At 48.6% G+C, this 59,604-nt stretch overlaps 2 protein-coding genes across 7 annotated transcripts; one reads left to right on the top strand and one right to left on the bottom strand.

Moving 5' to 3' along the window:
- Positions 1 to 2,095: 2,095 nt before the first annotated feature.
- On the top strand, positions 2,096 to 10,372 carry BOLA1 (bolA family member 1). 5 transcript variants are annotated; one of them, XM_080984888.1, is made up of 2 exons: positions 2,096 to 2,117; positions 9,566 to 10,233. In XM_080984888.1, exon 2 carries the CDS (start codon positions 9,576 to 9,578, stop codon positions 10,023 to 10,025), a length of 450 nt encoding a protein of 149 aa, XP_080841014.1. In that variant the 5' UTR covers positions 2,096 to 2,117; positions 9,566 to 9,575; the 3' UTR covers positions 10,026 to 10,233. The 5 variants fall into 5 exon arrangements, with proteins under 5 accessions (XP_080841014.1, XP_080841012.1, XP_080841011.1 ...); XM_080984886.1 differs by lacking the exon at positions 2,096 to 2,117 and adding an exon at positions 2,131 to 2,283; XM_080984885.1 differs by lacking the exon at positions 2,096 to 2,117 and adding an exon at positions 6,156 to 6,216 and having other exon boundaries at positions 9,566 to 10,372.
- Positions 10,373 to 21,142: 10,770 nt separating this feature from the next.
- SV2A (synaptic vesicle glycoprotein 2A) lies at positions 21,143 to 53,963 on the bottom strand. 2 transcript variants are annotated; one of them, XM_080984600.1, is made up of 13 exons: positions 53,776 to 53,963; positions 52,956 to 53,693; positions 40,906 to 41,086; positions 39,810 to 39,961; positions 39,232 to 39,365; positions 37,468 to 37,557; positions 36,018 to 36,128; positions 35,671 to 35,759; positions 31,105 to 31,269; positions 30,208 to 30,341; positions 29,657 to 29,860; positions 25,639 to 25,798; positions 21,143 to 21,485 (listed from the first exon to the last, which is right to left on the bottom strand). In XM_080984600.1, exons 2-13 carry the CDS (start codon positions 53,542 to 53,544, stop codon positions 21,302 to 21,304), a joined length of 2,193 nt encoding a protein of 730 aa, XP_080840726.1. In that variant the 5' UTR covers positions 53,545 to 53,693; positions 53,776 to 53,963; the 3' UTR covers positions 21,143 to 21,301. The 2 variants fall into 2 exon arrangements, with proteins under 2 accessions (XP_080840726.1, XP_080840725.1); XM_080984599.1 differs by having other exon boundaries at positions 52,956 to 53,963.
- Between the last annotated feature and the right edge of the window lie 5,641 nt (positions 53,964 to 59,604).

Genomic DNA, 59,604 nt, shown 5'->3' with positions numbered 1-59,604 from the left:
GTGGAAACCCTTACACATATGGTTCTTAATTGTAAACTATATGCTGATCTGTATGGAAGTGAGAGTTGGACCATAAAGAAGGCTGATCGCTGAAGAATTGATGCTTTTGAATTATGGTGCTGGAGGAGACTCTTGACTGCAAGGAGATCAAACCTATCCATTCTGAAGGAAATCAGCCCTGAGTGCTCACTGGAAGGACAGATCCTGAAGCTGAGGCTCCAATACTTTGGCCACCTCATGAGAAGAGAAGACTCCCTGGAAAAGACCCTGATGTTGGGAAAGATGGAGGGCACAAGGAGAAGGGGACGACAGAGGACGAGATGGTGGGACAGTGTTCTCAAAGCTACCAGCATGAGTTTGACCAAACTGCGGGAGGCAGTGGAAGACAGGAGGGCCTGCAGTGCTCTGGTTCATGGGGTCACGAAGAGTCGGACACAACTAAACAACTAAACAACAACAATATGCTGATCTCCACCAGCAATTTCTAGATCAACTCTGTATCCCCAAATTGAAACCTGAGTCGGAGGTCATCCATTTTCTATTACTGGGGAATGATTAGGAGCTCACCAAGTTAGTGGCTAAATATCTCTATTTGGTTTTTTGTCGTAGAAATACACTGCAGACGCATGATCTCCCTGGAGACCAAGAGATATGACGATAGACTGCTCTGCCTCCATTCTTTTAGCAAATGTTTTGGGCCACTGGGGAAGTGGTAATTGATTTGTTTTGGATGTTTGTATGTGATGCCAATAAAAGGTTTGATGATGATGATGACGACTCGATGGGCTAGTGGCCTGATCCAGCCGGCTCGTCCTATTGTATTCTTATGCGCCCCCCCCCAAAAAAAATTCCACAACAACTTTGAGAAACTCGCCATTTTGCCATAATGGTCCTGTCCTCGACCCACTTCCCTCCCGTCCAAAATAAAATAAAATGTGGGATGGGAGAGGAGGGGGGACAGCTTGACCCACTTCCCTTCCTGAAGGTTGTTTAAGTCCTGAATGAACATTTACCAGGACGCACCGTATTAACCCTTCGGTGACCTCCCATCTTCACCCCAGGCGGCAGAGCAAACACTAATGTCATTCAAAAATAAGGTTGTGGGTTTTTTTCTTTTTTTAAAAAAGCCCTCTTTCTCTCTCCCCCCACCCACCCCCCTCCCAGGCTCTCGGGGTCAAGGGTGCCCTCCTGCCACTTTGATACATTCTGGCAGGCGATATAATTTTGAAGAAGGCCCTGTTAGCAGAAGCCTGACCCAAAGCGACCCCACTCTGCCTACAGATCTTGGGTGGGATGTCTCCAAAGCCGAGGTCAACGAATGGTCAAAGGATTGCAAAACCAGGGCAAGAGGAAAGAGAGGAAACAATGTCCTGTTGGATTTCTGCCTGCCTGTATTGCATGCAAATATTGGGGGGGGGGGTTCAACCTGTAAAGTTGCAACTGCAGTTGAAAATATAAAAGTTTTAACAGCTTTGCAGCAGGCAGGAATCCAGAAGGGGAAATTTCCCTTGGAGGGGGGCTGAATGGGGGGAAAGGCTCACCCGTTGAATGCCTGCCTGCCACACAGCAGAATCCAGGCCTTGAATGGCCTTTGTTGTTGTTGTTTAGTCTTTTAGTCGTGTCCGACTCTTCGTGACCCCATGGGCCAGAGCACGCCAGGCACTCCTGTCTTCCACTGCCTCCCGCAGTTTGGTCAAACTCATGCTGGTAGCTTCGCGAACACTGTCCCACCATCTCGTCCTCTGTCGTCCCCTTCTCCTTGTGCCCTCCATCTTTCCCAACATCAGGGTCTTTTCTAGGGAGTCTTCTCTTCTCATGAGGTAGCCAAAGTATTAGAGCCTCAGCTTCACGATCTGTCCTTCCAGTGGACAGATCGTGAAAGGCCTTTAAGAAGGGAAATTAAACAAATTTTTGGAAGGGGGGCTAAGTGACTATTAGCGGCCACTATAGGTTGGCTAAGCAGAGCCCCAGATTCATGGGCAGTCTACCTCTGAGTAGCAATTCCCGGGGTGGGGGACACAATGGGGAGGACTTACAGGGTTGCCGTGGGAGATCTTGAAATGTTCCAAGTTCCAGTCCGCTGGAATAATCCCAGTTTGACTCCGGAATACATCAAGGTACTCTCCACTTTTCATGGAAGGGAGAAAGAAGGGGATTTTGGGAAGGAGCCCCCCATCCTGAGAGCAAAATGGGTGGTGTGGAATAGCTCAGCTTCAGCAGAAAACTGCAATTTCAAAGCATCCTTGTTGAAGGATGCTTCTATCCCTATATTCTGAGATAAAGGTAAAGGGACCCCTGACCATTAGGTCCAGTCGTGACCAACTCTGGGGTTGCGGCGCTCATCTCACTTTATTGGCCGAGGGAGCCAGCGTACAGCTTCCAGGTCATGTGGCCAGCATGACTAAGCCGCTTCTGGCGAACCAGAGCAGCGCACAGAAACGCCGTTTACCTTCCCGCCGGAGCGGTACCTGTTTTATCTACTTGCACTTTGACGTGCTTTCGAACTGCTAGGTTGGCAGGAGCAGGGACCGAGCAACGGGAGCTCACCCCGTCGCAGGGATTCGAACCGCTGACCTGCTGATTGGCAAGTCCTAGGCTCTGTGGTTTAACCCACAGTGGCACCCACATCCCCATTCTGAGAATACTTGGCTCAATCTTTTCAAGAGACAGTCCATGAGAGATATTATTTATAACATTTAGATACCACGTTCATCTTCCAATGAGCTCACAAGGTGGCGTACGTACGTGGCCCAGTTCCACCCCATTTTAACCTCACAAGACCCCTGAGAGGTAGGCTAGTCTAAGAGGCTGTGCGACGGGCCCCTTCAATCTCCTAGAGCATGGGTTGGCAAACTAAGGCCGGATCCGGCCCAATCGCCTTCTAAATCTGGTCCGCATACGGTCCAGGAATCAGCGTGTTTTTACATGAGTAGAATGTGTCCTTTTATTTAAACTGCATCTCTGGGTTATTCGTGGGGCATAGGAATTCGTTCATTATTTTTTTTCAAAATATAGTCCGGCCCCCCACAAGGTCTGAGGCACAGTGGACTGGCCCCCTGCTGAAAACGTTTGCTGACTCCTGCCCTAGAGCATTATGGCGCTGGCAGGGATTTGAACCCTGATCTCCCTGGTCCCACTCTGCCTCTTAAAACTATGGCCTGTCTGAAGTTCCCCCAAGTTCCTAACTCAATGGCAAGAGAATGCCTTCGAAGATCCCTAAAATCTGGGATGGGGGACAACATCTGTGGGGCCCTGCAAATGTTGCTGGACTCTCAATTCCTAGCAGGCCGAGCAAACAACTCTCACCCGCAGATGTTCCCCAGCCCTGATCCAAACATTCAACCCTCCCAGCCTCAGCATAGTAGAGCATGTTAAGAGTGTGGAACGCCTCCCAAAAATCCATCATTTTCATCTGGCATTCCTCCACTGCTGGTAAAGGTAAAGGGACCCCTGACCATTAGGTCCAGTCGCGAGCGACTCTGGGGTTGCGGCGCTCATCTCGCTTTATTGGCCAAGGGAGCTGGCGTACAGGTTCCGGGTCACGTGGCCAGCATGACTAAGCCGCTTCTGGCGAACCAGAGCAGCGCACAGAAACGCCGTGTACCTTCCCGCCGGAGTGGTACCTATTTATCTATTTGCATTTTGACGTGCTTTCAAACTGCTGGGTTGGCAGGAGCAGGGACCGAGCAACGGGAGCTCACCCCGTAGCGGGGATTCGAACCGCCGACCTTCTGATCGGCAAGTCCTAGGCTCTGTGGTTTAGACCACAGCGCCACCCGCATACTTCTTGTAATTTCCAATTTCTGGCCAACAAAATTCTAGCTGCAGTTGTGGCATACAAAAACAATCTAACATCTTTCTTGGGCAATTCCAAGAAATTTAGCCGGAAGAGTCCGCGACCAGAAGGAGGAGGAGTACCAGGAGGAATGGATGAAATTTAAAGACTATCTAGCTAAATATGTTAAGATAAATTTAAACAGAAACACTTGCAAGTACCAGATTGGCTTAGGATTTAAATATGTGATGTTATAGAATAATAGATCTAAAGTTAAAATGAAAAGGAAGAAAGATGTTAATTGATTAAGTGAATTTTATGAGAAATTAGTTTTGGGAAACTGTTACAATGATATACATAGAAACTCAGCTAGGGGGATTTGAGGAAGTCAACAAAAAATGTTAACAAAAGTGGAATTATTACAGTTAGGATTTATGTTTGTTTGTTTGTTGATGCTTGTCATAAAATTTGGAAAATCAATAAAAATTGGGGGGGGGAGAGTGTGGAACGCCTGGCGAGAAGGTGTTTTGTGGTGCCATCCCTGCTGTGGCAACAAAGGTGTCGGCAGGGCACAATCGTCCCCCGATTTTGCCCCTAATCTGCAGCCTCTCCAACTTCAACTGAAGGCTCGGCCCACCTCCCACAATAGCTTAGCCCCCCAGGGAAGGTCATTCCCCCCTGGATTTCTGAACACAACACATAATTACAGGTAATTAGCGGCTTAGGTGCAGGGGGCACCCCGGGGTGCATTCCTTAAAGGCTTGACTTCACGCTCCATCCATAACCTGGCAGGTGTTAGCCAGAGGGCACCCTACCCCTTTGATGGCGGAGGGGGCAGGGGGGAGTGGCTTTGTCCAGGTGTGGCCGCTTAAATCCCCCCTCCCCATCTCCCAGGTGCGCAACCCCAGAGCTGCACTCCTTTGTGGCTCCCCAAAGGCCTTAACAGATTGGACCCAGGCGAAGCAACTTCAGGAAGCTGGGGAGTTTTTCTGCTCACTCTCAAATGAACTTTCTGTTGGTTCCCTGCCATACCCCTGAGGTTTGGGTCAGCCTTTGCACAGGAAAGACTCTTTAGCGTGGCAGGTCCTGTGCCCTGTGGAACTCCCTGCCACTAGAGGTTTGGTAGGAATCGCCGCTGCCCAGTTTTAGATGTCTGTTTAGATTCTCTTTATCACACATAGACTGCTTAGAATTGTAATGTTGGAAGGGTACCCACGAGTCATCTAGTCCAACCCTCTGCCACGCAGGAATCACGGCTAAAGGATCCCTGGCAGATGGCCTTCTTAAAAACCGCCAACAAAGAAGAGCCCACAATCCTTTTCACTCTCACCACCAGAAAGTTATTCGGGTTTAGTCGAAATCTCCTTTGTTGCAAACAATTGAATCCATTGGTTCGGGTCCTATCCTGTGGGACAGCAGTGTGGGTCCAAAAAAATCTGGGACGAGGCGAGACATTTATGGATGAAGGCATTCACTTGGCTTAGTGATTTGCAACCAGTTGATTCTCACCCAACTTTATGCCAATCTAACTCTCAACATGTTTGACGGAAAACCGTCAGCAGAGAGGTCACTGCCCCAAGGTGCTTACAAACCATGGCGCAAGCGAGGATGCGTTTGCTATAAGCTACATCTTAACTACCTGGATTAAGTCCTGCATCAGATATTCTTCCATTGTCTCTTAAACACAGAACTCCGAAAGGTCTATTTGTACAGTAAATACTGGCAGAAAGGCTCTCAGGAGAGAAGTTTGCGCCACTCCGTGGTCAAGCAGCAAACTGCAGCTTGATTCCAAAACACCGTAAGCTTAAAAGCACGTGGCTTCTCCCCTCACAGAATCCTGGGAAATGTAGTTTTCCCGGGGCCGGACCGAGCTACAATTCCCAGCGCCCTTAAACTACAGTTCTCGGGGTTCTTTCGGGGGGGGGGTGCAAAGACAGGCACCCCCAAACTCAACCCTCCAGATGTTTGGGACTACAACTCCCATCATCCCTAGCTAACAGGACCAGTGGTCAGGGATGATGGGAATTGTAGTCCCCAAAACATCTGGCAGGATGAGTTTGGGGGTGCCTGATTTAAGAAAATCTTGAAGCTAGGGTTGCCATATTCCCAAAAATGAAAATCCGGACAGAGTTGTTTTTGTTGTTTTGCTAATAAAGTGTGCAAGTCAAGTCCTGTTGCATTATAGGGTGTAAGGATGTGTTACTCTCAGGTAACACGCAGCCGCCACTTCCCTGCGCATTCAGAGGTCCCGCATTTTGCAGAACAAAAAAACTCGGATCCCTTTCCCATTTCGCATTAAGAGACCCGCTTTTGCCAAATGGAGCAAAAAACTACAATTCCCAGAATGCACCGAGGAAACAAGGAAGAGAGGAGGGGCGAGGACCCCGAGGCATGCTGGGAACTGTAGTGCTGTTGACGCTTCCCAGCCGAGGAGAGAGAAGGTCAGCGGTGCAGGAAGCGCAGTTTGGAGACTCTACCTTGAAGGACAGGTGGGGGGGAGGCGACTGTTTTTTGGAGGGTGGGGTGGGGGGAGCTTTGGGGGTTTGGACCCCGGGGTTGCAGGGATGTTGGGGGCGGGATGGGGGGGGGGAGTGACAGGCTGTGTTTTTCTTGCACTGCGTGTAAACTGGAGCCACCTCGCGCACCGTTTTGCAATGCGCTCAACTAGCAACACCCCTCTTATTTTTGCAATGCATGGACAAAATTCCATACCAATCATTTGTTTGCATTCTCACTAAATATCATTCCAACCCCGCCGCCTTCCCCTTTATTTGCAAAAAAGCTTCCATTTCTGCAAGCCACTTCCCACCGGTAATGACCGCCCGCCTCTCCAGAAAGCCCCCTTCTGTATTTTCGCATCTGGCCCGCTAGAGCCATCATCGCCCCCTCGTCCTTTCTCAAACCCCCTGGTCCGGATGCAACCCCGGAGTTTTAATTTCGGAGGCAGACTGCCCTGGAAACTTAGCTTGATTACTTGTTCTGGGATGCGGGGTGTGTGTGGAAAGGCACTTTGCACATGCTCAGGGGAGCAGCCGCTCTTCCAGTTCTGGGCTTTTTGCCCAAGAGATGGATTCCAGGACTTAAACACCACATAGAGGGCCCTCATTTTGCTGTTTCACAAACCACATATGTTGTTTATTTGTTGCACCTGTATTTATTTATTTATTGCATCCCCAAAGAGCTCAAGGGGGTGTATCGATAGTTTCCCTTCCAACCCGATTTAATAGCTTCTGGATGCTGAACCACAAAGTGGTTCATTTATCTCTCATCCTTAACCTGATTTATATAATAATAATAATTTATTATTTATACCCCACCCATCTGGCTGGGCTTCCCCAGCCACTCTGGGCGGCTTCCAAAGAAATATTAAAATACTGCAATACATCAAACACTAAAAGGTTCCCTAAACAGGACTGCCTTCAGATGTCTTCTAAAAGTCTGGTAGTTGTTGTTCTTTTTGACATCTGGTGGGAGGGCGTTCCACAGGGAGGGCGCCACCACCGAGAAGGCCCTCTGCCTGGTTCCCTGTAACTTGGCTTCTCGCAGTGAGGAAACCGCCAGAAGGCCCTCGGCGCTGGACCTCAGTGTCCGGGCAGAACGATGTGGGTGGAGACTCTCCTTCAGATATACTGGGCCGAGGCCGTTTAGGGCTTTAAAGGTCAGCACCAACACTTTGAATTTGCAGGATTTTTACGGGGGTTTTAAAACAAAATAAACCTAGCCCCCACATCAGTCTTCATAAGAAAAAGGTCAGAATATATAAAACAATAAATCAACCATAGAAGAGGGAAAGAGATTTTTCCCTCCCAGCCAGTCATTGCAAGAACCCCTTAACTAGGAAATAGCTCCAGAATTTCCCCTTTCTCCTCTCTTCCCTACCCCTCTTATTTTCCTTTTGGGCTGCATCTTTTTAAATATTGCAAACATGAACCTGAGGACTGCCTTGCTGCCGCCGACATTTGTAACAGCTGTGGGGAGCCAGCTAAAATAAACAAACAAAGTTGTGGATAAAAATAAAAAATGATTCAATGATAGAAGAGGGAAAGGTATCTTTCCCTCTCAGCTAGTCATCACAAGAACCCCGTAACTTAAGAAACAGTGCCAAAGCTCCCTCACCTTTTCCCCTCTTCCCTCCCCACCTGTTTTCCTTTTCTGCTGTGCCCTTTTTAAGACTGAAAACATGAACCAAAACAAACAAGCTACCTTCTGCGCCGCAGCTGCAAAGGAAACAATTTCCCTTCTGACCGGTCGTCGCAAGAACCCCGTAACTAAGAAAAACTTCCTCCCTGCCCATTTTCCTCTTTTTCTCAATTTTTTTTTAATTGATTTTCACAAAATTATAAACAAACAAACATAAATCATAACCTTATTAGAAATTACACTTATTAACATTGCTAAGTGACTTCCTCGCTTCCCCTTGGTTGAATTTCAATGTATATCCTTTTAACAGTTTTCCAAATCATAGTTCTAATGAATTAACTTGAGCATTAACATCCTTAAATCTTTTCAATTTGTAATTAAACATATTAGTTCATCACTTAGCTTATATAAAATCCTCAGCCAATTAAATATCTGCAAGCTGTTTCCCATTAATTTAACTTCACATATTTAACTAAATACTCATTAAATTTTGTCCATTCTTCCTGATACTCCTCCTCCTTCTGGTCGCCGACTCTTCCGGTTAGGTCGGCTAGCTCCGAAAAGTCCATCATCTTCACCTGCCATTCTTCCACCGTTGGTAATTCTTGCTTTTTCCACTTTTTAGTTAATAAGGTTTTAGCAGCAGTTGTGGCATACAAAAATAATTTAACATCTTTCTTGGGCGATTCCAAACCTGTTATTCCAAGAAGAAAGGCCTCTGGTTTCTTGATAAATGTATATTTCAACATTTTTTTTCAATTCATTATAAATCTTTTCCCAGAAGTCTTTCGCCTTGGGGCAGGTCCACCACATGTGATAATAAGTTCCTTCCTTTCCTTTACATTTCCAACATAAATTATCACAGTTATGATATACCGTATTTTTTGCTCTCTAAGACTCACTTTTTCCCTCCTAAAAAGTAAGGGGAAATGTGTGTGCGTCTTATGGAGCGAATGCAAGCTGCGCAGCTATCCCAGAAGCCAGAAGCTTTCAGCGATCCCTCTTGCTGTTCTGGCTTCTGGGATTCAGAATATTTTTTTTCTTGTTAGTCTCCTCCAAAAACTAGGTGTGTCTTATGGTCTGGTGCGTCTTATAGAGCGAAAAATACGGTATTTTTGCTAATTTAACAGGAGTCAAGTAACATCTAGGGACGCAGGTGGCGCTGTGGGTTAAACCACAGAGCCTAGGGCTTGCCGATCAGAAGGTTGGCAGTTCAAATCCCCGTGATGGGGTGAGCTCCCGTTGCTCGGTCCCTGCTCCTGCCAGCCTAGCAGTTCGAAAGCACGTGCAAGTAGATAATTAGGTACCACTCCGGCGGGAAGGCAAACGGCGTTTCCGTGCGCTGCTCTGGTTCGCCAGAAGCGGCTTAGTCATGCTGGCCACATGACCCGGAAGCTGTACACCGGCTCCCTCGGCCAGTAAAGCGAGATGAGCACCGCAACCCCAGAGTCAGCCATGACTGGACCTAATGGTCAGGGGTCCCTTTACCTTTACTAAGTACCATCTGTACATCATTTTCATTATATTTTCCTTTAACACAGTACATGCAGTGAACTTAACCCCCCCCCCCCCATTTTCCTTTGGTGCTGTGCCTTTTTTTAAGACGGCAAACACGTAACTGAAATGAGCGAACCTCCTTGTCTCTTGCAGGCCTCTCTTGATGCTATCCTCGGGCCTGCTGGTCCTCCGCCGAGCTCTCCGCCGGCCGATCTTCTCCGCCGGCTACTCGGCACTGGGCGGCTCACCCATGGAGAACACCCCCGTGGAGGCCTCTATCCGGGCCAAACTGAAACAAGCCCTGGAGCCCGTGCACCTGGAGATCATCAACGACAGTCACATGCACGCCGTTCCGCGGGGCTCCGAGACGCACTTCCGGGTGGTGGTAGCCAGCCGGCGCTTTGAGGGCCTCTCGCTCATCCACCGCCACCGCCTGGTCAACGACATTCTGCAGGAGGAGCTGGCCGGGCCCGTCCACGCCCTCTCCATCCAGGCCAAGACCCCCCAGCAGTGGGAGAAGAACCCCAAAATCATCCAGAGCCCCGAGTGCCTGGGGGGGTCCAAGCACGATCCCCAGATGGCCGGGAAGATCGGGGAGACGTCCCGTGCATGAAGCGGTCCGCTGCCAAAGGCCGGATCTAAGCATGTTTCTGGAGCGAATAAATGAAAAACACCTGTCTTCCGGTTCCTAGCTGAGGTTTGGGGTTAGATGCCAGCGTCTTCTACAATTCTGCAATTCACTCCCCTCAATGGACACTCCGCACTATTCCTTGGGAGTGTCATTCTGGCTTGCTCTCATATAAAAAAATGAGATTATCATATGTGCATTTTGGAGCTTCTGTTTTTCCGCCGGTGACTGATGTTTCCTGGGGAATCGCTTGGGTTTTGCTGCAGTTCATTCCGGCCCGGCTTTTTGTAATTTGAGCAAATTAAACTTCCAGCTTTGGAATTTGCAAGGGGCATCGCTTCTCATGGTGGTTTGTTTCCCCTTTTTTTTTGGGGGGGGGGAATTACAGTGCCGCAGCGGGTTGGGATAGATGACCCTCATGGGTCCCTTCCAACTTTACAATTATGTGGTTCTGCCTCGGGGTTTCAAAAGGAGGAGCGGCAATTTGTGTGATGGGGGGTCATGTTTAAATGACTTTTCCCTCCCCAGTTTTGAGGCTGTCCCAACAGAGGCTGGTTTGGGTCATCAGTGGCTGAAGTACCTGTTCTTTCACCTGGTTGGCTACTGGGAGAATAAGGTGGGCTCCCAGCTCCAGAGGCAGTCTATCTGAATTCGTATCTGGTTCTTTGGGATATTTGGCTAGCATGAGAACAGGAGGCTAGGTTGGATAAAACCCCTTTGGTCTGATCTAGTTACTGCAGGGGTGATGGTCTGAGTTCTGCAGCGGTCCAGCTGAAGGCCAGGATTGTATTTATTTCAGAGCTGGCCAATCCAAAAGCTCCACTACACTAGCCAATCACATGAGCTAGTTCCTTATTCGTAGCCTACAAGGCCTAAGTCTCCAGAACTAGCCTACGAAACCCATGGTTCTCCTCACCTCATTTAATCTTCACGAGAGTCCTGTGAAGTAGGCTCAGGGCTGAGAGAAGGCAGGGACTGGCCCACAGTCACCCCTGCGAGAGCTTCACGTGGAGGGATTTGAACCCGGATCTCCCGGGTCCTAGTCTGACACTCTAGCCCAGAGCTTTCCTCCCGGGGCTGGTAAAGGGTTACTTTAAGCTCGTAATAAATAAATAAAAATTAAAAATTGTCCAGTAGCACCATAAAGGTTAAGGTATCCCTGACCGTTAGGTCCAGTCGTGGACGACTCTGGGGTTGCGCGCTGATCTCGCTCTATAGACCGAGGGAGCTGGCGTTTGTCCACAGACAGCTTTCCGGGTCATGTGGCCAGCATGACTAAGCCGCTTCTGGCGAACCAGAGCAGCGCACAGAAACACCGTTTACCTTCCCGCCAGAGCGGTACCTTTTTATCTACTTGCACTTTGATGTGCTTTCGAACTGCTAGGTGGGCAGGAGCAGGGACCGAGCAACGGGAACTCACCCCGTCGCAGGGATTCGAACCGCCAACCTTCTGATCGGCAAGCCCTAGGCTCTGTGGTTTAGACCACAGCGCCACCCGCGTCCCTTGCACGCACACTTCTTCAGATAACATGCACACGAAAGCTTATACCCAGAACGAACTTAGTTGGTCTCTAAGGTGCTACTGGACAATTTATTATTATTATTTTATTTATTTCGACTGCGTCAGACCAACACGGCTACCTACCTGAATCTTTAACCTCCGAGTAAAACTGAATTGTGAAATGATGAATGTCTAAAAAGTGCATCGCCAACATGAAAAGTTTGGGAAGCTCTGCTCTAACCACTACACCACCGCTGTCTCTCAGTAGAGCATCCCAGGGCTAATGGATAGCTTAAGGAAAAGTTAAATAAATCACTTAATCTTCAGCCACAAAATGTCACGGGGACTCCAAGGTGGTTCTGTTAATGGCCAGATAGGTTCCTTATACACGTTGGGAAATGAAGGGCACGCAAAATCCAACAGGTGAAGCTTCTCCCCTCCCAGGCACTCACTAAGCCATCTGTACACCTGTTGGATTTCTGGCTCATCACCACAAAGCATCTTAATGGAAAAGGAGGCAAGGACACCTTGCTGGGCTGGAAATAATCCAGAAGAACCTGTTTGGGGGAAAACAGTTTGCAACTTTTGCACTTTCTGCTTCTAGGTGCAGAGAAGTGAGAGGCCAGAAGAAATCTGCAGACTCTATAGCATTTGATCTCCCTTGTCTCCCACAGCACAATAACAGATTTATTTGGTTTTGCTAGATTCAGTGCTTCCACAACATTGTTTTATTTACCTTTAAATGTATATCCTACCTTTTCCTCCCAAGGTGGCCCGTCTCCCATTTCATCCTCACCACAGGGAGAGTTAGGCAGACTGGGAGGGATTTGAACCCTGGTCCCTCTCTCCCAGGCCCGAGGCCAGCACCTTAACCACTGTGCCACGCTGCCACGCAATTGCTGTCTGGAGCACGACGAGAACGGGATGAAATCAAGCCAGAGTAATACATGAAAAGTTGCTGGATCCTAGCATGAGGTTATAGGATACGTGCTTATTAGTGCCCCAAAACCTTTGCAGGTGCCCGCAGCATTGAAAGCGTGACCAGGCATGACCTTGCATGCAGCCATTTGCCTGAGCAGCTGGAATGTTTGTGAAGATTCCATACCAACCTTGAGCCAGTGGCCAGCATTTCAACCATATCAGACCCTGCTTAGCTTTGTAAATAGGCTAGCATTTTATTTTGCTTTTGCCTCACCAATAACAGGGTCCCAGGTTCAGTCCCCGGCATCTCCAGGTTGCAGTGTGAAATCCCCTGCTGCTGCCAGTCTGAGTGGGCAATACTGGCCTAGTCAGTCTGATGGTTGTATAAAGAAGCTGCTTCTGTTACTACCTGTAAATCAGACTTCGGGCAGAACCATGAGGACGAGTAGTTTACCCTTTTTTTTTAAGGGGAGGACCAGAACGCAGGGTCAGGCATGCAGAACGTGCCAGGCTGAGTCCCCAGTGTCATCGCTACGTAAGGCCGGGAATAATCCTTCGCCTGTGGAGAGCTGCTGCCAGCCAGTGTTGGCATAACTGTTCTGTCCCATAGAAGGCAGCATCCTCTGTTTCACATTTTGGAAAATGGGCACAGCCGCTGTTTTTCTCCCCCTTACAAAATCTATACATCCTTGCCTTCGTTTCATCCTTCTGGTTTGCCGCCGCTGCGTCGAGCGCTTTCAAAGTTTATCCAATGGTCCGTTGCAATTTTGCAAACAGGCACCTGTCTCAAGGGTGCGAGGAGGACCTTTGCAAAGCTCAGTCGGCAGAGCGTGAGACTCCTAATCTCAGGGTTGGAAGTTTGAGCCCCACGTTGGGCAAAAGATCCCCGCATTGCAGGGGGTTGGACCAGATCCAGCATGCCCAACTTGAAGTAGGCTGTGTGGTTACACGCGAGCAGCACCATAACATAGCTGTCAACCGTCCCTTATTTGGCAGGAAAGTCCCTTATCCCAGCGCCGTGTCCCGCTGCTGTTGCTTATTGATGATGTCCCTTAAACTTCCCGGGTTTCAAAGGAAGCAGCTCCTCTCCCTCCCTCCCTGCCGGCCAGGGAGGAGGGAGGCTCTAACTGTGTTGCTTGGCTGCCTTGCTCACCCAATAAGGAGTCTAAGAACGACTGGGGGGTGGAGCTTGCATGCCTTGTGCCGATCAAATCGGCCGCATTGCCTGGGGACTCACCTTTGCTCAGCGCTTCCCAGCAGAGAGGTGACGGTGGTTTTCCTTGCTGCATCCCCTTTGCCGGGTTGCTGCGCTGTGGGAACCACCGCTTGAGGCTTCGTTTGGCTGCTGGCTGGGCTTTCTGCCTTTGGCTCGGAGGGGCTCAGAAGTTGAACATACCTGTGCTTGGAAAATCCCTTATTTTGGCTGCTGATCCCTTATTTTCGAGGCTGCTGGTCCTTTATTTTCAAATCTGTAAGTTGACAGCTATGCACCATAACAGCCTGTTTCCCCTGAGCTCAGGACGAGGTAATGGTTGCTCAGAACCGTCTCCAGTGGAGGGGGCGTTGCGATTGACCATAATTCATCCAAGAATCAACCGGTCGATCGCAATCAAAGCCTTGGACGTGTCTGGACTAGATGACTCGGGAATCCCTTCCAACTATATTTCTATGAACTTTTCATTCTACCCGAATTTCTTTGCACATCCCCAGCAGAATAACGAAAAGGAAAAACTCAACACGCACAACCATCATTTTTTCAATCTTTTATTTTTTTTTCATTTTTACATAGAATTTTTTTTAACCTTTTTTTTACTATGAGTTCATAATTCCAGAGGGGGGGGGAAGAGTCATGTATAGGGCCAGAGCCAAACTTACATATATTTAAATCCTTTCCCTAGCGATCAAAAACTGTGCACGCACCACCTCTTTTATTTTTTAAAACCTTAAATCATCATCATCATCATCCACAGCACCTTTAGGAATATTTATTTCTCGACGCGGCATTTAAAACAACCGTCTCATCTCGTCGTCATTCTTGGCTTCTGTTTTTTTATCTTTTATTTATTTTTTTTATTAATACAAAATGAAACAACCCGGAGACGACAACTGAAGTTAATGACTATTATTATTTTTTTCCTGATTTTTTTTTCTTCTCAATTGTTCTTTTACAAACATCTAAAAACAGCTAAAACCACAACACAAGGTTTTTTGTCAATTTTTTGATTTTATTTTGCATACAGACAGAACTACGTATGGTTTGGATGTGGGGTTTTTGTGTTTTTTTGTTTTTAAAGACCAGCTACACTGTAAAGGATGGAGAGAGACTGAAGGGTTGGGGCGGGGGGAAGCGTCACAATTTTGGGGGAAGGCGCAAAGGAGGGGCGTGTGCTTTGATTGATAAATACTCCCCGTGTGGATCTGTTTCTTCCCAAAAGTAGCTGCTTAAAACAGGACTTTATTCCAGAGGCCTCAAGATTCAGAAAGGAGGAGAGGAAAGGTTAGGTTGCATGTAAATTTATTAGCTGCATTGTCGTTCAACGTTGCAAGGAGGCGTGGCTTCAGCAGGGCACCGCTTAACCAGTGGAACTCCCTGCCTATTGATGTTAGGCAGGCTCCCTCTCTATATTCAGATAACGTAAGGACTGTCGCAAGGGGAGAAGGGAGCAAACTTGTTTTCTGCTGCCTTCGAGGGGAGGACCCAAACGAAGGGATTCGGATGACGAGAAAGGAGATTACGACCAAACTTTAGGAAGAACTTTCTGACGGTAAGAGACCTTTGACAGTGGAAGGGACGGCCTTCATGGGAGGTTTTTAAATAGAGGTTGGATGGCCTTCTTGGTGGTGGCGCCCGCCCTGTGGAATGCCCTCCCATCAGACGTCAAAGAGATAAAACAACGACCTGACATTTAGAAGACATCTGAAGGCAGCCCTGTTTAGGGAAGTTTTTAATGTGTGACATTTTAATGTATTTTTAATCTTTGTTGGAAGCTGCCCAGAGTGGCTGGGGAGACCCAGCCAGATGGGCGGGGTACAAATAATAAATTATTCTTATTCTTATTATAGTTGCAATGTGTGCATTGCAGGAGGTTGGAGTAAATAACCAACTTGACTGGCACATCCCAACACATGATTTAGTTACTTGTAGCCTTTTCTCCTAATTCATATTTGCTTTTAATTGGTTTGGGAATTTTTGCTAGGCTTTATTTCTAATATTATTCAGACACTACTTGGAGATAGATAGATAGATAGATAGATAGATAGATAGATAGATAGATGATAGATGATAGATAGATAGATGATAGATAGATAGATAGATAGATAGATAGATAGATAGATAGATAGATAGATATAGGTAGTTTATATGCTTTTTAAACAAATGAATCGACTTTGCTTGGATCAGACTAAACCAGGGGTCAGCAAACCTTTTAAGCTGGGGGCTAGTCCACTGTCCTTGAGACCTTGTGGGGGGCTGGACTATATTTTGAAAGAAGAAAAAAAGGAACGAATTCCTATGCTCCACAAATAACCCATAGATGCAGTTTAAATAAAAGGACACATTCTACTCATGTAAAAACACACTGATTCCCGGACCATCCACATGTCCGTCTAAAGAAGGCAATTGGGCCGGATCCAAACTAAACTATCTGGTTGTGTGTCTGATTCCCTCAGTGACCGCCCAGGTATCTAGAGATTTAACTGGAAAGGGGAGGAAATTTGGAGGGTAGATGGGCAGCTGTGGGAATCTCCTGTATTGTCGCTTGAGGATGTTTTCCTAAAGCCAAGCAAATGCCATTCAAGGTGACGGTTCACCTGGGCTGCCCACAGTTTGGAAGAGGAGACTTGGGCAGAAGTTACCAAAGTGAAAATGGGCACAAATGAAGGCCCAAGGTCTACTGCTTTGTAGCTTTCTTAAAAGCGTAAGAACAGAAGGAGAGCCCGCAGGATCAGGCCAATGGCCTGTCTAGTCCAGCAGGCTGTTCTCGCAGTAACCAGCCAGACTCCTGTAAGAAGCCAGCAAGCAGGCGCTCTCTCCCAACCTGTGGTTTCCAGCAGCTACTATTCAGAAGTATTGCTGCTCTGATCGATGGCTAGAAGCCCTCAATGGCCCTCTCCAACTCCATGAATCTGTCTAATTCTCTTTGGAAGCCACCCTAGGCCATCGCTGCCTCTTCCGGAAGGGAGTTCCACAGTTTAACTATGTCCTGCTCTGGCCAAGAACAAACCCATAATGTGCACACTGAAAACTGCTCCTGGACGTGCAAAATCACATTTGCACCGCCTCCAGCAATCTCTTCCCAGGATTCCTTGCAAAATTGAAGCATTCTCAGCAATTGCAATTTTAAAAAAAATCTTGCAAATAAATTCAGAATTTGACTATACGGTTTTAGGAGAAAAGCCACCCTAAACCACACAAGGTTTTCGGGAGGAGGGTTTGTGTGTGTCTCGGAAACTCCCTATTCTGCTGCAGCCAGAGGAAAAGACCATTTGTTTGTGCTTTAGCGCCACCCCCTCCAGCTGGCCAGAGGGGGGGTATTGCAGCTGCCGGGGGCCAGGTGACAAAGGGGAATGACACCTGGATCTTTGAAGATGCTGAGTTTGACTTAGTGCTTCATTTATGACACAGGGTTCCTCTGTGCTTCCCCCCAGACTACTGACCAACTCTCACGTCACGCCTAAAAAAGTATTAGCCCTCTCCCTTCTGGGGAATTGGGGAACCAGAATTATCCTAAATGGATAATTCCACAGTGTGAGCCAGGGGTTGTTGGGACTCCAGCTCCCACCATTGGTCACGCTGGCTGAAGGCTGAGAGTCCAGCAGATCCTCGCCACTTCTGGTTTTTTTTCTCCAAAGGGGAAAAAAACCACACCGCTTACTAAAAAGAGAGAGATTGGAATGAACGAGAAGACCGGATTCGCTATCCTGCTGAGTTAAAATGTGCTTTGCTGGGCAGTTTTTGGTCCACAAACGTTAAATTGGAACAGCGATTCTCCCACCTTTCCTCTTGGTCGTGAAATATAGGGCTAAGAATCTCTCTGTTTGTATTAAGAGTCCTGGCCCCCAGCTCCCAATGAGGCCCCTGAGTGGAGATGCGAAGGCAGGGATGGGGAACATCTAAAACCATTAGAAGAGCTTGCAGGATCAGGCCAGCGGCCCGTCTAGTCCAGCATTCAGTTCTCACCGCAGACAAGTGGGAGCTGAGCGCAGGAGCAACAGTCTTGCCCCTCTGTGGTTTCCAACAAAGCAACACCACCACAAACTGGCTTATAAGTATAAAACCAAATTTACTTGAATCATAACTAGAATAGAGATAGACTTGTAATCATTCAAGCAACAAACATACTTAAGGTGCCATGTGCAAAACAAAGCCTGGAGATACTGTAAACATGGAGTGGATAAATGTACAACTGTATCTTAACAAGTTACATGTGCAATAAACGTTATACAGACTGGATAAATGAACCGTTCAACAAGTAGCGTAAGTACAATCACAGAACGGCAGCCCCGTGCTGCCACAGTGGCAAGGGTAGCACACTGGAGAATATGGAAAAGTTTTTCAAAGCTGTTTTTCAAAGACTGAACTGGATGAGATGTTCTTCAATAGGTCTTGAGTTGGAAACACAAAGCAAGTGGACTACTTGTTGAACGGTTCATTTATCCAGGCTGTATAATGTTTATTGCACATGTAACTTGTTAAGATAAAAAGGTAAAGGGACCCCTGACTTTTAGGTCCAGTCATGACCGACTCTGGGGTTGCGCCACTCATCTCGCTTTATTGGCCAAGGGAGCCGGCGTACAGCTTTCGGGTCATGTGGCCAGCATGACTAAGCCGCTTCTGGCGAACCAGAGCAGCGCACGGAAACACCGTTTACCTTCCCGCCGGAGCGGTACCTATTTATCTATTTGCACTTTGACATGCTTTTGAACTGCTAGGTTGGCAGAAGCTGGGACCGAGCAACGGGAGCTCACCCTGTCGCAGGGATTCAAACCGCCGACCTTCTGATCAGCAAGTCCTAGGCTCCGTGGTTTAACCCACAGCGCCACCCGCAACCCTTCTTAACAAGTTACAGGTGCAATAAACGTTATACAGACTGGATAAATGAACCGTTCAACAAGTAGCGTAAGTCCAATCACAGAACGGCAACCCCGTGCCACCACAATGGCAAGGGTAGCACACTGGAGAATATGAACAAGTTTTCAAAGCTGTTTGACTTACGCTACTTGTTGAACGATTCATTTATCCAGTCTGTATAACGTTTATGGCACCTGTAACTTGTTAAGACACAGTTGTACATTTATCCACTCCATGTTTACAGTATCTCCAGGCTTTGTTTTGCACATGGCACCTTATAGTATGTTTGTTGCTTGAATGGTTACAAGTCTATCTCTATTCTAGTTATTATTCTAATAAATTGGGTTTTATACTTATAAGCCAGTTTGTGGTGGTGTTGTTTTGTTGCATTATTATTACTGTCACCACATTTGGTACTTTGTGTATATCCTCTGTGGTTTCCACCAACTGGCACTGCAGCATCTTAATTTGTCTTGGGACCCACATAAAACCAAAGTCACATGAATACATGTCCCTCATCTGAGAGTAGTTGGTGGCAGTCAACCATGGGGCGAGATGTTCCAAAGGTCTGGGCCGGAAGATGGGAAGTTCTTCCGTCTAGATAGGAAACGAGACCAACCAAGCGAAAGGCAAGCTCTCCAATTAGACTGGTGGTACTTTTTTGTCACCATCTCTGGGGAAAGGGCCATCATATTGTGATAGGAATTTTATGGTCTTAGATATATTGTAATGTTCATAAGTGTACCAACCAAGCACATACATAGATCAGCACAGGAAGACCTGGAACCATTTTGATTCCTAAACTGAGCAAATATTTTCTCTGCAAGGTCAAAGTGGGAAACCTCCCATTGTCTCTTTCCTCACAAATCATGTCTTAAGGGCACATTTAAGATATGAATAGGGTGTGAGCCTGTGACATGGCCCAGGAACTAAGTATTTATCATTACAAAAGACTGGCCAGGCTCCCCAGGCAATCCAATCAAGCAACGTGCCAGACAGGAGATAAACAACGATAGGAGAAAAACAACATTCAAATTTCTGTTTTAAGACCGCCTTTTCTGTGATGTAGGTATGATGTACCTGAGGGGTGGTCTTAGGTTACACCCCTTCTGTGATGTATGTATGATGTTTCTGGGGGTGGTCTTGATCTACAGGGTGGCAATTTCAAAAGTCTTTATAAGGCCTTGCACGCCATTTTTCTGGGTTCCTCCTCCTCTCCTGCGGGTGAGGGGAGCACCCTGTTGCAACAGAGCAATAAAGCTTACTAGCTGCTTTGCTTCTCACTATTCTCTGGTTGGCCTCTGTTATTTTCTCCTACCAATAGGGAACCTACGTAAGGACTCTATATGGGCTCTTGGATACCCCATAAGGGAAAAGGGCAATTTTTGTTTACAACAATAGCTTGGCCTTGCAAGCAGAAAGTCCCAGCTTCCACCCTTTGAAGGCATCTCTCCAGGGAGGGCTGAGAGACCCCCTGCCTGAAATCCTGCAGGGCTGCTGTCAGTCAGAGTGGACAATACTAACTTAGTGGGCCAATAGTATATGGCAGCTTCATATGTTCCTATATCTTGGGGAAGGGCGGGGGCAATCTCAGTGGAGGAGAACCCCGAAAGACCCAGGCTCCAATCTCCAAGTAGGCCTGGACCAGACCTGACACCCCCGGAGCACCGCTGCTGTCAGTCAGTGTTGGCAACACTGGACTAGATGGGCCAAAGGCCCCTGGCTCGGAATTATGGCAGCTGACTCAAGTCCCAACAGATCCACCAGCAGCCAATGACACAGATCTGCAATGAATGTACAGATTGTGGAGAGGCTCCCAAGAGCGAAGCCCAGTTTGCGGGACGGCAGGGCCTGTTTGGCACTGCACCCAGAAACCCAAAGGCTCTTCCGCCCTTCCCGCAGCGGCACCAACCCCATCCGGAGCCCTGAAACGTCAAGCTAAACGAAATCACACACTCGAACTGATGCTAGTTTTACACACCCAGAAATGGACGCTACGATTTGGGGGAGGTTGTTTTGTTTGTCTCCCCCCGCTGTATACACACACACACACACACACAAGTGGGATGGGTGTGCACCAAGACACAAAAGCGTGCCTCTTGAGAACCCCTTTTTTAAAAAATAAAAAAGAAGAAGGAGAGGAAAAGGGGACGTTGGGAGCACGTTGACACACCCGAGATCTGTGAGATTTACTGTTTTGTACAAGCTTACACATTGGTGTAAAACATCGTCACATGTCCTCTACCAGATAGTTGGACACACATGCACACATACCCCAGCTTGGATTGGCGAAGTGGTTTGCGGGGGGGGGGTCAGACACCCTGAAATGCCATGGGTTCGGGAGGGGGGGTCACGCCGCCCCCCGATGTTTGACCTCTGACCCGTCTGCATCTCTTTTGCGCAGAGAGACAGAGAGAGAGAAAGAGAGAGAGAGGCGACTTTGTGCCTCGTCCGGTCCCCCTGCTATTTTGTTGGGGTGGTTTTTGGGGTGGGCGGAGGGGGGGGTGAGGATTCACACGTACACAGATAACCACAAGAGGAAATTGGGGAGAAGGGCCGGGGGTGAGATTTGTCTGCGGGCGAAAGCCCGGACCACGGTTGGTATCCCCCCCCCCCCGGTTGAAATGGTACGACAAGACAGTCACAGTGTCTACAACTCTAGATCTGCCACTTGCCCCCCTCCCCTGGCAAGTGGGACGGGGCAGGCGCGTAAGAGGGCCGAGTGCGAATCTCTCTCTCTCTTTTTCACACGCTCGCACGGACGCACGCTCACTGCAGCACCTGCCCCCGTGTCTCCGGCAGCTTGAGGGCCAGGGAGCTCCCCACGGCCAGCGCCGCTGAGGCCAGAAGGATGGGCACCGCTTTCGTGATGCCCACAAAGGACGTGAAGATGCTGATGCCCAGGACGGCGGCCAGTTTGCACAGGGCATTGAGGAAGCCAAAAGCGGTCGTCCTAGAAGCAAAGGAAGAAATAATAATAATTTTATTATCAGAAGGTCGGTGGTTCGAATCCCCGCGATGGGGTGAGCTCCCGTTGCTCGGTCCCTGCTCCTGCCAACCTAGCAGTTCAAAAGCACGTCAAAATGCAAGTAGATAAATAGGTACCGCTCCGGCGGGAAGGTAAACGGCGTTTCCGTGCGCTGCTCTGGTTCGCCAGAAGCGGCTTAGTCCTGCTGGCCACATGACCCGGAAGCTGTACGCCAGCTCCCTCGGCCAATAAAGTGAGATGAGCGCCACAACTCCAGAGTCGGCCATGACTGGACCTAATGGTCAGGGGTCCCTTTACCTTTACCTTTTAGCCTGCCCATCTGACTGGGGTTGCCCTAGCCACTCTGGGCAGCTTCCCACAAAATATAAAAACACAACAAAAGGTATTGTGTAAGGTATTGGTTGTGTTTAGAATAGATTTATGAAAGATTTAGAAAACCTACTGATTGGAATATTTGTATGAGATTGTATGGGGAAAATACGGAATGACAGATACAATTCTGCTTAAAATGTATATAGGAAGTGCAGTGTAAGTGATGGAAGTCCATCAGTGAAATTTTATTATTGAGATATTTGTAGAATAAATTTGGAAGAAATTCTTCCAATTTTTCTTCTTCCAATTATTCTTCTTATTTTTTCTTTTTCTTTTTTCTTTTCTTCCTTTTTTCTTTTTTATTATTTTATATATGTCTGTGTGCTTATCTGAAATATGTATGTATGTATTTGCAGTATTTAGCTTGTACTGTATTTTGTAATAATTATGTTAAATAAAATAAAATTTTTAAAAAATTCAAACTTCCCTTTGGATGCCTTCGGAATATCAAGAAATAGATGCACATTGGGGGGGGGGGTGTTCAGGGAGAGAATTTGTTCTCCAGGCAGTTGCATCTCAGAATCAGGAAATAACTACAAGTTATCGACACGCACAGCCTCTCTTTGGGCACAATGAGTCTGCCAGGCTCTGAGGTGGCATCTCGCCACGGGAAATCGCGTGTTTTAAAAACACGGTTTTCACGCCAGTCGCCTGCTGATCAGAAAAAAACCTGACTCCTTGCCCTCGCTGTGCAAGCCAGCGACACAAATGGAGGAAACCAGAGCCAGTGTGACGTAAAATGGTTCGTGTGTTGGACTAGGTAGGACCTGGGAGAGCAGGGTTCGAATCCCTGCTCAGCCACGAAGCTCACGGGTGACCTTGGGCTGGTCACTGCCTCTCAGCCTCACCTACCTCACAGGGCTGTCGTGAGGATAAAATGGGGAGGAGAACCATGTGCACCAACTAGAGATCATAGCTGTCAAGTGTCCCTTATTTGGCGGGACAGTCCCTTATCCCAGCGCCATGTCCCGCTGCTGTCCCTTATTGATGAGGCTTCATTTGGCTGCTGGCTGGGCTTTCTGCCTTTGGCTCAGAGGGGCTCAGAAGTCGAACATACCTGTGGCCGGAAAATCCCTTATTTTGGCTGCTGATCCCTTATTTTCGAGGCTGCTGGTCCCTTATTTTCAAATCTGTAAGTTGACAGCTATGCTAGAGATCACTGGGGGGGGGGTGTTGTTGTTGTTGTTGATGATGATGATGATGATGATTATGATGATAGAAAGAAGAAACGGAAGAGGGAGGAGGAAGGGCATTTAAAACAACAACAACAACAACTTGATCTATACAGTGGTACCTTGGGTTACAAACGCTTCAGGTTACAGACGCTTCAGGTTACAGACTCCACTAACCCAGAAATAGTACTGCGGGTTAAGAACTTTGCTTCAGGATGAGAACAGAAATTGCGCGGTGGTTTAGGTTAAGAATGGACCTCCAGAACGAATTACCGTATTTTTTGCTCTATAAGACTCACTTTTTCCCTCCTAAAAAGTAAGGGTAAATGTGTGAGCGTCTTATGGAGCGAATGCAGGCTGCGCAGCTATCACAGAAGCCAGAACAGCAAGAGGGATTGCTGCTTTCACTGCGCAGCGATCTCTCTTGTTGTTCTGGCTTCTGAGATTCAGAATATTTTTTTTCTTGTTTTCCTCCTCCAAAAACTAGGTGTGTCTTGTGGTCTGGTGCGTCTTATAGAGCGAAAAATACGGGTAAGTTCTTAACCTGAGGCACGACTGTATTTTGTAAGCCTTCGCTTTCAGGTTTTTTTGCTACCTCCCAGCAGCGTATAAATTCTTACTAATAAATAATCAAGAAAATCATCACGTCTTGCTGATTTCATTACATCTGCTCTGTTTTGCAAAGCCTGTTTGTGCTGCTGCTTCAAAATGGACCTCAACCTCTGTGACCTGACCTCTAAGCTTTCGCCCCTCTCTCTCTCCTCCCACTGAAGAAACGCAGCTCTGGGTTTCTGCTCCTCTCCAGGAACCATTCATCCTGCCTTCTCTCTCTCTTCCCCTCTCTCTTCCCCCTCCTCCTTTTCTCCTGTGCTGCCAAGGTCCCTGCGGGCAGCTTGGGCTGGCGTGTGACTGGCAAGCTGGATGCGTCACTTTTTCTCGGCTTGCCCTCATTTCCAATGCTAGGCAGCCTCTCGCTTCCCCCCTGCAAAGTGTTTATCCCTGAAAGGACATTGGGGGCGCTGGGAGGGAAGGGACAGGACCGCACCGTCATGAGATTTGGATTTTACACTTTCTTTCTTTTTTAAGATGTTGCAATGCAGGGAGGGATGCAATTAACCGCTTTGGGCCACCTCTAGAGTCCTTCGCAATCTAGACAGCTCCCATAGTTCTGGCATCGCAGAAGCATTCAGGCAGTGCTTCTGAACCCTCCTGTCCCCATTCCCCCAAAAATCATATACATTGTTGTCCTTGTAAACCATGAGGACTATCAACTTGAGATCTGGGGGTTCTTTTAAGTGAAATTCTTGATTCGCAACCGGAGTGTTTGCGGCGGCATCTGAATTCATAGCAGTCAAAAGAAAGATCCGTGACACACTTTGCAAGGACAACTTCCCCCTGCTTTGTACAATCGTAGAGTTCAAAGGGACCGCAAGGGTCATTTAGTGAAGTCCAGCTCCTCCGAAATGTTCTGGATTGCAGCACCCATCACCCGCTGGTCAGATAATGATTGCAAGGGATGTCAGCTGGTGAGTTATGATTTCGGGGAAATGGCCTCAGGGGCCAGGATTATCCTCCGGGTTCCCCAACTCTGTAGTGAAGGACTGCCCTCTGCAAATGGACACCCTGCCAGAAACCTCTGCACCTTAGAGATTTTGGACCTTCCAGTACAATTTCCTCCTCTGTGTTTCCTCCTTGTGATGGCCTGGGACTCAGACTAGTAACCAGAGGAGTCTCAGTCCGCACCGGATCCTTTGCCTCAGGCATCATCTGAACCAAGTCTGGGGCCTGACCCTGAAGAGCCCCAGTCTGCACAGGTTCCCCTGCAACAGGCACCAGCTGGGCCGAGTCAGGGGCCTGAGCCTGCCCTGGCTCCAGATGTGGGGATGACCTCGTTGCCTCCAGCTGGGCTATCGCTTACAGCTGTTCCACTACCGGTTGGGTCAGGGGAGGCTGAGGCGGCCTCTGGGTCTAGTAACCCACCGACGTCTCCTGAGCTGCAGAGACTGAGGTCTGAGAGGAGGAGAGACCTGAGTACTCGCAGGAGGAGTGCTCGCCTTCGGGTAAGACAGGGAGGTGAGTCGCCAGGGGATCAGGACTGGCCGTTACCCCAACAAAGGCTGTCGGACCCTGCCCCAGATTGCGGGAGCAACATTGCTGTGTGCTAGATCCTGCCTGAGATCCTGAACCTGTCCTTGCCTGGTTTCCTGCCTTGCCCCTGTCGGACTGACTCCTACGGTTTCTGGACTGGTCCTGGACCGTGTTTCACAGGTTACCCCCGGGTCCAGCACACTCCTGCGCACCTTCTGCAGAATGTCCCTAGGAGCCAACCCTCAGTGGCTGACCCACCTCCTTTCCCTCCGATTGGCTCCAATCAGCACAAAGATGAAGAGGGCTTCTTCTCATTGGCTAGGAATGCTCCCCTTTCATGCCGATTGGTCGGCTCCAGGATGGTGGAGGCGGGGTCTCTGCTGCAGAAATCGCCTTTGGCCACCACCCGACCACAGACCCCTACAACTCTGGTAGGCTTTCCCTAAGAACTGGGATTTCTGCAAAGAGGGGGAGGCATGGCTTACCTTCTATCTGATGGGTAGAGTTCGACCGTGAGGACGTCCAGGGCGTTCCACGAAGCTATGCTGACCCCACCAAATAGGCAGAGCAGGGCGATCATGGCGGACTCGCTGTTCCCGAATGACAGAAAGAAGCAGCTCACGCAGGACATGACACTCGACCCGGCTGGATGTGTCGGGGAGAAGATGGGAGGAGGGGAAGGGAAGAGACAGGAGTCAATGGGATAGTCCTAATTCAAGGTTACCCATGTCTGACTGCACCCATTGCCCTCTGCATCCGTCGCAGAAGCCGATCTCTTAGGAATCGTCAAACAAGTTTCTAGACCTCATGGTGGGAAAGGTTCAAAACCCAGAGGAGTGCTCAGTATTACTGGCAGCCTTTTGAGTACTGCTAAAAATAAGAGTTTCTGCAATAGTGTTGATTAACAGGTGGGACGTGGGTGGTGCTGTGGGTTAAACCACAGAGCCTAGGACTTGCCGATCAGAAGGTTGGCGGTTCGAATCCCCGCGACAGGGTGAGCTCCTGTTGCTCGGTCCCAGCTCCTGCCAACCTAGCAGTTTGAAAGCACCTCAAAGTGCAAGTAGGTACTGCTCCAGCTGGAAGGTAAAGGGCGTTTCCGTGCGTTGCTCTGGTTCACCAGAAGCGGCTTAGTAATGCTGGCCACATGACCCGGAAGATGTACGCCGGCTCCCTTGGCCAGTAAAGCGAGATGAGCGCTGCAACCCCAGAGTCATCCGCAACTGGACCTAATGGTCAGGGGTCCCTTTACCTTTACCTTACCCAGCTAAGTCCTACTCAAAGTGGACCCATTGAATTAATGGAGCCCAGTTAGCCATGCTGACTTAATTCAACCAGTCTGCAATTTCAGTTGAATACAGCCAAATAATAAGAATGTAGCAAACTTTGTTATTAGTTCTTTCCTGTACACAAACTGTGTAAATATGTTTGTATTCGTCTCAAGAGAGTAAAAGAAAATGCTCTCTCTCTCCAAAGCTGTCAGCTTTTCCCTTTTCTTGTGAGGAATCCTATTCGGAATAAGGGTAAGGTAAAGGGTAAAGGGACCCCTGACCATTAGGTCCAGTCGTGGCCGGCTCTGGGGTTGCGGCGCTCGTCTCGCTTTAATGGCTGAGGGATCCGGCGTACAGCTTCCAGGTCATGTGGCCAGCATGACTGAGCCGCTTCTGGTGAACCAGAGCAGCACACAGAAACGCTGTTTACCTTCCCACCAGAGTGGTACCTATTTATCTACTTGCATTTTGACGTGCTTTCGAACTGCTAGGTTGGCAGGAGCAGGGACCAAGCAACGGGAGCTCACCCCGTCGCTGGGATTCGAACCGCCGACCTTCTGATCGGCAAGTCCTAGGCTCTGTGGTTTAACCCACAGCGCCACCCACGTCCCTACGGGAAAAGTTGACAGCTATGCTCTCTCTCTCACACACACACACTCATTAATTTCCCAAGGTATCTGGGTAACAGTTAGATGCAGTAGACTTAACCTGTGCCTGGAAAAGCATCACTCTTTCAGCTCTGTGTGCTTTTCAAGGGAGAAGAAAGGTCGTCACCCTCACTAGCTCATGTCCAAAGAGGTGGAGGAGCTCAGGGAATTTGGGGGAGACCTCAAGGGGGGGGGTGGAGGGCTCCCAGGTGCCACGATGCCAACCCTCCCACGATATAAACTGTTCATCAGAAATCCTGCCCACGCACCAATTTTGTTCCTAGTTCTCCAGAAGCTTCACTATTCATTCATTCAAAATCAGCAACTATTCACACAAATGAAAATGCAGTCCTGTTGCCTAGTAGGGTCTTTTAAGCAAATCACACGGGCTCTTTCATGGGGAAAACATTAACGAACGAGGCTAATTAGCACAAAAGTCAAAAGGGCCACAAAGCCATAGATTCCCTGCCCTTCCGAAACCTTTCTTTGCACCAAAATGCACTGCAAAGAATCATAGAATCGTAGAGGCGGAAGGGACCACGGGGGTCATCTAGTCCAACCTGCTGCAGTGCTGGGGTCTTTTTGCTCATGGGAAGGCAAACTAAGGCCCGGGGGCTGGATACAGCCCAATCGCCTTCTAAATCTGGCCCGCGGATGGTCCGGGAATCAGCATGTTTTTACATGAGTAGAATGTGTCCTTTTATTTAAAATGAATTTCTGGGTGATATTGTAGGGCCTGCCTGGTGTTTTACATGAGTAGAATGTGTGCTTTTATTTAAAATGCATCTCTGGGTTATTTGTGGGGCGTAGGAATTACCATATTTTTCACTCTATAAAACGCACCAGACCACAGGACGCACCTAGTTTGTGGAGGAGAAAAACAAGAAAAAAAATATTCTGAATCTCAGAAGCCAGAACAGCAAGAGGGATCGCTGCGCAGTGAAAGCAGCGATCCCTCTTGCTGTTCTGGCTTCTGCGATAGCTGCACAGTCTGCATTCGCTCCATAAGACGCATACACATTTCCCCTTACTTTTTAGGAGGGAAAAAGTGAGTCTTAGAGAGCAAAAAATATGGTAGTTCATTTCCCTCCAAAAAATATAGTCCGGCCCCCACAAGGTCTGAGGGACAGTGGACTGGCCCCCTGCTGAAAACATTTGCAGACCCCTGTTTTTGCCCAACGTGGGGCTTGAACCCACAAGAGTCTCACGCTCTAGCGACTGAGCTGCATTTTGCAGTGCAAGAACTGAGCGGAGTCCGAGTTTAGATCAGAAATGCAGCTCAGAGCTGGGGCAATCATTCCCCCCCCCCCCGTGCCCTTTTCTTAAAGAAAACGCCCTCCTCCTTTGCTCCTGAAAAGAACCTGTCATTTACACTCATGGAGCAACTTAAAATTCAGAGTGTGGGGGAGCAGTTTTCAACAGGAAAGCAGCACAAAGGACTTAGCTCTCGCCTCTCACTCATGCCACAATCATGGTCTGGATCTGGGGTCCCTGCAGCTGGCAAAAAAATAATAATACAGACACACTAAGGCATGGTCTGTTTTGGCCATCAATATCCCGTGATCTGACCGGTGCCTTTTCCCCAGTAATTAGGTGGGAAATTTCCAGACAGGACATTCCTATCCGTATATAAAGCTTTTAACAACTTGGGGAAAGTTTGCCTGCAAGATTGCCATACTCCTCAAGCACTACATAACACCCATTTCTCATTTGTAGGAACTCAATCTTTTAGTGTGGCAGCAGCTACACTGTGGAACTCCCTGCCTATTGACATTAGGAGCCGCCTTCGCTGTGCTATTGAAGCTGTCCCAGAAACTCCAGCGGCTGCAGAATGCTGCAGTGAGGCTGCTCACGGGGTCCCTGCCATGGGAGCATATTCACCCAGTGCTTTACCAGTTGCACTGGCTCCCGGTGGAATATAGGGTCAGGTTCAAGGTGCTGGTCTTGACCTTTAAAGCCCTTTGTGGCTTAGGGCCCTCGTATCTACGGGACTGCCTCACCTGGTCTGCCCCGCAGAGGACCTTAAGGTCCATGAATAACCATAGTTTAGAGGTCCCAGGCCCTAAGGAAGTCAGACTATCCTCCACCAGGGCCAGGGCCTTTTCAGTGATGGCTCCGACCTGGTGGAATGCTCTGTCCCATGAGACTAGGGCCCTTCAGGATTTAACCTCCTTCCATTGGGCCTGTAAGACAGAGCTATGCCGCCTGGATTTCAATTTGAACTTAGCCAGATATTTCATTCCCCTTCCTTCCCTCCCTCTCCCCTTTTTATGAAGATTACCCGCTCTGGGATCCCACAGCTAATTCTCCCCTGGTCTCCTTGCTGGCCCAAGTAGGACCAATTCAGCCAGCTAGCCCTGGGGGTTACCTAATGCTTATTTCCCCTAAATTGATTTTTGAATTTTATTGTTATTCATGTTTTTATATTGTACTTTATGCTGCTTTTATAATTAAGTGTCTTAAATTTGTTGTTAGCCGCCCTGAGCCCGGTTTTTGAACTGGGAAGGGTAGGGTATAAATAAAAATTTATTAGTATTTTTATATCTCTTTCATCTGTCAGTGGTGACAGGACTACCTATAACCCTTACCCAGCATCCGAAGTCGCCCAATTTTGTCCATCAGGAGCGCAGAGACTATATTCCCTGGCAGGACAGCGAGGGTGCCCAGGAAACTGACAAAATAAATCATGTAGGCATTGTTGTCATCGCTGAAGTCCAGCTGGCACCCTTCTTTGTTGTGGAGAAAGGTGCTGTTGATGATCCGGCTGTTGATGAACTTGTACTCAAAGAGGTCTGTGGGTCAAGAGGAGACAGACGGAGGGTTATTTTATTTTTATTTATTAAATGAACTGCAGGGGGGTCAGACTAGATGATTCTTGGTGTCCCTTCCTACTGTACAGTCCTGTGGTTCTACATGGGCTCCCACAATGTATAAAAGAATAAAAGAGAACTCACTTAAACAACTGGTCCTACCAGGAGGTGGCCTGACTTAACCATAGAATAGGAAGGAGCACCAGGATATATATATTTTTTGTTTAGATGTAATTTTCATTGTAGGAACATTTGAAAAATTGGAAAAAGAAAATATTTTTTAAAGGTTTTTGTTTGCTTTTTTGGCACGCGGCAGCCTCAGACTTTACCCGTGTTGTAGAAGACGGTAGAGATGAAGGTGCAGTTCTTGAAGAACGTATTGCTAGATGTGATGTCCTCAAAGTAACATTCCTCAAACAAGGAGTCGACGAAGGACACAGACTTCATTTTGAGGCTTATAAACCTGTCGTAAAAAAAAGAGAGGTTATGGGTTTGAGTCGGGTGAAAGATTCCTGCTTGGCCGGGGCTTGGGCTAGATCAAGGGTAGGCAAACTAAGGCCCGGGGGCCGAATCCGGCCCAATCGCCTTCTCAATCCGGCCCGCGGACAGTCCGGGAATCAGTGTGTTTTTACATGAGTAGAATGTGTCCTATTATTTAAAATGCATCTCTGAGTTATTTGTGGGGCCTGCCTGGTGTTTTTACATGAGTAGAATGTGTGCTTTTATTTAAAATGCATCTCTGGGTTAATTGTGGGGCATATGAATTTGTTCATATATTTTTTCAAAATATAGTCCGGCCCCCCACAAGGTCTGAGGGACAGTGGACTGGCCCCCTGCTGAAAAAGTTTGCTGACCCCTGGACTAGATGACCCTCATGGTCTCTTCCAGCTCTACAGTTCTATTATTCTATCCCTAAAATTCTCATCTAAGGACAAGTCATAACCCCACTTCGCTGAAAGTTGAGCACCACCGTAGAGGGTAGTGTAACCACCAAAACAGAAAGGTATTACCCTGGCATTAAAAGATAACCATCTTGGTGCTAGGCCTGTTTCCCAGCAGAAAGCATTCCGCAAATGGTAGAGACGGGGCCACCACTGAGAAGGCTCTGTTCTCGCGCAGAACCAACCAACAAGGAACAAACTCCCAATGGTCTCAGTCATGACCCATCTGGCGAATGAGAGCCAGGGTTGCCACATTTTGAAGAGCAAGAGAGAGCGGCCACCTACTTGTCGTTGAAATACTCGCTGCGGGTGTGGATCTGGTTTTCCAGCGTGAAGTTGAAAGTGATGTGGCGCACAGACTCGTTGTTGAACACCTTGGTGCGAGAGGCATATTCAATGTTCTGGAGGTGCTTGATCATGTCTGGGAACCAGACGGTCAGACCGTAGTAACTGCCGGAGGAAGGGGGTTGAAAGAGTTAGGAGAGGGAGGACTGAGACAGAAGGGAAATCTCTGGAGACTGGAGTCAGACTGAACCACAAGCGTTCTATGCAGAGAAGATCCCGTAGCACTTCATAGTTATTTGCACCAGTTTGTTTCTGATCACAGTTCAGAGACCCCCCTATAAAATCCCCGATGTTGGTTGGGGGTTTTGTGGCTGTCCGGTTGCAAGACTAATTCAGGGGCTGGCAATTTTTTGGTGTTTTTAAAGATGGGGTTTTTTTTAATTTCAAGTTTATACATTTCATTAGTTTTACAATCAATTTAACATTTCAAAATTCGACTTCCTTCCCCCTCTTTCTGCAGTTCCTTAAATTTATTTATTTTTTTAAATTATCTTCTGCATATCCAGATTCACTTCACTTGCTCATTTAATTACCTACTGTAAATATATACTATTGTGAAACTGCAGGTTGTTACAATAATCCTGCTAATGATTTTATCTGTTTACAATTTATCTGCAAATATTCAATAAACCATTTCCATTCTTTTATAAAAAGTTTGTTATCTTGATTTCTTATTCTTCCGGTTAAGTTTTGCCATTTCTGCATATCACATTAGTTTTTGTATCCGTTCTTCCTTTGCTGGGACTTCTTCCTCTTTCCACTTTTGAGCAAGTAGCGTTCTTGCTGCTGTAGTAGCATAAAAAGGTAAAGGTACCCCTGCCCGTACGGGCCAGTCTTGACAGACTCTAGGGTTGTGCGCTCATCTCACTCTAGAGGCCGGGAGCCAGCGCTGTCCGCAGACACTTCCGGGTCACGTGGCCAGCGTGGCGAAGCTGCTCCGGCGAACCGGCACCTGAGCAGCACATGGAAACGCCGTTTACCTTCCCGCTATACAGCGGTACCTATTTATCTACTTGCACTTAAGGGTGCTTTCGAACTGCTAGGTGGGCAGGAGCTGGGACCCAACGACGGGAGCTCACCCCGCCGCGGGGATTCGAACCGCCGACCATGCGATCGGCAAGTCCTAGGCACTGAGGTTTTACCCACAGCGCCACCCGCATCCCCTACTAAGGAAGGTAGTAACACAATAAAATTCAAAATGGTGTCAAATTAATTTAAACATTTATTCCAAATCTTATTAAAGCTCTTCAGTTAATTCGACAAAAACTGACCAGCTTGATACCAGCTTCTCAAATGATCAGATGGTTATTTAGACCTTCAATGTCTCTCCCTTGCGCTGTGGGTTAAACCACAGAGCCTAGGACTTGCTGATCAGAAGGTCAGCGGTTCAAATCCCCGCGACGGGGTGAGCTCCTGTTGCTCGGTCCCTGCTCCTGCCAACCCAGCAGTTCGAAAGCACGTCAAAGTGCAAGTAGATAAATAGGTACCACTCTGGCAGGAAGGTAAACGGCGTTTCTGTGCACTGCTCTGGTTCGCCAGAAGTGGCTTAGTCATGCTGGCCACATGACCCGGAAGCTGTACGCCGGCTCCCTCGGCCAATAAAGTGAGATGAGCGCCACAACTCCAGAGTCGGCCACGACTGGACCTAATGGTCAGGGGTCCCTTTACCTTTACCTTTAAATAATCATGCAGCCCACCAGGGGGCAGTCCCACCCGCCTTGGGAACCACCGGACTAATTAATGGACTAATTGGTCTGATTTGCTATAAGGCAGCTTTCCGATTTCCTTAGACAACACACACCCCACCTGCAGGCAGAAATAACACAGTTCTGCTCTGTTAGATCAACTGCGTAAAACAATCCCTGCACATGCTCAGAGGCATATCATACAATCCTGTTGCTGATGGAGATAGGGAGCAGAGAAAGCCAGTTTCATTAACGAGGGTGTCGCTTCGTTAGGCTTCGAACGGACCGTCAGCCAAGGAAGCTTTCTCTCCGCACACCTGCAGACCAAATCGCCAGCCTCCAGCCATGACTGATCCACGAGCCGTTTGCAATTATTTCCTCTTTGAAAATTATTTCACTGACAGCTCCAATTAACGAGAGCTGCCTGGAGATCAGTCATGGAACTGCGGCTTGTGACGCTGCCTTTTTCACTCTCTCTCTCTCTCCTTCTCTTTCTCTCTTCCATCCCCCTGAGTCATATCAGCAAATGAGCTTGTTGGTTACGGGCTTTTGGAAGAAAAGGGAAAAAACATAAAAAAATATTTTTAAAATATTCTCCTTACACCGCTGCAGAAATTAGTAGCCTTTGATTCTGGCCACACGGCAGTCCTCGTTGCATAAATTAAATATCAGCTCCGTGTTTAACTGTTGCAGCAGCTGGATATTCACCTGCTAATGAGCTTGCAGGGGAGTTTGCAAGGTGGGAAGTTGAGGGTATCAAAGCCTATAATCATAGCTGTGCAACCCCAGAATTCAAGGGGGTTGTTTCGCAGGGTAAGTGGGCTTTAACAGGGGGGAAATTAGAGTACAGTGGTACCTCGGGTTACAGACACTTCAGGTTACAGACTCCGCTAAACCAGAAATAGTACCTCAGGTTAAGAACTTTGCTTCAGGATGAGAACAGAAATCGTGCTCTGGCGGCGCAGCAGCAGCAGGAGGCCCCATTAGCTAAAGTGGTGCCTCAGGTTAGGAACAGTTTCAGGTTAAGAACGGACCTCTGGAACAAATTAAGTACTTAACCCGAGGTACGCAGGTGGTGCTGTGGGTTAAACCACAGAGCCTAGGACTTGCCGATCAGAAGGTCGGCGGTTCAGATCCCTGTGATGGGGTGAGCTCCCGTTGCTCGGTCCCTGCTCCTGCCAACCTAGCAGTTCAAAAGCACGTCAAGTGCAAGTACATAAATAGGTACCGCTCCAGCGGGAAGGTAAACGGCGTTTCCGTGCGCTGCTCTGGTTCGCCAGAAGTGGCTTAGTCATGCTGGCCACATGACCCGGAAGCTGTACGCCGGCTCCCTCGGCCAATAAAGCGAGATGAGCGCCGCAACCCCAGAGTCGGCCACGACTGGACCTAATGATCAGGGGTCCCTTTATCCTTTACTTTACCACTGTAGCTGGAGATTGGGATAGGAGGTGAAGGAAGCAGTTTTGCTGAAAGAGGAATGGAGCTATCAGGCACAGCGCTGAAAAAACTATGACCCCCACCTGGATTACAGTGGTACCTTGGTTCTCAAACGCCTTGGTACTCAAACACTTTGGTTCCCAAATGCCGAAAACCCGGAAGTAAGTGTTCCGGTTTTCGAATGTTTTTCAGAAACCGAACGTCCAATGCAGTTGTCGGCTATTGTTTCCAGGGAGCCTGCGCCAATCAGAAGCTGTGCCTTGGTTTTTGAACATTTTGGAAGTCAAACAGACTTCCGGAATGGATTAAGTTTGGCGCTTTTGTTTTTGCTATTTATTTTGCTATTTGAGGCTTTTTCGGTTAATACGTTTTTGTGACTGGGTGGAACCCAGTTCAGCTACTGATTGATTGATTGTGTGACCGTGGAAATGGATAAAAGCCCCCCATCCAAACAATGACCATCATCAGTGTAGGTAAGGGGAAAAAATTAATTCTAATTTTTATCATCTACAATACTGTCTTATTTATTTTATAGTACAGTACATTGATTGTTGCTTTCCTTTTATGGATCAATGGTCTCGTTAGATGGTAAAATTCATGTTAAATTGCTGTTTTAGGGGTTGTTTTTAAAAGTCTGGAATGGATTAATCCGTTTTGCATTACTTTCATTGGGAAAGCACACCTTGGTTTTGGAATGCTTTAGTTTTTGAACAGACTTCCGGAACGGATTAAGTTTGAGAACCAAGGTACCACTGTGTATGTTTTAGTCTACAGAGCCAGTGTAGTGTAGTGGTTAAGAGCGGTAGACTCGTAATCTGGTGAACCGGGTTCGCATCTCCGCTCCTCCACGTGCAGCTGCTGGGTGACCTTGGTCTAGTCACACTTCTCTGAAGTCTCTCAGCCCCACTCACATCACAGAGTGTTTGTTGTGGGGGAGGAAGGGAAAGGAGAATGTTAGCCGCTTTGAGACTCCTTTGGGTAGTGATAAAGCGGGATATCAAATCCAAACTCTTCTTCTTCTTCTTCTACAGTGCTACCTCAGGTTAAGTACTTAATTAATTCTGGAGGTCTGTTCTTAACCTGAAACTGTTCTTAACCTGAAGCACCACTTTAGCTAATGGGGCCTCCTGCTGCTGCCGCGCCGCCGGATCACGATTTCTGTTCTCGTCTGTAACCTGAAGCGTATGTAACCCGAGGTACCACTGTATTCTATCACAGCTTTAACTTTCTGTACGGTTTAAATTATTGTTGCCAATTTTTTTAGTGATCATTTTATTGTTTTATATATTCTTTGTAAACCGCTTTGAGGGTTTCCCCCCCTATGATCAAGCGGTATATGAAATTTATGAAATAAATAAATGCAATAAAGCTAGACTAGCCCCACCTGAAGGACATGGTGAACCACACTGCCATCATCATCAGGGTCACCCGACGGTATTCAGGAACAAAGCACTGGTGGAAATTCGCCCAGACCTGTAAAAAGAGAAAAACATATTTTGAGCCTCTCTGGGGTGGGGCTAAGGGGAGGGAAGAGGGTAAATCAGTGTAGGTTTTCCACAATTTGCTGAAGCCTGCAGGATCGGACTCTGAAGGCACTGCCTGTCTGTGTTCAAATCTTTGCCAGAGTCAGGGAACAGCGACGGAATGTGGCCAAACAGTGCAACCTCTGTGAGGGAAGTGAGAGGGCCGTTTGGCTGAGCCCACCGAGCCTTCGTTGCTCCAGAAGCTAACCTGCTGGGAAAGGTTCAAGAAGCGGACCATCCAGCGCCGGTACCAGGTCCCCGTGTCAGACTGAATCTCTACCAGCTCGTCCTCCTGTTTGATGGTCTTGATGTGGGTCACCTGTGGAATAATAGGGGAAAAAAGTTGGAGAGGGAAGGTGGGGAAATGATGACACATTTCTCTTCCAGGCTTTTTAGAGCATGGTTTTCCCCAAAATCTAGGGTTTTGGACTACAACTCCCATCATCCTTAGCTAGCAAGACCAGCGGTCAAGGATGATGGGCACAGTAGTCCAAAAACAGCAGGAGATCTAAGTTTGGGAAGTGCTGCTTTAGATTCAGGGCAGGACCTTGCAAGTTTGTATACTATAAAAGATTCCCGGCAGGGGCGTTGGGGTGTAAACCCAAGAACTAACAGGTGCAAATTTGGATTTTTAATGTCACAGAGGTGAGCCTTGTTTCGCCATCCTGGACTTCATCAGTAGTACTAACTCATATATGATATCACAGGACTGCTGTGTCAGCAGCTACTACTATGCTATAAGATCCACGGTCCTGTGATATCATATATGAGTTTGTACTACTGATGAAGCCTAGGATGGCGAAACAAGGCTAATATTCCGGAAATCCTTGTCTTAGACTCTGTGAAAGGATTCTGTGGAACTGTAACAACCCTTCATGCAGATTATTGGACTCTGTCAACAGACAGGTGAAACAGACATTTTCACATATATGGACCTTATGCATAAACTGATTAGAGCATGAACTGATCCACTGGGTCTTCTACTTTTTTCATTGAACTTTATGAGCTACTTCTGTTAAAATCTACAATTCAGTACAGTGGTACCTTGGGTTAAGAACTTAATTCATTCTGGAGGTTTGTTCTTAACCTGAAACGGTTCTTAACCTGAGGTACCACTTTAGCTAATGGGGGCTCCCGCTGCCACCACGCGATTTCTGTTCTCATCCTGAAGTAAAGTTCTTAGCCCGAGGTACTATTTCTGGGTTAGTGGAGTATGTAACCTGAAGCGTCTGTAACCTGAAGTGTCTGTAACCCGAGGTACCACTGTACAATGAATAGTATATATTATTTTTTCAAACGTACAGCTGGTTACGTCTTGTGTGTTTATTGAAGCTTTCACGTAACCAGAGGTTTGTTGTTGTTTTTCTTCTGGGAAAGCAGCAAGCAGGATTCGAACACAATAACCCTCTCCCCTCCTGTGGTTTCCAGCAACTGGCGTTCAGAAGCTTTGCTGCCTCTGACCGTGGAGGCAGAACACAGCCATCCTGGCTAGTAGCCACAGATAGCCCTCTCCTCCTCCATGAATCTGCCTAACCCTCTTTTAAAGCCATCTAGATTGGCGGCCATCATTGCCTCCTGTGGCAAGGAGTTCCACAGTTCGATTATGCACTGTTCATCCATTTTAGTCTGCTGGGACGGTGGCCAGGATGATCCCTCACCGAGAAAACTCGCTCGGGGTGACCCTTGGCTCTCATGTTGGTGTCATGGACCTGCTTCAGTACCATCCAGGCTTCGTCGTGTTTCCCGTTCTATAAAGGGAAATGTTACATTAAAAAAATAAATAACAAAGCCATTAACCAATGTTCCGCCCTGTGTGTGTTACGTCAACAATGTTTTGGCAACACGATGACCATATACATACACAATAGACCATCTTTATAGAATTCCTTCAAACAATAACAAATTCAAAATGAAATCTTAGACTCAAAGTCTCTTTAAATGAAGAGAGGTACTAAACTTTCCATGATGAAAGATAAGCTGTGAAGCTTTTTGTATTCAGCAAATATAATGTCCAACACTGAACAGAGATTCCGGATATTGACTGCTGTTTCGTAGATCTTGGTCAGCGTGGTGGGAGAATATAGAATTATTTCATAAACTGAAAATAAAATTTTGTAAAGTGATATGTCATGCAGGTCATCGTCTGTAAAATTTTATTTTCAGTTTACGAAACTCTGTTCAAAGGGTAGACAGAGTAAATCACCCATAATTAAAATATACAATAAACAAGCCCATTAAAACAGTGTGCTAGTTAAAACTTAATAATAATAATACTTTATTTGTATCCTGCCCATCTGACAGGGCTGCCCCAGCCACTCTGGGTGGCTTCCAACATATATAAAAACATAATAAAACATGAAACATTAAAAAGGTTCCCTGCACAGGGCTGCCTTCAGATTCCTTCTAAAGGTTATATGTCATGTAAGCTTTGCTATTACTCCACAGCAGACAGCTGTATGAATAATGTCAGTTTGACTCTGTCTCGCCAGAGTGGTGCATGCTCTGGTTATCTCTTGCTTGGACTACTGCAATGTGCTCTATGTGGGACTACCTTTGAAGGTGACCCGGAAACTGCAACTAATCCAGAATGCGGCAGCTAGACTGGTGACTGGGAGCGGCCGCTGAGACCACATAACACCGGTCTTGAAAGACCGACACTGGCTCCCAGTACGTTTCCGAGCACAATTCAAAGTGTTGGTGCTGACCTTGAAAGCCCTAAATGGCCTCGGCCCAGTATACCTGAAGGAGCGTCTCCACCCCCATCGTTCAGCCCAGACACTGAGGTCCAGTGCTGAGGGCCTTCTGGCGGTTCCCTCCCTGCAAGAAGCCAAGTTACAGGGAACCAGGCAGAGGGCCTTCTCAGTAGTGGTGCCCATCCTGTGGAACGCCCTTCCACCAGATGTCAAAGAGAAAAATAACTACCAAACTTTTAGAAGACATTTAAAGGCAGCCCTGTTTAGGGAAGCTTTTAATGTTTAATAGGTTATTGTATTTTAGTTTTTTTGTTGGAAGCCGCCCAGAGTGGCTGGGGAAACCCAGACAGATGGGTGGGGTATAAATAATAAATTATTATTATTATTATTATTATTATTATTATTATTATTATTATTCCCTTGAGAGAGCTTGACCAATCATGGACCTGTCTCCATGCCTCTGTATCACCAGGCAGACTTACTCCTTCACACTGCCTTGGCTGTCTGCCAAACCCTAATTGACTCTGTGTGTGTAGCTGCACGTATGCAGATTCACCACTAGGTGGGTGCCATTTTGAGGGTCACCTCCGGTGCCAAAATGTCTTGGGCCAGCCCTAGTGACACCAACCCACTGGGTCTTTCCCCTCCCCTATCACCACATTCCAGCCTTGCCCTGATGCCTTCCTCCGTCTCTTCCCCATCTCCCTTAAGCCGTTCTGTTCCTTTTACCTCCAAGAAAAAGCGGGGGCTCTCCGGCATGGTGGTGAGGGCTCCGATGGCGAAAACGGACGGGAAGGCACAGACCAGGACGAAGACACGCCAGCTGTGGAACTGGTACGCAGACCCCATTTGGAAGCTCCAGCCTTCGGATTGGAAAATAAAGATTTGTTACACCCACCTCTCTCGCCGCACGTGCCCCAAATCTCTTCCATTTCACAACATGCCAGAATTGTGCACCTTCCAAAGTGGAAACATGCAAGCTCAGAAATTTGCACTGGGTTCAGAATGCAGATCCCAAGTTTCCAACCCCTAAGATGGATAAGGGGTGCCAAGAAGGCGAAATAAAATGTCTAGCGTTTTTTGAGACAAGGTGATTTGCTCCTTGCATGAATCCCCTTCACATATATGCTAATGAGCCCCATATGCATAATCAATGCATATTGATTATGGGTAAAATCCTGCTCTTTTCATGGGTAAAATCCAGCTCTTTTCCCAGTGTAGGATTTGTGCACCACTGGGGCCAAATGGAGAGAGGAAGCCCCCAGTCAGTTGGTCTCCTTCGTCCCTGGCAATTTCCCATCCCTTACCATAATGGGGGATGATCGCCCACGCCATGGCAGACGCATAGATGCCCCCAATCATCCAGAACATGCACAACCAGCTGAGGTGCTCCCCGCGCTTCTCCTGGGCCAGGAACTCTGAATAGTAGGAGAAAACGATGGGAATCGACCCGCCAATACTAGAAAAAGGAGAGAGAGAGAGAGAGAGAGAGAGAGAGAGAGAGAGAGAAGTGAAAAACATGCTGGTGGGGTCTGAACCACTTCCAAGTTCAAGCTGGGCAGAGGGTAATTTTTGTTTGACTTTAGGTAAAAAGGTAAATATAAAGGTAAAGGACCCCTGGAAGGTTAAGTCCAGTCAAAGGCGACTAAGGGGTTGCGGTGCTCATCTCGCTTTCAGGCTGAGGGAGCCGGCGTTTGTCCACAGACAGCTTTCCGGGTCATGTGGCCAGCATGTCTAAACCGCTTCTGGCACATGGAGGATCGTGACAAGTGCCAGAGTGCACAGAAATGCCATTTACCTTCCCACCACAGTGGTACCTATTTATCTACTTGCACTGGTGTGTTTTCGAACTGCTAGGTAGGCAGGAGCTGGGACAGAGTGTGGATTCGAACCGCCAACCTTTTGATTAGCAAGCCCAAGAGGCTCAGTGGTTTAGACCACAGCACCACCCGCATCCCTTGTTTGACTATAACCCCAATTCGAAAAAGCAAAACCCAGACAACCCACTGGATGGTGTCAGAGGGAGAATCAGGTCAGCAGATCCGTTAGCTCTACATTTCTTTGTTTTTTAGTTCTAGCATAAAATCCAGACAAACCAATGCGTTTCGAGCAGGTGTGTGCAACCACTTGCATGCCCCCCGTTCAGTCTTCAAGGACATCATCCTCAGACTTTATTCCCCAGTCTTGTGAGATGAGCGCCGCAACCCCAGAATCGTTCATGACTGGACTTCACTGTCAGGGATCCTTTATCTTTCCCTTTAAGTTCCTAGTTCATGGTGATAGAAAAGGAGGAGGAGGAGGAGAAGAGGAGGAGGAGGAGGAGGAGATGTGCTGAAGGTTCTAACAGAGATCCCCAAAGGGGATCTCCCGGAATCTGGGGACCAAACACAGAACATGCCTTACCCCACGCCGGAGAGGAGCCGGCAGAAGAGGAAAGTGCCATAACCCTGGACAAAGGAGGAGAAGAAGGCGAAGACGCTGTTGACGGAAAGGGACATCAGGAGGCACTGCCTGCGCCCCAGCCGGTCCGCCAGGCCGCCCCAGAGGAAGGCACCGACCATCATGCCCAGGTAAACAATGAGTCCTAGAGGAAGACAAGGAGAGCACATAGCAGAACCACTCACCCCTCATCGGCTGCAGTTAGGGAAGATTCGCCGCCAGGGATGGGGAACCATTCTCTGCCCAAGGGCAACAACTGCTTATGGGAAACCCTTTGGGGGCCACGACTGCCCTCTCTTGTACAATAGGCTACTTTTCTGCAGAACTAGCCCTGTCACAGGCAAACATTAAGACTCGTTCCACATTCGTAAAGCAATCGATCGTTTAGTGTGGCAGCACCAGCGCTTGGGAACTTTCTGCCTGTTGAAAGCCCCTTCACGGTACAGTCGTACCTCGGAAGTCGAACGGAATCCATTCCAGAAGTCCGTTCAACTTCCAAAACATTTGGAAACCAAAGTGTAGCTTCTAATTGGCTGCAGGAGCCGTCAAACGTTCGGCTTCCAAAAGAACGTTCGAAAACCGGAACAATCACTTCTGGTTTTCGATCATTCAGGAGCCAGAATATTCGACTCCCAAGGCATTCGGGAGTTGAGAGGCATGACTGTACTTTTTTCGGATCCTGCTAAAAACACTTTTGCTTAGACAAGCCAACTTGGACATGGAGACACATGCTTCAATCCGCTTTTAGCGTGTTGCTGGTTTTTTTCTTTTGAATATGTCACAGGGCTGTTTTTACTGATAATTTTGTTTTATTCCCTTTGCAACACACTTTGAGATTTTGCAAACTCATGTACGGTGGTACCTCTGGTTAAGAACTTAATTCGTTCTGGAGGTCCGTTCTTAACCTGAAACTGTTCTTAACCTGAAGCACCACTTTAGCTAATGGGGCCTTCTGCTGCCGCTGCGCGATTTCTGTTCTCATCCTGAAGCAAACTTCTTAACCCGAGGTACTATTTGTGGGTTAGTGGAGTCTGTAACCTGAAGCGTCTGTAACCCGAGGGACCACTGTACAGTGGTGCCTCGCAAGACGAAATTAATCCGTTCCGCGAGTGTCTTCGTCTAGCGGTTTTTTCGTCTTGCGAAGCAACCCTATTAGCGGCTTAACGGATTAGCGCTATTAGCGGTTTAGCGGCTATTAAAGGCTTAGCGGCTTAGCTGCTAAAAGGCTATTAAAGGCTTAGCGGCTTAGATAAAGGGGGGGGAAGCGGAAAAAAAATCTCAAGACTCGCAAGACATTTTCGTCTTGCGAAGCAAGCCCATAGGGAAATTCGTCCTGCGAAGCAACTCAAAAACGGAAAACCCTTTCGTCTAGCGGGTTTTCCGTCTTGTGAGGCATTCGTCTTGCGGGGCACCACTGTATAAGTTTTTTCAAATGATGAATAGATAATACACACATGCACACTCTCTGTCCCCCATTCAGGCAAGCACAGGCGTTATCCGAGTTCAAAGACATGTCCCAAGCCAAGCAAATACATTTCAGGAGGGTTTGGACAAGAGGCATGAGCTGGGGAGTTTTGGATTTGATATCCCGCCTTTCACTCCCTTTAAGGAGTCTCAAAGCGGCTAACATTCCCCTTTCCCTTCCTCCCCCACAACAAACACTCTGTGAGGTGAGTGGGGTGAGAGACTTCAGAGAAGTGTGACTGGCCCAAGGTCACCCAGCAGCTGCATGTGGAGCAGCGGGGAAGCGAACCCGGTTCCCCAGATTACAAGACTACCACTCTTAACCACTACACCACACTGGCTCTCTCACACTGGGGAGAACTCCAAGGGCCAGACAGTGGAGTCTTTTGGCCCCCAAGCCAGAGATTCCCCATCCAATGTGGTGTAGTGGTTAGAGTGTCAGACTAGGGCATGGGAGACCAGGGTTCAAATCCTCTCCTTGGCATGGGGCAGTCACTACCACTGAGCCTAACCAACCTCACAGGGTTGTTGGGACAAAATGAGGAGGAGGAGAACTGTGAATGGCACCTTTAGCTCCATGGATGAAAAAAGGGTAGGATATAAATGTGAAAATAAAATTTAGATGTGAGGGTCCCTGCCCCCTCCCCCCAGATACAGCCAGGCTGACGTCCCAACTTTCCCATGTGGTTTCATGAGTTCTTGGAGAGTGCTGGAGTTTGGGAACTCTGCTCTCTTATATACAGAAAAATGCAAGGCTGTCGTCACACAGCCAGCATTGGAGGACTTGCGTGAAGTCAGAGTGCAGTGCCCATTGGCGGATTTGCAGCGCCGCATCACAAATCTGGATTTGCATAGAGAAGGCGGGGAGAGGGGAGCAAATGAGAACGTTGTTGTTTAGTCGTTTAGTCGTGTCCGACTCTTCGTGACCCCATGGACCAGAGCACGCCAGGCACTCCTGTCTTCCACTGCCTCCCGCAGTTTGGTCAAACTCATGCTGGTAGCTTCAAGAACACTGTCCAACCATCTCGTCCTCTGTCGTCCCCTTCTCCTTGTGCCCTCCATCTTTCCCAACATCAGGGTCTTTTCCAGGTAGTCTTCTCTTCTCATGAGGTGGCCAAAGTCTTGGAGCCTCAGCTTCAGGATCTGTCCTTCCAGTGAGCACTCAGGGCTGATTTCCTTCAGAATGGAGACGTTTGATCTTCTTGCAGTCCATGGGACTCTCAAGAGTCTCCTCCAGCACCAGAATTCAAAAGCATCAATTCTGCACAATACCCATGGTGTGACTCAGTACTGGGCACCTTCCCGTGTTTCTAGACCCTTTGGCCTCATCCAGAAGGCTCTCCTTATCTTCTTCCACCACTGCCCAAACTGTAAGGGCTTTCTGGCCACAGTGCATCACCCTCAGGCAGCACCTGGCAAATGAAAGACCCTCAGCTCCTTCCCTTCGCTGGGGGTGATGCAAAAGGGCCAGAGAGAATATTCCTGGCTTAGCACGGGGCTCTGGTGACTCAGCACGTGGGTGTCGTGCGGCAGCTGGAGTCAAACGATGGCAACAGTGCCTGGGCAGTTTTCACTGCAGTGGGACTCGGCCTCCGTGCGGCAGCGTGCTTTCCTCTGGGCACACAGGGGTGGGGAGGGGGCGGCGTAAAGAGAGGAGGAGTGGGATGGGAAAGGCCATCGCTGTGTCTCGCCCTCCTGTGGGCGGTGGGCAGATAATCCCTCCAGCCGTGATGAGAACTGGGCACCCTGCGGCGGCCAAGTGGCTCCGCTAAGCCGCTTGCCACTGCGTCCAGCTAATCCCCGGATTAAGCCACCAGATATCAGGCCAACTACGCAGCCCTGACAGATGCAGCGGATTTCGTTTCATTTTGCTTCTTCCCCTGCAGAGATGAGATTCCTCCTTGCAAACCCTTTTACCTGCACCAGTTCACTCATATATTCATTCATATAGATGTGTGTGTGTCAATAAGGGATTACCAGCTTCCCCTTTTTGCATCAGGCACTGTATGCACGTTCAGGACTGCACTGCGACATTCAATGCCCTCCCCCCGCTGCCTCCCTCACCAGACCACTTTGTGCCCCAGAGTCACTTCCGAAAACTAGGCGCCTCTCGCAGAAGCTGTGGGATCTCCAGTGCTCAAAATATGGCAGGCACCACCAGCGCCCTCGTTTCTCACATGCAAGGGAGATGACCATGGGTCTCAAAGCATATCATAGACAGGGCCGGATTGGGGTTTCACGAGGCCCTAAGCTACTGAAGGTAATGGGGCCCTTTATATGTCCAGCTGTCAACAACAAATGGTCACTGTTTTGTATTTAATATATGCTATATGGTAATTTATGGAGCTAATAGGTATCTAAAGCCATTTGCACATGTTGCCACGCAACCAGTCCATGCAGAATGTAGGCACCCTATAAAGGTAAAGGTAAAGGGACCCCTGATCATTAGGTCCAGTCGTGGCCGACTCTGGGGTTGCGGCGCTCATCTTGCTTTATTGGCCGAGGGAGCCGGCGTACAGCTTCCGAGTCATGTGGCCAGCATGACTAAGCCACTTCTGGCGAACCAGAGCAGCGCACAGAAACGCCGTTTACCTTCCCGCTGGAGCAGTACCTATTTATCTACTTGCACTTCGTGCTTTCGAACTGCTAGGTTGGCAGGAGCAGGGACCGAGCGACGGGAGCTCACCCTGTCGCGGGGATTTGAACTGTCAACCTTCTGATTGGCAAGTCCTAGGCTCTGTGGTTTAACCCACAGCGCCACCCGTGTCCCATAATTGTTTTCGGAGTTAAGTTGAAAAGGTCTCTCTCTCTCTCTCTCTCTCACACACACACACACACACACACACACACACTCACACACACACACACACACACACACACACACACAAATGCCATAAGCCATGGCTGAGTGCAGGGCAGGCGCTATGGCCTAGGTAGCTGGGGCCACCGAGATCAAACCCCCAGATGCCAAGGGACTTCTGCTGCGACGGAGAGGACTTTTACAGGGAGAAGCGGGAGGGAGAGCCGGGAGGCAGAGTGTACGCAGCAGAGAGTGAGGTCTATTTTTATCCTGCCTTCTCCATAAATCTGAACTGCAGTCACAGGGCTGGGATGCGGCTGAGCGATGGGAAGTGACAAACGGGAGGAATAAGACAGCAGTTTTTCAGCCGGCCAATCCCAGCAGGGTGAAATAGGGGTGGGGGGGGTGTTGGGAAATAATGACATCAGCAGAATGAGAAGTGCCCTCATCTGGCACACACACACACACACAGAGAGAGAGAGAGAGAGAGAGAGAGACTGCTTCCCACCTTCAGAAACACCTTTCAAAAACACGAGGCCAGTGGAAGCATGGACTTACTTCTCCCTTTTTTCCTTGGAAAAAGGGCTCGCTCTAAACACTTTGCTGAAGTTTGGCAGCGCACAGGGCTGTGGGGAGCTGCTTTTCACTGAAGCAGACCATTAGGGTGCATCTAGCTTAGTGTTAGGGACGCGGGTGGCGCTGTGGGTTAAACCACGGAGCCTAGGACTTGCCGATCAGAAGGTCAGCGGTTCGAATCCCTGCGACGGGGTGAGCTCCGATTGCTCGGTCCCAGTTCGTGCTAACCTAGAAGTTTGAAAGCACATCAAAGTGCAAATAGATAAATAGGTACCACTCCGGCGGGAAGGTAAATGGCGTTTCCATGCACTGCTCTGGTTTGCCAGAAGCGGCTTAGTCATGCTGGCCACATGACCCAGAAGCTGTACGCCGGCTCCCTCGGCCAATAAAGCGAGATGAGCGCCGCAACCCCAGAGTCGGCCACGACTGGACCTAATGGTCAGGGGTCCCTTTACCTTAAGCTCAGAATTGTCCACACTGACTGGCAGCAGCTGTCTAGGGTTTCAGGCAGGGAGGTCTCTCCCAGCCCTACCTAGAGATGTTCCCCGTCGCGGGGATTCGAACCGCCAACCTTCTGATCGGCAAGTCCTAGGCTCTGTGGTTTAACCCACAGCGCCACCCACATCCCTGATGGTTGGAGGTAGAGCATAGCTATTCTGGCTAGTGGCCATCAGTAGCCCTCTTCTCCTCCATGAGTTTGTCCAATCCTCTTTTGAAGCCATCTAGATTAGCGGCCAGTGTTTAACTCTGCGCTGCGTGAAGAAGTCCTTTCTTTCGTCTGCCCTGGATCACCCAACATCCGTCTTCACTGGAGCTCCTCAGTCATCCAGCCCTCCCTCCCCCAGTGCCACCCCACCATGAAAGGACAAATCTCTGCCTTTTCGGAGCATCCCTCTAGTCTCATCATTTGCATGAGTCACAGCTTGTTTTTCTCTCTCTCCCTCCCTCCCTCCTGCTCCAAACCATGCTGATTAGGAATGGCAGGTTGCTCAGGGCTTGCTAAAAAGCAATTTAGGGGCTAAGGGTGGGTGGCAGAGAGGAAAATAGAAAGAGAAGAAGACGTGCGTTTTCTCCTCACCCTTAATCAACTGCTGGGAGAAATCCCCTCCTGATGAACTGTTGGCTTGGCAAAACATTGCCCCTCCTCCGCCCAGAAATCCACCTGATGCAGCCACAGCGCTACAAATAAGTTTGGGGGCAGATCCATGCCATATATTCAAAGCACACTCAATGCACATTTAAAGTGCACAGGGAAATCTCTCGGGGTGAGAGGCTGGGGAAAAAGAGGGACGCTCGCCATGTGTGAGCTGGGAGCACACGCCCTTTTCTGTATGGCTCAAAAGTTAAGATATATCTGCGAGAGATGATTCTGTACTTATCTATCCCTTCTTTCTTTTCTCTGTTATTTTATTCTTTTTCTTTTTATTATTTTTGTGTGTGTAATTAGTTGGCCTTTTATTGTACAGTGGTACCTCGGATTAAGAACTTAATTCGTTCTGGAGGTCTGTTCTTAACCTGAAACTGTTCTTAACCTGAAGGACCACTTTAGCTAATGGGGCCTCCCGCTGGCGCCACACAATTTCTGTTCTCATCCTGAAGCAAAGTTATTAACCCAAGGTAATATTTCTGGGTTAGCGGAGTAACCTGAAGCGTATGTAACCCGAGGTACCACTGTAATGTGAAAAGTGTAAATAAAACTGTATCAAAAAAGCGCACAGCTTTTCCCAAAGAACACTGGGAATTGTAGTTTCACCCTTTGCGGTGCTACCTTTCCCAGCACCCCCAGCAAGCCGCAGTTCCCAGGATTCTTGGGGGCGGAGAGGTTAGCTGTACTGTAAATGTAAGACATGGCTTCAGTTTGAGGCTGATCACTTGGAAGGAAATATTGACTGTATTTGACTGCGTTGACAGACTGTGTTGACATAAGAGCTCTTGTGCTGAGTTCTTGCTTGCGGGTTTCCCAAAAGACGCACCTGGTTGGCCACTGTGAGAGCAGGATCCTGGGCCAGATGGGTCATTGGCCTGATCCAGCAGGGCTGCTCTTATGTGCTTCCATCACCTGCAGAGGATGGCGGGGTCTCCTGCCAATCAGCTGATCGCCAGTATCTCCAAGGCGCTGTTCCTTTGCTGGGGTGGTTTGATTTCCAGCAGGGCAGGCAAAGGAAAAACAGGCCGTCATTGTGACACCAGGCGACTGACATGTCAGTTGCCCGACTACATGGGACACAGGTGCCCACACAACCTGCTTTTAATCTCTGCTGATGGGGTGCTAAGGGCAGCCCTACACAGCAACCCCCAAACTGGTTAAACAATTCTCCCCGTTCAGTCACATCGCCTGACAGAGGGAGAGGAGTCGCCATCCATCCAACTCTCCCTGCTTCAGAGCCAGCTATTCCCGGCATCTGCTCCCTGGCAAGAACGCAAGCGGGTCATCTTCGGTCGAGGACACTCCGAGTTCAGGAAGGGAAGACGGAGGAGGAGGAGGAGTTGATGGAGAGCAGGCAGAAAGAATCCCAAGAGGATTCCCAGTTGCTGCCAGGCCAAGTTAGTGATGGCTTGAAGCACAGACTCTCTGCGTGGATCTTTGGCAAGGAGGAGCTGCGGCTGACTTGGCCCTGATCCGCAAAGGGTGCCAGAGCTCAGCCTTCCAAAAAAATATGCTGGCAGGTTCCTATTTAAATCAGTTGCTTCATCAGAACTGTGAGGACCGGGATCTTAGCTTATTTTTATAGGAAAGGCTGTATGAGGCTTCAATCCCCAGCATCTCTCTGGGCAGAGATGAAAACCCAGAGAGCTGCTGCCAGCAAGTGTAGGCAAACTAGATGTGCCAATAGGAGGATTGGGTATAAGGCAGCTTCTCTTGTTCTTGTTTTAAATCAGCCCTTTGCTCGGAACCATGAGGACTAGAGCATTGCTTTTTAGGGTAAGGGCTGTAGCTCAGTGGTAGAACACTTGCTCTGCATGCAGAAGGTCCCGGGTTCAAGCCCCAATAGCATTTAAGCGCTGGGAAGCAGTCCGTCTCCGAAACGATGGAGAGCTGCTGCCAGACCGAGCAGACAACACTGGCCTAGATGGGCCCCATTGCTCTGACTCACTTCTACGATTCGATGAACAGAGAGACAGTGAAGACCCCCCCTCTCTCTCTCCATAGCCTCTAGGCCAAAGGGAACCCCCTCCCCGGCCCCAATTTGGGGGCCTGTGGGAATGCGATGTCCTGTCTCTGCAGGCGTTCAGCAGGGGACATCAGCCTTGCCGCAGTGCAGTCTGTGCGGAGAAGCCGGTGTCAGTTTTGCCTCGAAACGCTAGCGTTTCCCCCCCCCCCCGCACATCGCCCCCGTAGGCCCTCCTCACTTTGGCGCCCCCGCAAAAAGCACGGTTTCCTCTGCTTCCCCCGCCCTTCCACCACAGTTCCTTTTCAGAGGGATATAATCCTGCCTAAGCTTTTCCGCCACAGCAACCAGGGCCTCTGCAGTGCCTTGTGAGGCAGGGAGATAAGCTTGGGGGCCACTGCGATTCTGACACATTATTCCTAAATTAGGAATGGGGAGGGGGGAACGAGAGAGAGAAAGAGGAGGCGATGAGTCACAACCTTGCCGCATTCCGCTCTCGAGCCTGGAGCAGAAATCCGGACTGATCACACCAGTGCAAAACTCAGCCAGGCCCAATTCGCCCCCTGCCTCCCAGGACCGCAGCGGGCGAGGCTTCAACCCCGGCCTCTGAGCATGCAGCGATGTCCCTCTGCTTCGAGCCAGTTTTGCCGCATGAGATGGCCGAGTTAGGGATTAAGGCTATGATGATTTTTTTTGTCATTGTTGCGATTCTACGGGGCTCCCCGCCTTTCAGCCCAGGCCATCGGGAAATGGCTGCTGTGAGGTCCGGTCTGTTTGCCAAAGCATTGTTGCGTTTATCGCTTTTTAAGATGCCGGTGATGTATACTGCGCTTCTAATAGGTTCTTGAGGTTGGTGGCTGCCTTGCGTTTTAATGAACTGTATTATAGTAGCAGAGACATCACCTTGCCAACAAAGGTCCGTATAGTTAAAGCTATGGTTTTCCCAGTAGTGATGTATGGAAGTGAGAGCTGGACCATAAAGAAGGCTGATCGCTGAAGAATTGATGCTTTTGAATTGTGGTGCTGGAGGAGACTCTTGAGAGTCCCATGGACTGCAAGAAGATCAAACCTCTTCATTCTGAAGGAAATCAGCCCTGAGTGCTCACTGGAAGGACAAATCCTGAAGCTGAGGCTCCAATACTTTGGCCACCTCAGGAGAAGAGAAGACTCCCTGGAAAAGACCCTGATTTTGGGAAAGATGGAGGGCACAAGGAGAAGGGGACGACAGAGGACCAGATGGTTGGATAGTGTTCTCGAAGCTACCAGCATGAGTTTGACCAAACTGCGGGAGGCAGTGGAAGACAGGAGTGCCTGGCGTGCTCTGGTCCATGGGGTCACGAAGAGTCGGACACGACTAAACGACTAAACAACAACAACAACAATTATTGCAGCTTAATGTGGTCTCCCACGCTTGGATCCTGCATGCTAAGGGATGGGTTGCCAATGCAATAAATAGTCAAGGGTGATGTTAAAATCCCACAATCCCACGTGTAATAAGCAAACTTGACAAGGAGAAGGCACTGACTTCAAAGGAACATCAGGAGAGCCCAGATGCTGGATCAGCTGCCCAAGGGGGCCTTCCTAGTCCTGCAAGCCAAATTCACCAAAGAACCTAGGAATCCAGATAGACTGCCTCTGGACCTGGAGGTTTCATAATGACCTAAGAAGAGCACAGCTGCTGAATCAAGCTGAAGGGGCCTATCTAAGTCTAGCATCCTTTTCTCACACTGGCCAACGAGATGCCCAAATGGGGAATCCCGCAAGCGGGGACCTGAGTGCGAGAGCCCTCTCCCCATTTGTTACTCCCGGAAACTGGTATCCAGGGGCATGCTGCCTCCAACAGCCATTGTGACTAGTGGCCTCATCCTCCGCTGGTGAATTCGTCTAAGCCATCAGGCCAAAGGAGGCCCATCAAATCCAACCTTCTCACAGTGGCCAAAGCCCCCAAGAATCTAGGAGTTTATATAGACTGTCTCTGGACCCGGAGGCTCCATAAGGACATGAGACGGGCCTGATGGATTGCCCTGTTCTCACTGTGGTCAACCAGATGCGTCTCCTGGGAAGCGCATTGGCAGGACCTGAGTGCAACAGCCATGCTCTCCCTGTCTGTGATTTGCAGCCACTGCCCCCAATAGAGGAGGCAGAACTTCACCATCACGGCTAGTAGCCATCAGCAGCCTTTTCCTCCATCGATTTTTCTGAACTCCTTTAAAAATTGTGTCGATTGATACACCATGCGGCAGTGAATTCCATACTCCAGACTGGGTCTCAGTCTGTGTCCAGACTGTTTAACATCCTGGCACTTGAAGGCAGTTCCGCAAAACGAGGTGGTCAGGGTTCAGGATGACCTGCTTTGAACTCCATGTGAAGTAGAGGGCGCCTATGATTTCAGAGCAATTCCCATGTAAAAACCAAAACAAGAATGCCCTGATAAGCTAGCATATCAAATGGACGGCTATACAAAGCGCATGTCTCCCTGAAGTCCTAGCTTATTACAGGTTTTTATCGTTAAGAGGCAGGGGGAGAGGGGATCCCATGTAGAGGAATGTTTACAATTAATTAGAAACTTCATCACTCACGCACACACTGCCCAGCATCTGCCGACTCACTCTGTCTAATGGTACGACCAGAGTTTGGACGTTGTTTCAGCACCAGCCATGCTTCAACTGAGTGTCCTCCTCCCCGCAGTGTCATGTTCCTGGGATCAGGCTCCCTTTACTTATTATTTGTATTTATTGTATTGTATTTCTCTCCCACCTTTTTCTCCAAGGAGCTCAAGGCGTGGTACGTGGTTCTCCCTTCCTTCTCATTTAATCCTCACAACAACCCTGTAAGGTAGGTTAGGCTGAGAGGCAGTGACAGGCACAAAGTCACAGCCAGTGAGCTTCACTCCGGGCCAAGTTGGAGGTTTGAACCCTGGTCTCTCCCAGGTCCTGGTCCAACACCCTAACTGCTACATCACCGCTAGCACTTCTCCTTCAGGGGATGAGGCAGGAGGGTGGAGTAGGAGAGGGAATTCCCCATACCCTGCCCCAGATGTGCACACTGAACCAGAAGAAGCCCTTGCACAAGAGGAGGCTGTTGGGCTGGTAGCCATTCAGCCCGAGGAGATGGCGGTGCTCTCCTCTAGCTACTGCTCTAAAGCCCAAAGCAAAACCTCACCCTCCCCTGCTCTGTTGGAGTTGATGTCTGCTAAAACATCTTGGGCCCCTTTAAATAAAGAGGCTCCTCCCACAGAAGGTGGGGCTAGCTGCTCAGATAGAGTTACCTATTTATGTATCCGTTCTGGCTGGTGCTGAAACAACATCCAAGCTTTGCTCTCATGCATCCCTATATGGAGCTGTCCAGGGTGCTGCTGAGACCTTATCTCCATATTACTGAGGCTGTCACTCAAGACACAACACGGCAAGTGTCGCTGCATTTGTGCCAGAAGCGGGGATAGCCAGCGGGTTGTCTTACAGATACTGTTGGACTATGACTCCCATCATCCTTGACTCTTGGTCGCTCTGTCTTGGATGGAAGGGAGCTGTAGTTCAACACCCCTTAGAGGGCACCATGTTGGATATCCCTGTGGTAGGGTCAGCCGGCTTACCCTCTGCCTAAAACCCATGCAAACAGCTTATAGACACTGTCAACGAGTCTTTTTCAAACTTGAATTTCGCATTTGTGTGCTATCTTGGGGCAGGTGGAGTTGTCTGAAAGGCGGCGTACAGTGGACACCCAGGTTGCGAACGTGATCCGTGCGGGAAGCACATTCGCAACCCACAGCGTCTGCAGCGCCGCATCTGCGGACGTGCAGGTTGCAATTCGGCGCTTCTGTGCATGCACAAAGCGTGATTTAGCGCTTCTGTGAATGCACAGGCGCTGAAACCCCGAAATCCGGAAGTAACCCATTTTGGTACTTCCAGGTTCGGCATGGTGCGCAACCCGAAATCGCACAACCCAAAGCATCCTGAGGTATGACTGTACACATAAATGCCAACCTATATCCCAGCCCCTTAAATCCAACATCAAGCTGCCGCCGCCACCAGCAGCCCATTTTCTCCTTGGTTGGGGAGACTTACCCAGCATGCCTTTATTGGAGTCCGACAAGCACATATCCTTCTCGGCGCTGGGAAGGACAAAGCCCACCACGAAGATCTCCACCCCGTCAGCCATGAGGGCCAGCCCCAGCACAAAGTACAGCGTCCACTGGAACCTCCCGTGTCCACATTCCTGGAGGATCAGCTCATACTGCTGGGCCAGTTCTTCCTTCTCCTTCTTCTTCTCCCCTTCCAGGTCGTCAAAGTCCCTGAACTCGCTCACCACCTCCTGGTTGGCCGTCAAGTGGTCCCCACCCTTGAGGGAGTCGTTCCGGGGGATGCCTTGGTACTCCCCTTCGTAGATCTCATCGTCCTCGTCGTGGCCCTCGGTGGCGTCGCTAGAGGCCCCCTCGTCATCCACTGCCGGCTCCCCACGATAGTAGCCGTCCTGGGGCTGGTAGTCCTCATCGTCATCGTCCTCCTCGAAGCGGGCGTAGGAACGCTTCGTGTACTCATCCTGCATCCGGTCCACCCCTTTGCCTACCTTCTTGGTGGCATGCTTCTTCACTTCCTTGGCAATGTCTTTTGCCCCGCGGATGAAGGCGGTCCGGTCTCTGAAACCTTCATCCATGGTTTTCTGGCGCTTTGGGGGTCAAAGGGAGAGGAATATGCTCGGGAGGTCTTCTCAGTTCAGCACCCAGAACGGGTGGACAGCTCCTTCTGAATAAGATAATTCTGCAAGGTCTTCCCAGTTCAGCACCCAGAAAGTGTGGACAGCTCCTTCCCTTTGTTGGCAGAGAAATGCACTCCAGAGGACTAAGCTTGTCTTCTCAGTTCAGCACCCAGGAAGGGTGGATAGCGCCTTCCCCTTGGAGGGTTATCCACCCAAATTACAAGGCTAACTTGAGGCCTTCCAGCAGGCGGGTGAGAGCCACTTCGAGGGCTGCCCTCTGCCAGGCTGAAGCCCCCATCCGTCTAAGTCCAAGCTTGCCTTTGGGGAGCCAACGGGCAGTGGAGGGAGTCGCTCCTTCTGCGTGGGTGGTGATGGGCCTGCAAGGACGACAAAGCAAAAACCGGAACACTTTAGACATGGAATGAAGGACAGGAGCAAATTCACACAGAAGGGAGCCTGCAAATCATTCTGCCCGGACACTGAGGTCCAGCGCCGAGGGCCTTCTGGTGGTTCCCTCACTGCGAGAAGCCACGTTACAGGGAACCAGGCAGAGGGCTTTCTCGGTGGTGGCACCCACCCTGTGGAATGCCCTCCCACCAGATGTAAAAGAGAAAAATAACTACCAAACTTTTAGAAGAGGCAGCCCTGTTTAGGGAAGCTTTTAATGTTGAATAGATTATTGTATTTTAGTGTTTTGTTGGAAGCCGCCCAGAGTGGCTGGGGAAACCCAGCCAGATGGGTGGGGTATAAATAATAAATTATTGTTGTTGTTGTTGTTATAAATCAAACTAGCATGGCCAAACTGGCCAAAGGAGGAATGCGCATTTAGTGGATCTGGCCCCATAAAGAACATAGCAAGAGCCTGCGTGAAGGAGTTCTATAGTTTAACTATACGCTGTCAAAGAAGTCGTTTCTTTTGTCTGTCTTTAATCTTCCACAACCCAAACCTGCAAGATCCTCAGAGTCCCTTCCACCTCTACAGTTCTATGATTCTATCATATGAGTAGCCAGCTTCTCCGAACAAAATAACTGTGACAGAGCCCACACTAACCCTACCGCCCAAAACTAGGAGTCTATTAAAGGTAAAGGGACCCCTGACCATTAGGTCCAGTCCTGACCAACTCTGGGGTTGCGGCGCTCATCTCGCTTTATTGGACGAGGGAGCCGGCGTACAGCTTCCGGGTCATGTGGCCAGCATGACTAAGCCGCTTCTGGCGAACCAGAGCAGCGCACGGAAATGCCGTTTACCTTCCCGCCGGAGCAGTACCTATTTATCTACTTCCACTGTGACGTGCTTTCGAACTGCTAGGTTGGCTGGAGCAAGGACCGATCAACGGGAGCTCACTCCGTCGCGGGGATTCGAACTGCTGACCTTCTGATCAGCAAGTCCTAGGCTCTGTGGTTTAACCCACAGCGCCACCCGCCCGCATCCCCCAGGAGTCTATTACTGCTCTGGCAAACTGATGCTTTTTGAAATTAAGCCAAAAAACGAAGAGGGCTCATCTCCAGGAATTCGGGGGTCTGCTCTCGCTCACAGGCATGCCTCTCCCACCAGGGAAAGAAATTCTTCCACCTTTGTGTGGAACTAGCTGGCAGTGCTAAGTGCATTTTTTTAAAATAATAATTTTTATTGAATGATTTTATGTTACGAAAAACATTACAACCATACTACCACTAAATATAATTGAGAAATAAAAATCACATACAGTGGTACCTCAGGTTAAGTACTTAATTCATTCCGGAGGTCTGTTCTTAACCTGAAACTGTTGTTAACCTGAAGCACCACTTTAGCTGATGGGGCCTCCTGCTGCCACCGCGCCGCTGGAGCCCGATTTCTGTTCTTATCCTGAAGCAAAGTTCTTAACCTGAAGCACTATTTCTGGGTTAGCAGAGTGTGTAACCTGAAGCGTATGTAACCTGAAGCGTATGTAACCCGAGGTACCACTGTACATCAATATTTAGTTTGTTATTTGTTATTTACCATCTTATTTCCTCCCAAACATTCCATACAAAACACACATATGTACAGACACACACACACACACACACACACAAACATAATAATAATAATAATAATAATAATAATAATAATAATAATAAATGATAATAAATGATAATAAATGATAATAATGAAAGGAAATATTTCCCCCCTTTTATCTTACAAATTTTTTTCTTCAATTTTGACTTCCTGTCAAGTCCCTTCGCATATGTTTTATCTTACAATCGAATGTACACAAAACAATAAAACAATACAAAAGAGTGCTAAGTACGTATTTCGAAAGCTCCAGACTTATCCCCAGCCCCCCTCTCCAAAAAATTATACCTCCAACACACAGTTAAACTATGGAACTCCCTCCCACATGAATTAGGGATGGCCAACAGCTCTGAATACCAGTTGCTGGAAGCCACAGGAGAGGAGAGTCTTGCCCTTGTGCTCAGGTCCTGTTTGAGGGTATCTCACATCGTCTGGCTGGCCACTGTGAGCACAAGATGCTGGACCAGATGGCCCCCCTTTGGCCTAATCCAACAGGACTCTTCCTATTTTAATAACATAAGAAGGGGGACCCCCCCACACACAAAAAACCCAACCCTGGGCATTGAATGAGAATGCCCCCCTCCCTGCATTATGGGCATCTGTTCTTTCTGCAGGGGAAGGAGCATTTTAACATCCCCCAACAGGCAGCAGGCAAGCCCCAGTTTCCAAAAACAAATCAAGCGTGCAATTTGCCGGAATGAAAAGGCCCAGACAACGAAGCTCCCTTGCTGCGGCAAGGGAGAAATAAACCTGCCGTTGTATATTTTTAATATGCTTGTTATTCGTGAACTATGGTGCTGCACTCCTGAACTGTGAAAACTCAGCCGTTGTAAATAAAGCTGATTCTGGAGTTTTCGTTTTAGCAGAAGTGTGTGTGTGTGTGTGTGTGTGTGTGTGTGTGTGTGTGTTTTGGAGAGTGGGGAGGTACAGTGAGAAGTATTTGAATGGTAAAGGTAAAGGGACCCCTGACCATTAGGTCCAGTTGCGGCGCTCATCTTGCTTTACTGGCCGAGGGAGTCGGCGTACAGCTTCCAGGTCATGTGGCCAGCATGACCATGCCGCTTCTGGCGAACCAGAGCAGCGCACGGAAACGCCGTTTACCTTCCCGCCGGAGCGGTACCTATTTATCTACTTGCACTTTGAGGTGCTTTCGATCTGCTAGGTTGGCAGGAGCAGGGACCAAACAATGGGAGCTCACCCCGTCGCGGGGATTCGAACCGCTGACCTTCTGATTGGCAAGCTCAAGAGGGTCTGTGGTTTAACCCAGAGCGCCACCCACGTCCCTCATTTGAATGGTAGGGTTATGCCATTTGACTTGTAGCACAGACAAGTCTTCTCAGAATGGACAGATTCCTCCAGGAAGCCCACAGCCCACTCATGGAGACAAGAGCCCTCACTGTGACTCAGAAGAACAGAGAATCATAAGGAAGGGACCCCGAGGGTCATCTAGTCAAACCCCGTGGAATGCAGGAATCACAGCTAAGGAATCCCTGGCAGATGGCCACCCAACCTCTGCCTACCACGTACCTATGGGACCGCCTCTCCTGGTATGCCCTGCGGAGGTCCTTAAGGTCCACAAATGACAACACTTTGGAGGTCCCAAATCGCAAGGAGGTTAGATTGGTCTCAACTAGAGCCAGGGCCTTTTCAGTACTGGCCCCGACTTGGTGGAAGGCTCTGTCGCAAGAGACTAGGGCCCTGCGGGACTTGACATCTTTCCGCAGGGCCTGCAAGACAGAGCTGTTCTCCCTGACCTTTGGTTTGGACTCAGTCTGACCCTTACGTTTTCCCCTCCCCTTATGGTTTTGATCTATGAGCTACTTTTAAAATGAGGCTGCATTTTAAATTGCATTTTAACCTGTATTTTAAATTGGTAGGTTTTTCCCCCCATTACGTTTTTACTGTAATTTTACTGGTGTTAGCTGCCCTGAGCCCGGCTCTGGCCGGGGAGGGCAGGGTATAAATAAAATGTATTATTTTTATTATTTATTATTATTAATAATAATAATTAAAAACCTCCAAGGAAGGAGAGTCCACCATCTTCCAAGGGAGTCCGTTCCACTGTTGAACAACCCTCAGAAAGTTCTTTCCAAGGTTGAGTCGGAATCTTCTTTCTCACCACTTAAATCTATAGGTTCAGACCATGCCCTTCGCAGCAGCCAAGCTTGCTCCATCTTCCGGGTGGCAAACCTTCAGATATTTGAAGATGGCTGTCATATGTCTTCTGCATCATCTCTCCTGCAAGCCTTCCAGATATTGCTGGACCCCAACTCCTGGCCATTGCCTACGTTCACTGCTAAGACCGATGGGAGTTGGAGTCCAGCAACAATATGGCCACATTACAAGTGAACAGTGAAGCCAAGCAGCCCATAACAAGCCTTATGTTTTATTAAAATTAAGCGGCAGCGTTTATCCAAGATGTTTGCATCAGGCTCGCAGCCAGACAGGCACCCAGGCCGGGAGCCAAACGGCACCCGAAGGGGAGAAGCTGGGGAGATCTTTCCACAGCCTTGTTCAATGTCAGCCTTAAAACAAAGAGGAAGTGTTGTGTAGTGGTTAGAGCATTGGCCTAGGAGCTGGGAGAGACCATGGCTCAAATCACGCACACTCAGCCACGAAGCTCACGGCATCTGACCTTCGGCCAGACACTGTCTCTCAGACTCACAGGGCTGTCGTTGTTGGGAGAGGGGTCTTAAATGACAACAAGGACCTGGGAGACCAGGGTTTGAATCCCCCCACTTAGCCGACCTCGCAGGGTTGTCATGAGGATTAAATGGAGGGGAGGGGAGATCCATATACACCACCTTGAGCTCCTTGGAGGAAAGGGTGCATTAGAAAGGCCATAAAATAAATGAACTGGAATTTTGTTGTGGTGGTGGTGGCAGCCTCTGTTGCTGCTTTTGATATTAACGTTTTGTACCTCTACAGTGGTACCTCGGGTTAAGTACTTAATTCGTTCCGGAGGTCCGTTCTTAACCTGAAACTGTTCTTAACCTGAAGCACCACTTTAGCTAATGGGGCCTCCTGCTGCTGCCGCACGATTTCTGTTCTCATCCTGAAGCAAAGTTCTTAACCTGAGGTAATATTTCTGGGTTAGCGGAGTCTGTAACCTGAAGCGTATGTAACCTGAGGTACCACTGTATTTTAGATCCTGTGCTTTACGTGGGAATTGTTTAATTTGGTTGTGTACTTTTCGGTGTTTTATTCATAGCCTGTTATTACTTTTGCTATGCTTATAATTATGTGATTTTTGCCATTAATAATAATAACAATAACAACAACAACAACAACAACTTATTATTTATACCCTGCCCATCTGGCTGGGCCTCCCCAGCCACTCTGGGCAGCCTCCAACAAAATATTAAAATACAGTAATGCATCAAACATTAAAAGCTTCCCTAAACAGGGCTGCCTTCAGATGTCTCCTAAAAGTCTGGTAGTTGTTTTTCTCTTTGACATCTGGAGGGAGGGCGTTCCACAGGGCGGGTGCCACTACCGAGAAGGCCCTCTGCCTGGTTCCCTGTAACTTGGCTTCTTGCAGTGAGGGAACCGCCAGAAGGCCCTCGGAGCTGGACCTCAGTATCCGGGCTGAACGATCGGGGTGGAGATGCTCCTTCAGACAAGCCATCTTGAGCATGGTTATAACTACGGAAAGCGTGCAAACCAATAAAATTACGTTCATGGTGTTATGTGAACCTTGGCTAAGACTTTAACATTCTTCCAGACATCCTTACGTAAGAACAGCCCTGCTGAATCAGGCCCATGGCAACCACCACCCGGATGCCCCAAAGGGAGGCCCATGAGCAGGATCTGACCACCCTCTCCCCTCCATTATTTTGTCAAAACATTTGTTGCCCCTCCTCTAAGGGCATCCCCCTGTTTCTAGACAGCTGAGCATTTAGGACGTTCACTTATCAACAACCAGATGAAACTGAAATGAAAAGAAGGAGGGGAGGAAACACGAGGAAACACGTCACTGATAA

This window comes from Podarcis pityusensis (genome assembly GCF_964106645.2).
Source record: "Podarcis pityusensis genome assembly, chromosome: 16".
In the NCBI taxonomy this organism is placed as follows: Eukaryota; Metazoa; Chordata; class Lepidosauria; order Squamata; family Lacertidae; genus Podarcis; species Podarcis pityusensis.
Note: the sequence above shows the minus strand (reverse complement) of the source record. Positions and strands in the feature narration are given on the sequence as shown.

Bases quoted from the DNA above. Each gene is read 5' to 3' on its own strand.
- BOLA1 (XM_080984884.1), top strand. From the start codon at position 6,167: ATGCTGGGAACTGTAGTGCTGTTGACGCTTCCCAGCCGAGGAGAGAGA. The intron at 6,265-9,565 runs GTGGGGGGGAGG...TGTCTCTTGCAG, and splicing joins GACTCTACCTTGAAGGACAG to GCCTCTCTTGATGCTATCCT.
- SV2A (XM_080984599.1), bottom strand. From the start codon at position 53,544: ATGGATGAAGGTTTCAGAGACCGGACCGCCTTCATCCGCGGGGCAAAA. The intron at 39,366-39,809 runs GTAAGGGATGGG...TCCAATCCGAAG, and splicing joins GGCGATCATCCCCCATTATG to GCTGGAGCTTCCAAATGGGG. The intron at 35,760-36,017 runs GTTAGCTTCTGG...CTCTTTTTACAG, and splicing joins TCTTGAACCTTTCCCAGCAG to GTCTGGGCGAATTTCCACCA.